The sequence below is a fragment of the Sitophilus oryzae genome, unplaced genomic scaffold (assembly GCF_002938485.1).
Source record: "Sitophilus oryzae breed Bouriz unplaced genomic scaffold, Soryzae_2.0 scaffold_173_pilon_pilon, whole genome shotgun sequence".
NCBI classification, from domain to species: Eukaryota; Metazoa; Arthropoda; class Insecta; order Coleoptera; family Curculionidae; genus Sitophilus; species Sitophilus oryzae.
Genome location: NW_022146435.1, coordinates 227,168 through 299,256, shown reverse-complemented (window position 1 = coordinate 299,256; position 72,089 = coordinate 227,168). Strand labels below are relative to the sequence as shown.

General features: G+C 33.0%; 1 protein-coding gene across 1 annotated transcript; it reads left to right on the top strand.

The window, feature by feature from the left end:
• Nucleotides 1–35,016: 35,016 nt before the first annotated feature.
• On the top strand, nucleotides 35,017–63,737 carry LOC115881780. Its single transcript, XM_030899429.1, has 3 exons — nucleotides 35,017–35,398; nucleotides 61,929–62,605; nucleotides 63,519–63,737. The coding sequence occupies exons 1-3, from the start codon at nucleotides 35,017–35,019 to the stop codon at nucleotides 63,735–63,737; spliced, it is 1,278 nt and encodes a 425-aa protein (XP_030755289.1).
• Nucleotides 63,738–72,089: the final 8,352 nt, after the last annotated feature.

The window sequence follows — 72,089 nt, the reverse complement described above, 5'->3', positions numbered from 1 at the left end:
AATAAATAAACAAATCTAATCAATATTTATATTTTTATAGCTTACAAAACATTCACGATTACTTGTTGTCTTGCTGTTCATGTTTTCTTTAAGTGTTCCTGACTTTAAGAAACAATGGCTGCATGATAAGTTTAAATGGTCCTAAAAAGTCATTCTATTTACTTAATAAAATTTATTTTCCTTTACTGGGCCTACCTCCATTGCTTTTGGATGTAAATACAAAATATTATTACAAATTTTAGAAATGAAATGAGAAGTTCACTCGAACTTCCAATATTTGCTTGATTTCTGTCACATAAATGACATTGATTGACAAACAAAACCAGAAAACCGAGCCTTCTTGCGCTGGTTAGTTTGGGGACAGTTTATAGCCGAATTTTTCAGGAACTGTGTTCCGTAATAAGAAAACTTTCAGGAAACCGATAGAAACGGAACATGAAACCATAACCAAGCAACGGAATACACCCTAAATCACCACAATACACCAACACTTTTATTTTTACACTGGACGCGCGTTTTGCTAACCATGTTAGCATCATCAGCAGATGATTAAACTTAAAATTGAGTGATGATGAAGGTGTAAACGAAACGTCGTATCCAATTTTGCAGGGTTGGGCCCTGTGCACCGTCGCTGACGTAGCCTACCTGTCAAATCTGGTCGCGATCGGACGACATTAATTTTTGACGTTTCTTACGTCAAAACTAACTGTCACAGTGACACGTGTTAGGTCTAATCTATCGACATACCAAATTTCATTTAAATCGGACGATTTTTTTGCCATTGATGATGGGGTTTCATAGTGCACGAAGCGTCGTCAACATATCATGAAAAAATGGGGCTCAAAGAGCCCCATCTACATTCTCACTTTCAACCTCTTAGCTCACACGGGGCCGGCGTTACGACGCTCCAAAAACCCATGTCAACTTGCTTATTGGCTTGTAGAATGTAGAATGTTTAGGAGGGGAGTTAATCACCGCGACAGATCAATTGTATGTTCCCCTTTCTTGAGTTAAAACGACTTATAACTCATCATACAGTCTCAGGGCTTTAACGAAAGCCAGTATCTGAGACGGCTCCACAGAGGCCAGCTCTCCATCCTCGATATCAGCCGTACCAAAGTTCATGGCATGAATGGTCGTCTCGGCGCACTCAGTGATAAGGTGTTCTGGTGTTTCTCCATTTTCCCCACAGAATCTGCATTCGTCGTTGTTTCTCAGCTTCAGCCTACTGAAATGTTCATTGAGGAGACAGTGTCCTGTAAGAAACCCCGTGACAATACGAAGATTGTTTTTACTTAAAATAAGGAAAACCTTTGATTTTTCTCTGTCGTAAGTTCTGAAGAACTTTTTCGAGTGTCTTAGACCGTTGGAGGACACCCATTCCAAGTTACGGATAGAGTTTTCCAGATTCTTCAGCTCCGCTTTCAGTTGGTTCCTGTGTGGAAAACAGAACGTTTCTGGTCCAGTTAGTGGAGTGTTCGCTCCTTTCCTAGCTAGAGCATTTGCTTTTTCATTGGCTTCTATCCCTTGGTGAGCACCCAGAGTAGGAGGACTTTATTTTCTTTGCCTAATTTATTGAGCTTCTCTAGGCATTCTTTGACCAACTTTGAATTGAGGGTTACTGAGTTGATCGCGTGAAGTGCTGCTTGACTATCGGATAGGATGGCAATTTCCTGTTTTTGGTAGTTCCTATCTAAGATAAATTGTACGCATCTTTCGATAGCGTAAAGATTTGCTCAGCTCATTGGCTTACCACTTTTCACGCTAGCTCCAGTGTCACGGCCTTGAATTTTTACTCCCAGCGCGCGTAAAGGAGTTTCATTTCCAAAATGTTAAAACAAAAATAGCTTGCTACCGTTAGATATTCAGAACATGTAGCGTGTAAACGTCAATTTCAATAAAAGCAAAAACGATATAACTTCTGACTAATGCGTTTGTTTTATGAAGGTATTAGTGACAGACACGAAATATGCTAATAACTAATTAAATGCCTATAATTAGTATACATTAACGAATGTAATTATGTGCTTATTTTAACTGACGATATAAATTAACACATTTTCGCAATTAGCGATGTAATTAGGGCTCGAGGGATTTAAATCGTTTTGCTAATTTTGACCCTACAATTCCCTTGTCTCGTCGGACGAAGCGTTTAATTTTTGAACACTCAGGTTTAAATATAGGTATATTATGCGTTCTACAGTGAAAATGGTTTCATTATGTCTATGGAAGTTTATTCACATTTGGAAATATATTTTTGATACCAACTAAACTTTTAGTTACGTAATGGAGGGTGCGATTTTTAAATTCATTGTTGCCAACCCATGGATATATTCGGCGCCGTACTGACTAACTGGAATTTAAATTTCCCGCTGGGGTTGCAGGTGGTAGTTCTGCTGTAAAAAATGAAATGACTGAATTTCCTGACATTGTCATTCGTTTTGACACTTAGTTTACTTTACTTAGTTTTGTATATTACGAGTTTTTGGTTTAAGTGTGTACGAGTGTAGCTTAGTGTACGAGATAGCTTAATAGACGTAAAAAACTCATCGCAACTTTATTAGAAGGCTCAATTGTATCGCCTGAAGTAAGTAAAAACTTTCTAAAAAGACTTAGTTCAATTCCGACTGTCAAAATAGTTCAGAATAAAGCCTCAGTTCAATTATAGATTGACAGGATCATGCCATACCGTGATTAAATAGAAGATACTATTTGAATACCTTTGAATTGCTTCCGTCTGGAAAATTGTATCGCCGAACTAGAATATCAGCACGTCGATTTATCGCGAATTCAAAGCTCAACTAGGCTTCTATTTGCATTGAAAACCAGCCAGGCTTTAGTTCTAACGTTTCTGTGTTGATTTTCGGTTTCTGCATAGCAAATCCTTTTATGTCCAGTTCGAAATTCCAAAAATACGGAGGGTTTTTCAGAGGAATTAGTACAAAGCGCATACGTGCATACTAGTTTAGAGTGAGTATAATTTTCTTCTGGATACGATGGTTTGGAATTAAACGGATTTAATTATTAATTTAAGCTTCAAAGCGCTCGGTTTTACTGCGAAAATTACGTTGTGGCTGAATATGAGGAGTTATTTAATTTATTTCGATCCAATTAGGTTGGCTTATAGGTATGATTTCGTTTGAGAAATTTCAGTTTGCATAAGGAATTATGTCTATTGTTATACACAGTGTTCAACCGCCCTTGCATCTTATGTTCTATATTGATAATATTACTGGTATTATAGCTATAAATAGTAAAAGTATATTAATTTTATTTGAAAAAATTAATATATTACAGTAAAAACATCAATGTGTTTATATTACAAAAATATCTTTCCCCATTAGGATGCATATAAAAATTAATTTCAGAATACTCAATAATCTCCCAAAGTAAGTAAAAACATTCTAAGAAGACTCAGTTCAATTCCGACTGTCAAAATGGTTAAGAATAAAGCCTCAGTTCAATTATAGATTGACAGAATCATGCCATACCATGATTTAAATAGAAGATATTGTGATATTATCTGAATACCTTTGAATTGCTTCCGTCTGGAAAATTGTATCGCCGAACTAGAATATCAGCACGTCGATTTATCGCGAATTCAAAGCTCAACTCGGTTGCTGTTTGCATTGAAAACCAGCCAGGCTTTAGTTCTAACGTTTCTGTGTTGATTTTCGGTTTCTGCATAGCAAATCCTTTTTATGTCCAGTTAGAAATTCCAAAAATACGGAGGGTTTTTTCAGAGGAATTAGTACAAAGCGCATACGTGCATACTAGTTTAGAGTGAGTATAATTTTCTTCTGGATACGATGGTTTGGAATTAAACGGATTTAATTATTAATTTAAGCTTCAAAGCGCTCGGTTTTACTGCGAAAATTACGTTGTGGCTGAATATGAGGAGTTATTTAATTTATTTCGATCCAATTAGGTTGGCTTATAGGTATGATTTCGTTTGAGAAATTTCAGTTTGCATAAGGAATTATGTCTATTGTTATACACAGTGTTCAACCTCACTTGCATCTTATGTTCTATATTGATAATATTACTGGTATTATAGCCAAGAATAGTAAAAGTATATGGATTTTTATTTGAAAAATTAATATATTACAGTAAAAATATCAAGGTGTTTATATTACAAAAAATATTTTTCCCTATAAGAATGCATATAAAAATTAATTTCAGAATACTCAATAATCTCCCAAAGTAAGTAAAACTTTCTAAAAAAGAGTCAGTTCAACTCCGACTGTTAAAATGGATAAGAATAAAGCCTCAGTTCAATTATAGATTGACAGGATCATGCCATACCGTGATTAAATAGAAGATATCTGAATACCTTTGAATTGCTTCTGTTTGGAAAATTGTATCGCCGAACTAGAATATCAGCACGTCGATTTATCGCGAATTCAAAGCTCAACTAGGCTTCTGTTTGCATTGAAAACCAGCCAGGCTTTAGTTCTAACGTTTCTGTGTTGATTTTCGGTTTCTGCATAGCAAATCCTTTTATGTCCAGTTAGAAATTCCAAAAATACGGAGGGTTTTTCAGAGGAATTAGTACAAAGCGCATACGTGCATACTAGTTTAGAGTGAGTATAATTTTCTTCTGATACGATGGTTTGGAATTAAACGGATTTAATTATTAATTTAAGCTTCAAAGCGCTCGGTTTTACTGCGAAAATTACGTTGTGGCTGAATATGAGGAGTTATTTAATTTATTTCGATCCAATTAGGTTGGCTTATAGGTATGATTTCGTTTGAGAAATTTCAGTTTGCATAAGGAATTATGTCTATTGTTATACACAGTGTTCAACCGCCCTTGCATCTTATGTTCTATATTGATAATATTACTGGTATTATAGCTATAAATAGTAAAAGTATATTAATTTTTATTTGAAAAATTAATATATTACAGTAAAAACATCAATGTGTTTATATTACAAAAAATATCTTTCCCCATTAGGATGCATATAAAAATTAATTTCAGAATACTCAATAATCTCCCAAAGTAAGTAAAAACATTCTAAGAAGACTCAGTTCAATTCCGACTGTCAAAATGGTTAAGAATAAAGCCTCAGTTCAATTATAGATTGACAGAATCATGCCATACCATGATTTAAATAGAAGATATTGTGATATTATCTGAATACCTTTGAATTGCTTCCGTCTGGAAAATTGTATCGCCGAACTAGAATATCAGCACGTCGATTTATCGCGAATTCAAAGCTCAACTCGGTTGCTGTTTGCATTGAAAACCAGCCAGGCTTTAGTTCTAACGTTTCTGTGTTGATTTTCGGTTTCTGCATAGCAAATCCTTTTATGTCCAGTTAGAAATTCCAAAAATACGGAGGGTTTTTCAGAGGAATTAGTACAAAGCGCATACGTGCATACTAGTTTAGAGTGAGTATAATTTTCTTCTGGATACGATGGTTTGGAATTAAACGGATTTAATTATTAATTTAAGCTTCAAAGCGCTCGGTTTTTACTGCGAAAATTACGTTGTGGCTGAATATGAGGAGTTATTTAATTTATTTCGATCCAATTAGGTTGGCTTATAGGTATGATTTCGTTTGAGAAATTTCAGTTTGCATAAGGAATTATGTCTATTGTTATACACAGTGTTCAACCTCACTTGCATCTTATGTTCTATATTGATAATATTACTGGTATTATAGCCAAGAATAGTAAAAGTATATGGATTTTTATTTGAAAAATTAATATATTACAGTAAAAATATCAAGGTGTTTATATTACAAAAAATATTTTTCCCTATAAGAATGCATATAAAAATTAATTTCAGAATACTCAATAATCTCCCAAAGTAAGTAAAAACTTTCTAAAAAGAGTCAGTTCAACTCCGACTGTTAAAATGGATAAGAATAAAGCCTCAGTTCAATTATAGATTGACAGGATCATGCCATACCGTGATTAAATAGAAGATATCTGAATACCTTTGAATTGCTTCTGTTTGGAAAATTGTATCGCCGAACTAGAATATCAGCACGTCGATTTATCGCGAATTCAAAGCTCAACTAGGCTTCTGTTTGCATTGAAAACCAGCCAGGCTTTAGTTCTAACGTTTCTGTGTTGATTTTCGGTTTCTGCATAGCAAATCCTTTTATGTCCAGTTAGAAATTCCAAAAATACGGAGGGTTTTTCAGAGGAATTAGTACAAAGCGCATACGTGCATACTAGTTTAGAGTGAGTATAATTTTCTTCTGGATACGATGGTTTGGAATTAAACGGATTTAATTATTAATTTAAGCTTCAAAGCGCTCGGTTTTACTGCGAAAATTACGTTGTGGCTGAATATGAGGAGTTATTTAATTTATTTCGATCCAATTAGGTTGGCTTATAGGTATGATTTCGTTTGAGAAATTTCAGTTTGCATAAGGAATTATGTCTATTGTTATACACAGTGTTCAACCTCACTTGCATCTTATGTTCTATATTGATAATATTACTGGTATTATAGCCAAGAATAGTAAAAAGTATATGGATTTTTATTTGAAAAATTAATATATTACAGTAAAAATATCAAGGTGTTTATATTACAAAAATATTTTCCCTATAAGAATGCATATAAAATTAATTTCAGAATACTCAATAATCTCCCAAAGTAAGTAAAAAACTTTCTAAAAAGAGTCAGTTCAATTCCGACTGTTAAAATGGATAAGAATAAAGCCTCAGTTCAATTATAGATTGACAGGATCATGCCATACCGTGATTAAATAGAATATATCTGAATACCTTTGAATTGCTTCTGTTTGGAAAATTGTATCGCCGAACTAGAATATCAGCACGTCGATTTATCGCGAATTCAAAAGCTCAACTAGGCTTCTGTTTGCATTGAAAACCAGCCAGGCTTTAGTTCTAACGTTTCTGTGTTGATTTTCGGTTTCTGCATAGCAAATCCTTTTATGTCCAGTTAGAAATTCCAAAAATACGGAGGGTTTTCAGAGGAATTAGTACAAAGCGCATACGTGCATACTAGTTTAGAGTGAGTATAATTTTCTTCTGGATACGATGGTTTGGAATTAAACGGATTTAATTATTAATTTAAGCTTCAAAGCGCTCGGTTTTACTGCGAAAATTACGTTGTGGCTGAATATGAGGAGTTATTTAATTTATTTCGATCCAATTAGGTTGGCTTATAGGTATGATTTCGTTTGAGAAATTTCAGTTTGCATAAGGAATTATGTCTATTGTTATACACAGTGTTCAACCTCACTTGCATCTTATGTTCTATATTGATAATATTACTGGTATTATAGCCAAGAATAGTAAAAGTATATGGATTTTTATTTGAAAAATTAATATATTACAGTAAAAATATCAAGGTGTTTATATTACAAAAAATATTTTTCCCTATAAGAATGCATATAAAAATTAATTTCAGAATACTCAATAATCTCCCAAAGTAAGTAAAACTTTCTAAAAAGAGTCAGTTCAACTCCGACTGTTAAAATGGATAAGAATAAAGCCTCAGTTCAATTATAGATTGACAGGATCATGCCATACCGTGATTAAATAGAAGATATCTGAATACCTTTGAATTGCTTCTGTTTGGAAAATTGTATCGCCGAACTAGAATATCAGCACGTCGATTTATCGCGAATTCAAAAGCTCAACTAGGCTTCTGTTTGCATTGAAAACCAGCCAGGCTTTAGTTCTAACGTTTCTGTGTTGATTTTCGGTTTCTGCATAGCAAATCCTTTTATGTCCAGTTAGAAATTCCAAAAATACGGAGGGTTTTTCAGAGGAATTAGTACAAAGCGCACGTGCATACTAGTTTAGAGTGAGTATAATTTTCTTCTGGATACGATGGTTTGGAATTAAACGGATTTAATTATTAATTTAAGCTTCAAAGCGCTCGGTTTTACTGCGAAAATTACGTTGTGGCTGAATATGAGGAGTTATTTAATTTATTTCGATCCAATTAGGTTGGCTTATAGGTATGATTTCGTTTGAGAAATTTCAGTTTGCATAAGGAATTATGTCTATTGTTATACACAGTGTTCAACCTCACTTGCATCTTATGTTCTATATTGATAATATTACTGGTATTATAGCCAAGAATAGTAAAAGTATATGGATTTTTATTTGAAAAATTAATATATTACAGTAAAAATATCAAGGTGTTTATATTACAAAAATATTTTTCCCTATAAGAATGCATATAAAAATTAATTTCAGAATACTCAATAATCTCCCAAAGTAAGTAAAAACTTTCTAAAAAGACTCAGTTCAACTCCGACTGTTAAAATGGATAAGAATAAAGCCTCAGTTCAATTATAGATTGACAGGATCATGCCATACCGTGATTAAATAGAAGATATTATTTATCTGAATACCTTTGAATTGCTTCTGTCTGGAAAATTGTATCGCCGAACTAGAATATCAGCACGTCGATTTATCGCGAATTCAAAGCTCAACTAGGCTTCTGTTTGCATTGAAAACCAGCCAGGCTTTAGTTCTAACGTTTCTGTGTTGATTTTCGGTTTCTGCATAGCAAATCCTTTTTATGTCCAGTTAGAAATTCCAAAAATACGGAGGGTTTTTCAGAGGAATTAGTACAAAGCGCATACGTGCATACTAGTTTAGAGTGAGTATAATTTTCTTCTGGATACGATGGTTTGGAATTAAACGGATTTAATTATTAATTTAAGCTTCAAAGCGCTCGGTTTTACTGCGAAAATTACGTTGTGGCTGAATATGAGGAGTTATTTAATTTATTTCGATCCAATTAGGTTGGCTTATAGGTATGATTTCGTTTGAGAAATTTCAGTTTGCATAAGGAATTATGTCTATTGTTATACACAGTGTTCAACCTCACTTGCATCTTATGTTCTATATTGATAATATTACTGGTATTATAGCCAAGAATAGTAAAAGTATATGGATTTTTATTTGAAAAATTAATATATTACAGTAAAAATATCAAGGTGTTTATATTACAAAAATATTTTCCCTATAAGAATGCATATAAAAATTAATTTCAGAATACTCAATAATCTCCCAAAGTAAGTAAAAACTTTCTAAAAAGAGTCAGTTCAACTCCGACTGTTAAAATGGATAAGAATAAAGCCTCAGTTCAATTATAGATTGACAGGATCATGCCATCCGTGATTAAATAGAAGATATCTGAATACCTTTGAATTGCTTCTGTTTGGAAAATTGTATCGCCGAACTAGAATATCAGCACGTCGATTTATCGCGAATTCAAAGCTCAACTAGGCTTCTGTTTGCATTGAAAACCAGCCAGGCTTTAGTTCTAACGTTTCTGTGTTGATTTTCGGTTTCTGCATAGCAAATCCTTTTATGTCCAGTTAGAAATTCCAAAAATACGGAGGGTTTTTCAGAGGAATTAGTACAAAGCGCATACGTGCATACTAGTTTAGAGTGAGTATAATTTTCTTCTGGATACGATGGTTTGGAATTAAACGGATTTAATTATTAATTTAAGCTTCAAAGCGCTCGGTTTTACTGCGAAAATTACGTTGTGGCTGAATATGAGGAGTTATTTAATTTATTTCGATCCAATTAGGTTGGCTTATAGGTATGATTTCGTTTGAGAAATTTCAGTTTGCATAAGGAATTATGTCTATTGTTATACACAGTGTTCAACCTCACTTGCATCTTATGTTCTATATTGATAATATTACTGGTATTATAGCCAAGAATAGTAAAAGTATATGGATTTTTATTTGAAAAATTAATATATTACAGTAAAAATATCAAGGTGTTTATATTACAAAAAATATTTTTCCCTATAAGAATGCATATAAAAATTAATTTCAGAATACTCAATAATCTCCCAAAGTAAGTAAAAACTTTCTAAAAAAGAGTCAGTTCAACTCCGACTGTTAAAATGGATAAGAATAAAGCCTCAGTTCAATTATAGATTGACAGGATCATGCCATACCGTGATTAAATAGAAGATATCTGAATACCTTTGAATTGCTTCTGTTTGGAAAATTGTATCGCCGAACTAGAATATCAGCACGTCGATTTATCGCGAATTCAAAGCTCAACTAGGCTTCTGTTTGCATTGAAAACCAGCCAGGCTTTAGTTCTAACGTTTCTGTGTTGATTTTCGGTTTCTGCATAGCAAATCCTTTTATGTCCAGTTAGAAATTCCAAAAATACGGAGGGTTTTTCAGAGGAATTAGTACAAAGCGCATACGTGCATACTAGTTTAGAGTGAGTATAATTTTCTTCTGGATACGATGGTTTGGAATTAAACGGATTTAATTATTAATTTAAGCTTCAAAGCGCTCGGTTTTACTGCGAAAATTACGTTGTGGCTGAATATGAGGAGTTATTTAATTTATTTCGATCCAATTAGGTTGGCTTATAGGTATGATTTCGTTTGAGAAATTTCAGTTTGCATAAGGAATTATGTCTATTGTTATACACAGTGTTCAACCTCACTTGCATCTTATGTTCTATATTGATAATATTACTGGTATTATAGCCAAGAATAGTAAAAGTATATGGATTTTTATTTGAAAAATTAATATATTACAGTAAAAATATCAAGGTGTTTATATTACAAAAAATATTTTTCCCTATAAGAATGCATATAAAAATTAATTTCAGAATACTCAATAATCTCCCAAAGTAAGTAAAAACTTTCTAAAAAAGAGTCAGTTCAACTCCGACTGTTAAAATGGATAAGAATAAAGCCTCAGTTCAATTATAGATTGACAGGATCATGCCATACCGTGATTAAATAGAAGATATCTGAATACCTTTGAATTGCTTCTGTTTGGAAAATTGTATCGCCGAACTAGAATATCAGCACGTCGATTTATCGCGAATTCAAAGCTCAACTAGGCTTCTGTTTGCATTGAAAACCAGCCAGGCTTTAGTTCTAACGTTTCTGTGTTGATTTTCGGTTTCGGCATAGCAAATCCTTTTATGTCCAGTTAGAAATTCCAAAAATACGGAGGGTTTTTCAGAGGAATTAGTACAAAGCGCATACGTGCATACTAGTTTAGAGTGAGTATAATTTTCTTCTGGATACGATGGTTTGGAATTAAACGGATTTAATTATTAATTTAAGCTTCAAAGCGCTCGGTTTTACTGCGAAAATTACGTTGTGGCTGAATATGAGGAGTTATTTAATTTATTTCGATCCAATTAGGTTGGCTTATAGGTATGATTTCGTTTGAGAAATTTCAGTTTGCATAAGGAATTATGTCTATTGTTATACACAGTGTTCAACCTCACTTGCATCTTATGTTCTATATTGATAATATTACTGGTATTATAGCCAAGAATAGTAAAAGTATATGGATTTTTATTTGAAAAATTAATATATTACAGTAAAAATATCAAGGTGTTTATATTACAAAAATATTTTTCCCTATAAGAATGCATATAAAATTAATTTCAGAATACTCAATAATCTCCCAAAGTAAGTAAAAACTTTCTAAAAAGAGTCAGTTCAACTCCGACTGTTAAAATGGATAAGAATAAAGCCTCAGTTCAATTATAGATTGACAGGATCATGCCATACCGTGATTAAATAGAAGATATCTTGAATACCTTTGAATTGCTTCTGTTTGGAAAATTGTATCGCCGAACTAGAATATCAGCACGTCGATTTATCGCGAATTCAAAAGCTCAACTAGGCTTCTGTTTGCATTGAAAACCAGCCAGGCTTTAGTTCTAACGTTTCTGTGTTGATTTTCGGTTTCTGCATAGCAAATCCTTTTATGTCCAGTTAGAAATTCCAAAAATACGGAGGGTTTTTCAGAGGAATTAGTACAAAGCGCATACGTGCATACTAGTTTAGAGTGAGTATAATTTTCTTCTGGATACGATGGTTTGGAATTAAACGGATTTAATTATTAATTTAAGCTTCAAAGCGCTCGGTTTTACTGCGAAAATTACGTTGTGGCTGAATATGAGGAGTTATTTAATTTATTTCGATCCAATTAGGTTGGCTTATAGGTATGATTTCGTTTGAGAAATTTCAGCTTGCATAAGGAATTATGTCTATTGTTATATACAGTATTTAGCCTCCCTTGCATCTTATGTTCTACATTGATAAATTACTGGTATTATAGCCAAGAATAGTAAAAGTATATGGATTTTTATTTGAAAAATTATTATATTACAGTAAAAACATCAAGGTGTTTATATTACAAAAAATATTTTTCCCTAGAAGAATGCATATAAAAATTAATTTCTGAATACTCAATAATCTCCCAAAGTAAGTAAAAACTTTCTAAAAAGAGTCAGTTCAACTCCGACTGTTAAAATGGATAAGAATAAAGCCTCACTTCAATTATAGATTGACAGGCTCATGCCATACCGTGATTAAATAGAAGATATTATTTGAATACCTTTGCATTGCTTCAGTCTTGAAAATTGTATCGCCGAACCAGAATATCAGCACGTCGATTTATCGCGAATTCAAAGCTCAAGTAGGCTTCTGTTTGCATTGAAAACCAGCCAGGCTTTAGTTCTAACGTTTCTGTGTTGATTTTCGGTTTCTGCATAGCAAATCCTTTTATGTCCAGTTAGAAATACCAAAAATACGGAGAGTTTTTTAGAGGAATTAGTACAAAGCGCATACGTGCATACGAGTCGAGAGTGAGTATAATTTTCTCCTGGATACGATGGTTTGGAATTAAACGGATTTAATTATTAATTTAAGCTTCAAAGCGCTCGATTTTACTGCGAAAATTACGTTGTGGCTGAATATGAGGAGTTATTTAATTAATTTCGTTCCAATTAGGTTGGCTTATAGGTATGATTTAGTTTGAGAAATTTCAGTTTGCATAAGGAATTATGTCTATTGTTATATACAGTATTCAGCCTCCCTTGCATCTTATGTTCTACATTGATAAATTACTGGTATTATAGCCAAGAATAGTAAAAGTATATGGATTTTTATTTGAAAAATTAATATATTACAGTAAAAACATCAAGGTGTTTATATTACAAAAAATATTTTTCCCTATAAGAATGCATATAAAAATTAATTTCAGAATACTCAATAATCTCCCAAAGTAAGTAAAAACTTTCTAAAAAGACTCAGTTCAACTCCGACTGATAAAATGGATAAGAATAAAGCCTCACTTCAATTATAGATTAACAGGATCATTCCATACCGTGATTAAATAGAAGATATTATTTGAATACCTTTGCATTGCTTCAGTCTTGAAAATTGTATCGCTGAACCAGAATATCAGCACGTCGATTTATCGCGAATTCAAAGCTCAACTAGGCTTCTGTTTGCATTGAAAACCAGCCAGGCTTTAGTTCTAACGTTTCTGTGTTGATTTTCGGTTTCTGCATAGCAAATCCTTTTATGTCCAGTTAGAAATTCCAAAAACACGGAGGGTTTTTCAGAGGAATTAGTACAAAGCGCATACGTGCATACTAGTTTAGAGTGAGTATAATTTTCTTCTGGATACGATGGTTGGGAATTAAACGGATTTAATTATTAATTTAAGCTTCAAAGCGCTCGATTTTACTGCGAAAATTACGTTGTGGCTGAATATGAGGAGTTATTTAATTTATTTCGATCCAATTAGGTTGGCTTATAGGTATGATTTCGTTTGAGAATTTCAACTTGTATAAGGAATTATGTCTATTGTTAAACACAGTGTTCAGCCTCCCTTGCATCTTATGTTCTACATTGATAATATTACTGGTATTATAGCCAAGAATAGTAAAAGTATATGGATTTTTATTTGAAAAATTATTATATTACAGTAAAAACATCAAGGTGTTTATATTACAAAAAATATTTTTCCCTAGAAGAATGCATATAAAAATTAATTTCAGAATACTCAATAATCTCCCAAAGTAAGTAAAAACTTTCTAAAAAGAGTCAGTTCAACTTCGACTGTTAAAATGGATAAGAATAAAGCCTCAGTTCAATTATAGATTGACAGGATCATGCCATACCGTGATTAAATAGAAGATATTATTTGAATACCTTTGCATTACTTCAGTCTGGAAAATTGTATCGCCGAACTAGAATATCAGCACGTCGATTTATCGCGAATTCAAAGCTCAACTAGGCTTCTGTTTGCATTGAAAACCAGCCAGGCTTTAGTTCTAACGTTTCTGTGTTGATTTTCGGTTTCTGCATAGCAAATCCTTTTATGTCCAGTTAGAAATTCCAAAAACACGGAGGGTTTTTCAGAGGAATTAGTACAAAGTGCATACGTGCATACTAGTTTAGAGTGAGTATAATTTTCTTCTGGATACGATGGTTGGGAATTAAACGGATTTAATTATTAATTTAAGCTTCAAAGCGCTCGATTTTATTGCGAAAATTACGTTGTGGCTGAATATTAGGAGTTATTTAATTTATTTCGATCCAATTAGGTTGGCTTATAGGTATGATTTCGTTTGAGAAATTTCAGCTTGCATAAGGAATTATGTCTATTGTTATAAAACGTGTTCAGCCTCCCTTGTAACTTATGTTCTATATTAATAATATTACTGGTATTATACGTAAGAATAGAAAAAGTATATTTATTGTTATTTGAAAAATTAATATATTACAGCAAAAACATCAATGTGAATGTGTTTATATTACAAAAAATATTTTCCCTTATTAGAATGCATATAAAAATTAATTTCAGAATACTAAAAAATCTCCCAAAGTAAGTAAAAGCTTTCTAAGAAGACTCAGTTCAATTCGGACTGTCAAAATAGATAAGAATAAAGCCTAAAGCCTAAGTTCAATTATAGATTGACAGGATCATGCCATACAACAAAAAAAAAAGGATCATGCCATACCGTTATTAAGTAGAAGATATTATTTGAATAAATTTGGATTGCTTCTGTCTGGAATTTACATAAGGAACAATGAATATTGTTTCATTTTACAAGCAAACTTTATTGCTTTTAATATCTTATATTATTGATTGATAACTATGAACAAAAATTAAAAAAAAACAATGACGAACGATGCATGACGGATGCATGTAAAACCCACAAGTTCAGAAAATAAATTTAATTTTCGTAAACTTAAACTAATTTTGGAATATTTCGAATCATTTTCATTCTCAATAATTAAAAATAGGAAACATTTTTTGTTCTAAAACTTGTTATTATCTGATTATTTTTGTAGTATTTAATTCAAAATGAATTCCCAACCAGGAACAATTTTCATATAATTTTATATCTGTATCAGTGCAGCTTGATTACTATTGATTAGCCAATATAATATTTAAAATAACTCAATAAAATAACTCACACACACACAACGCGGAATTAATAATTAATAAACTACTCAGTTCGAACATTAACAGTATACACATTTTCAATTGAAAATTATAGATAGAGGGCGCTTCATTTATAATTAACAACAAATGCAATACGTGATTCATATAATCTATTATTATGAAACGATGCTTGTTGCATAATATTTTGCATTTTGATTGTTTGTAATTTGAATGTACAGGGTGGCGCCTCTTATACGACACGGAGGTTCCAAGGACAACGACAGTTTCTATTGAAATGAAATTTTGTGAGCAAATATGAAGGCTAATTTCGAGCATTTCTTAAGAATATAGGGAGTTCTACACTGTCTCCCCAAAAAAAAGTTACACATTAAAGTTGAGTTTTTTATAATAGAACACCCTATGTATAACTATCTAACCAAATTAATTTTGGATTCTAGGAGGAAAATAAAGGTGAGTTTTATTAGAGAAGTATATGACTAAAATGTTGAGTTTGTTTTAGTGCAGGAAATTTATGCACACTGGGTTTTTGAGTTTTTTTTTTGTTTCGATTGTTGTACATGGTTTCAGTTTGCGTATTTATTGTTTTTTTCTTTCTATTGCACCTATGATTCATTTATTTAATAGTTATTACTTATTTGTTAGAGTGTCTAGCACACACAGCAATTGCATTTGCTAGGTGCTATGAAAAAAAAGTAAAAGTATCTATCACAGCATTTTTGATACATCGGTGTCCGAAAATTACCTGAAATAAGTTGTTATAAAAATTTTCACATTCAAAGAAACATTCGAAGTTTTTCCTATATTTAGGTTTATTATATTATTTTTTTTAGTATAAACTTGACTTATTATTATGCAGGTGTAAGAATAGTTAAAGAATTTTTGTTTTAAATTGATTTGTTATTATTTGTGATTTGTTATTATTATTATTATTATCAATTATTATTATCAATATTATCAATAAATTTCAAATTTGTAACATTGTAAACATTTATAAATGTTTATTTTAAACAATAAGACTGACAATGTAATTTGTATACTTGCTTTGTATTCTCTTTTGTTTGTTTACTTTACCTTTGTCTACAAATTGTAAAATTTTTTGACAATAAAGGCATTTATTTATTTATTTAATAAGTATGTTCTGCGTCATCTTCGACATGACAATTATACCTAACCTAACCTTACCAAAGGATCCATGATCCGACAACGCTTGCGTTACGTATAGTAGTCCACTTCTCCTTAGCCTCTAGAAATCCATTTTTCATTGTTCGGGATAAGTTTATGTGTCCATCTGCCATGTTTACCATTTTCCTATTTATGTTGCTCAGTAATCATTTCATTAACTCAGTAATAATTTTACTTTGGGCCTCTTGCCTTGGCAACCCACAGTAGCTGTCAATTGTCAACCCACAGTAGCATGACAATTCCAGCTATAACGCAAGCACCTTTACCAGATATTGTTCTGTATGCACAGCAAAATCTGTTGTTTTTTATTCTGCGAGCTTTTATTCTCTAATTGCGAATGTACCACACTAGCCAGAATACGCCTTTTGGAGGGTTTGAGACCCCAGAACAAAATTTACTCCTACCGTTTCTATACATTTTTTACATAGACACGGATCTGTTAGCGGTTTTGCTTAAAAAGTGTATTTTTACGGAAAAAGTGTAAATTTGCAGAAAAGTGTAATTTTAAAGAAAAATGTAAATTTACAGAAAAACAGTAAACTTACAAAAAACTGTAAATTTAGAGAGAAAGTGTAAATTTAAAAAAATGTGTAAATTTGCAGAAAACCTGTAAACTTACAGAAAAACTGTAAATTTAGCAAAAAAGTGTAAATTTACAGAAAAATTTAAATTTGAAAAAAAGGTGTAAATTTACAGAAAAACTGTAAACTTACAGAAAAACTACAAATTTAGAGAAAAAGTGTAAATTTACCGAAAAAGTGTAAAGTTGAAGAAAAGTGTAATTTAAAGAATAACTTACAGAAAAACTGTAAATTTAGAGAAACATTGTAAATTTATAGAGAAAGTGTAGATTTACGGAAAAAGTGAAAAGTGTAAATTTAAAAAAAGTGTAAAAGTAGAGAAAATGTGTAAATTTAGAAAAAAATCGTAAATTTGCATAAATGTTTAATATTACAGAAAAATGTAAACTTACAGAAAAACTTTAAATTTAGAGAAAAAGTGTAATTTTACAGAATAACTGTAAACTTACAGAAAAACTGTAAATTTAGAGAAAAATTGTAAATTTAGAGAAAAATTGTAAATTTAGAGAAAAATTGTAAATTTAAAGAAAATGTGTAAATTTACGGAAAAAGTGAAAAGTGTAAATTTAAAAAGAGTGTAAAAGTACAGAAAATGTGTAAATTTAGGAAAAAATTGTAGGTAAATTTGCATAAATATTTAATTTTTCAGAAAAATGTAAACTTATAGAAAAACTTTGAATTTAGAGAAAAAGTGTAAATTTACAGAAAAAGTGTAAATTTATGGAAAAAGTGTAAATTTGAAAAAGTTAAATTTACAGAAAACCTGTAAATTTAGCGAAAAAGTGTAAATTTACAGAAAAATGTAAATTTGAAAAAAATGTGTAAATTTACAGAAAAACTGTAAATTTAGTGAAAAAGTGTAAATTTACAGAAAAATGTAAATTTGAAAAATTGTTTAAATTTACAGAAAAACTGTAAACTTACAGAAAAACTGTAAATTTAGAGAAAAGTTAAGTTTACCGAAAAAGTGCAAATTTAGGAAAAAAGTGTAATTTTACAGAATAACTATAAACTTACAGGAAAACTGTAAATTTAGAGAAAACGTGTAAATTTACCGAAAAAGTGTAAATTTAAAGAAAAGTGTAATTTTACAGAAAAACTATACATTTAGAGAAAAACTGTAAATTTACAGAAAAAGTTTAAATTTACAGAAAAAGTAAAAAGCGTAAATTTAAAAAAATGTAAAATTACAGAAAAAACTGTAAATTTAGAGAAAGTGTAAATTTACAGAAAATGTTTAAATTTAGGGAAAAATTGTAAATTTGCATAAATGTTTAATTTTACAGAAAAATATAAACTTACAGAAAATCTTTCAATTTAGAGAAAAAGTGTAAATTTACAGTTTTTCTGTAAATTTACACTTTTACTTCTTGAAGAAAAGTGTAAATTTATAGAAAACCTGTAATCTTACAGAAAACTGTAACTTTAAGGAAAAAGTGTAAATTAACAGAAAAATTGTAAATTTTTCTGCAAATATTTCACAATATCGGCATGGCAGTATAAAGTTTTATCATTAAACCTATTTTATTTTAACACTTCTCATTCTATAATGGCTCGACGAAGTTTTAATAAAACCTGCAAAGTTATTGCACTATACTCTAACTTCCATGTACTCTTTTCTCTGGAGCCATTCCTTTAAAGATGCTCTACGTTTTACCTTGCACATAACCATCTCCCTCGAGGTTAATTAACTCGGTTTTAGTCGGCGTATGCGATGAGTGTCGACGTCGAGATATTCCTCGGGGAATAATTGCATCATTCGCAGGGTAACAAACGCCAAGGAATATCGGTTTATATACCTTTTAACCAGGCAAAAATGGGAAAGTAAAATTGTTGGAGGGATGTGCTAAAGTAAATGGCTTTACATCCGGTTCAGTTTCGTGTGTTTTTATTTTAATCTAGAGTTTTTACAAAAAAAAATCGCATGTCTTAATCATGTTTTTCAAGTTAACTAAGAAGTCGTCATATTAGTTTTTTATTTCAGATTCTTATTTTTTTTTATAAATAGACAAATAATTTAGACAAATCCACAAGGCCTCCACTGCGCAATTGTATAGAGATGGTTAGCTTAGAATTGTAGAGAGACTGTAATTCTATGTCACCGGACATACTCGTAAACCAGGCTGTTATTCCCAGTTGGATAAAATACGCCCAGATCTAAAAAGCTTTTTTTAGATCTGGGCTAAAAAAGAATATTTCGAGTCAGATCATCGAGAAAAACCTGCGTTCAATCTGGTCCCCGCGAGATCGATCAATTCGCCGAATCAAAGAGGCTACTTTGCCAGCAGCGGGAAAATGGCCAATTTTACTTGCAATAAAGGCTGCAATTTGTGTTCGTCGTGTCCGGGGACGGCGGGATAAATCGTCGGCAGTCATGACGTCGATTTTTCAGGGAACCGAAACCGGGAAAGGGGGAAGGGCGAGTAAACCGTGTAGCGGGCGTTGCAGAATTAATGCTTACTTTGAGGAATCCTAGGCCAGCTATTCCGGACGATGCGTGAACGGGTTTGCGATCGGCGGGCGCCGGCTTTAATTGAACGAATACCGAGACTTTTTTCTACCGTGTGTAATTTAGAATAATGGTGGAATCGTGTTTGAAATTTTCTAGCTTTGTTATTTTGACCTTTTTACTAGCATTCCTTTTAATTCGACAGCAGCAAGATTCCTGATGTCCTTTTTTTTTCCCATCCAGACCTTTTTCCTAGTAGTAGCATTACATAGATGTAGATTGTATGGGAGAGGAGGGGAGGAGTTACCCATCAAGCGTTATACAGGGTGTCCCAGGCTGAGCGTGCATTAGAAGTTTCTAGAGAACTACAACATCTAGCCCGGAGATTTTTTGCACATCATAGTTTCAGAACGAGATCTATCGATTAAAAATATTTTCAATATGGCGGCACTTCCGAAAATACCGGAAGTTGACAGTAACTTTCTTATTTTAAATGGGTGTCCCCATTTTTTATTACATACTTAAATTCTCTGTAAAATTTTATGAATTTTGATGTTAAACACTCTATATCTAACATTGACCGTTTTTGAGAAAAAAAATATTTAAAATTTTGGAACGAAAAATACTGCTTGTCAAAAATATGTGTATACCCTAAATGTCAAATTGAGTGATTACCACAGTCACTGTGCCATAAAGAGAAAACATGTGGCTATCTATTTCAAAAATTAAATTGTTCGAATGTCATATATTAATGGCCGCAGCTGTCATAGAATTGAGCGATTAAAAAATTATCATAAATCATTTTTTTCAATTGGAAACCCACTTATTTTATTTCACTAGTGAAAAGGCTTTTCAATTCGTTACTTTTTGATTATACATGTTCCTATACCTAAAATAAATCGTTTTTAAGTTAAGATTTAGTTTTAAAGCCCATATTTTTCTTGATTTTAACCAGTAGCCTATGACTTTAAACGTCAAGTGATGTAAAGCAATAGATCTGGCCAAGTCATATTGTGACGCTTTGTTCAAAAAGCGGTTTGATTTCCGAGCCAACTTTGCGCTGTTTTTTTTTTCGATTATACGGAATATTATTAATAATATCAACTTTAGATATCACTAAAAAGCGAAAATACGAGATATATTTTTATAAATACACTTTTTAAACTCTTAAGGTAGGCAGTTTTTATAATATAGAAAATTCGAATAATTCGTTTTCTGGCAGATGGAAATAAATTGTCTGACCGTTTGACACTTAATGTCAATAAAAGCTAGATAAAATCAAAAAAATCATACGTTTTCAAATTAAATCTTAAATTACTTAAAAAGATTTATTTTAGCTATAGGAACATGTACAATTAAAAAGTAACGAATTGAAAACCCTTTTCATTAGTGAAATAAAAAAGTGGGTTTCCATTTGAAAAAAATGATTTATGATAATTTTTTAATCGCTGAGTTCCATGACAGCTACCGCCATTATTATATGACATTTGAACAATTTAATTTTTGAAATATATAGTCACATGTCTTCTCTTTATGTCACAGTGGCTGTGGTAATCACTAAATTAGACTTTTAGGCTATACAAATTTTTTTGACAGGTAGTTTTTTTCGTCCAAAAATTTTAAATATTTTTTTTTCTCAAAAACGGTTAATGTTAGGTATAGAGTGTTTAACATCAATATTCATAGAATTTTACAGATAATTTAAGTATGTAATAAAAAATGGGGGCACCCATTTAAAATACGAAAGTTGCTGCCAACTTCAGGTATTTCCGGAAGTGCCGCCATATTGAAAATATTTCTAATCGATAGATCTCGTTGTAAAACAATGATGTGCAAAAAATCTCCGATCTAGATACTGTGGTTCTCTAGAAACCTCTAATGCACGCTCAGCCTGGGACACCCTGTATAGTCCAGCAAGAACATTCGTCTTATTTCACCTCCTTGTGTATGCTAGGCTAACAACATAGTGGAGCGACGAGAATAGCGGCGAGCAAGCAGCGCGATACAGCGTCGAGCAAACCTCGAGGTGCTAAAACATAGTAGAGGGTGTCCCAAATTGCAATATTTTCAAAAAGACCCTGTAGCTCAGAAACAAAGAGGGCTATGAAAATTTTGTTTACAGCATCTTTCGTTTTACAAAAAAGTGGGACAGGTTTGTGCAATCCGCACCCTTCTAACTTCACTAATAACGGAGATATCCTATGATTTCAACCAAAATGGGACACTCTGTACATATAATTGGATGAAAATTGGTGTCTGGGTGTTTTTTGACATAATAAATTTGATTTCGATGTCAATATGACTTATATACGAACATTTTTACTTATTATTATCTGGAGTATATAATATGCTGCTGAAGTTTCCCGACTACAATTCGGACCACCCTGTATATTATTTGATATCACAATTAGATGTTGGAGAATTTCTACTACATTTATTTATTTATCCACATATACACCAAGTCAAAATATAACAAAGTTTAATACTCTTTTCTGATTTCGTACTAAAATTCTAAAGGAGATAAATACATTTCACATAAAAATTAATTTTACCGTGGCAAAGTTTAATCGTTAATAACAATTTTCAAGTTTCTAACGAATTCTCTGCCGAAAACGGGCGGACTAAATTCAGCGTAAACGTCATCTAGCAGACTAAAAGTTTAATTTGTGGGTTTATTAGAAAATACTGGCGGAAATATGTTAGAGTAAAATCCTAACATTCACCGAATAGCACAATTAAGAAATCCATTCTGTTCAGAGAGTTATCCTTTTAGCAGGCATCACTTTTCATAAACTTTAACTACTTGATGTATTACTTTACAGTGACATGAAATATTTTAATATACAGTGTTAGTGTTTACTTTTATACTTAGTGGTGTCTAAAATATCTATCTGTACAGGGTCTCCTAAATTGTTCATTTTCAGTAGCTTATACGAACTCCTTTTGGAGTTATAGGCTTGGTACATTTCAATTCATTTCAAAAAATTCCGACCGGAGCGCTCTATACGGCAGAAATCAGAAGTTTTCACTATGTATTTCACGCAGTCCCGATTACAGTTCATGTATTGTTGAGGTCTGATTGCATTAAAATAATCTTGAAATCGTGGCTTTGTCATAATATCTAAGTATTTTAGTTTTTGGCTAGTGCAGTTATTGAAACTATAAAATACTCAGGTATGAGATTTGTGTGATGTAACGCTGTTTCGGGTAGTAAAAAATAAGTGAAAAAGAACCCGAACTAGGCGTCGTGTTGTGTTGTGACAATTTCAAATGTTAATAAAATTACCGAAAAAATGTTAATGCTTAAAGGAGAGTATAATTAGGACGTTGTTGGGTGCAATAACAGTTAATAACACAACCCTTTCCCGGATATTCAACTCTCCCGAAACAACATTTTATAGCTTCATAGTTTCTCACACCAATTTGATCAAAAGCAAAAATGGATTCATGCAGTTCGACGAAACAAGTGAGTAAACAAAGTGCTCATTACATAATCAAAAAATTATATAGGCATATACTATAGAGAATAAGATATAATTTGCAATATTAATGATATACTCTTTTTTTAATCAACTAGTGCTTAAACTTTTTTATGAATATGTTCTAAAATTATAATTATGTACCTTTAAAAAGTTTCGTTATAGCCGAAATAGCCCCAATTATGACCCCACTAGCAAAACTTATTTTCAACTAATCAAATCGATACTCATTTTAAAAAGTTTTTAATCATCTGCTGATGATGCTTCGCACTGAAACGCGCGTCCAGTGTTAAAGGAAAAGTGTTTTGGTGTATTGTGGTGATTTTAGTGTATTATATTTTAGTGTATATTATTTATTGGTGCATAGTGTTTTATTTTACCTTTTTTAACGTGATTGCATTTTTTCTTACATTTATAATAATTAATATATAATTCTGCTGTTCAGCATAATTTATCAACATACGATTCACATATTACCATGTCGTCCCAAAATGCGAACCACGAATTTCGAAACATTTCCGCTATAATAGACCGATCCCTGTGCAAACAACGAAAACAAGCCAACTATGAGACGGCTTGTTGACTGCTTAATTACTCGTGCTGAAGCCTAGTTAGTCATTTATCATTAAATTTATGCTGAACATTTATAATAATATTGGCTTCAAATTGGTGTACAATATTTTTCTACATTAATCATAATAACAAATTAATTTTATATGTAAATATAACATTATTAAAATATAATATTTCTATACAGGGTGCTACAAATTCGAGGTACGAGCATTGGTATCTCGGAAACCGTAATAGATACCAAAATGGTTAAATTGAGATAAAGTTGCTCCTTGAGATGTTCACCAAGATTCTATCAAAAGAGTTTTAAAAATTTCAAGAATTGCTGAGTTTTTTGGAAAAAACAGATTTTTTTGAAAATCAATTTTATTTTTTCCTGTCGTTACTTTTTAGAAAATAAAAAAAAACTAACTGCACATTCTCATAGCCACTTTATTAGTTCTATCTGATAGTATTTTTAGATTTTCAAATTAGCTGATAATTTGTGAGATACAGAGACCAACTTCATTTTTTTTAAATACGAACCTGCATTTTTTATTTAGAGTTTTGAAAGAACTGGGTCTCCTGAGTAAAATGATATGCCAAACTTGATACTTTTCTTTTGTTTGGGGTAACTTAACAACAACAAAACTATTTAATTATTATTTAAAATAATTTCAAGTCCGACTCTCCCGTTTTTTAAATTATTTAATCTGATTATATTCATCGGAATAATATTGATCAGCGCTAATTAAAATTGAATAAGGAAAATCGAAAAAAATTGAAATATTCAAATAAATAATATTCAGGTCACCAATTTAATCATATTATTTTTAACTTTTCTTATTATGAATTTGAAATCTCAGTGTACGATCTAATAATATGAATAATATTAATCCTAGTTGTTATAAATAAATCAACTTCTCCAAACTAGTTTCTAATGCTCTACATGTTCGAAAGTGTTACAACCCTCCTCATGATTTTTTTAACAAACTGTATGTAAATATATCAATTTTAATTCGTAGAATCAGTTTTTTATAAACTTTAATTATTAAGCTTTATAATACAGGGTTAAACCAAGGATTGTCTTTTACCCTAACTTTAAAACAGCCTGTGCAATAATTTCGTGAGAAAATTTTCCTAAAACTTTATTTTTCTGTCAGAATGTCACATGTCTCCTGAGCATATTATTTTTTGGATCATGAAAATAAATGCCTTGATGAATTTTTAAAATCAAAATGAACTTGCCACCAACAATTTGCATTTTTTTCAATTATCATTACTTTTTAATGACATTTTGCAACATGACGAGGCGGCTTTGGTGATTATTGTAAACTGTTTACTACTATGAACTGCCCAACATGTTTGACAGATTTGAACTCTATAAAACAGCTTCATTAAATGAACTTCGCGTGGTTCTTAAAGAAGAATGGAAAAACATAAGGCAATATGATATATTCAAATTCACATTCAAATAATTTTTTTTATTAGACCAAAGGGATCGCACCGCGATTAAAAAACTGATCCAAAGACACAAAGTGTCAGAGTGGTGCGACCCCAAAAACAAAATAAAATAAATCAAATTATAAAAATAAACAGAGATTAGATTAAAAAAAGTGAAAATATAATTTTATCCGGAATTATTATAGGGATGAGCGGAGACAAGCAGAGAGGCACAACGAAACAGTGTAAAATCCGGAACAGCAACCAATGACGGGCATATGAGAAGAACAAGAACCTCACAAATCAGTTAAAAAAATTATAACTGTTACGAATTTAGTAAATGCTTTTTGATTTGTTTTTTATAATCTGTACAGAATTGAAATTTAAAGTTATTAGAAATATTATTCCACAAATGTGGCGCTACAAAACTGAAAGATTTTTGGAAGTTAGCTGTTCGGTGTTGAGGAATTTTAAAATAATGCACTTGCCTAGTCGAATGAGCATGGCCAACGTAGTGAAATAATGAGAACAAATAGGGAAGCTGCCCTGTAGTTAACATTCGATAAATGAATGTCATTAAATTAAATTGTCGTCTGTTAGTCATGGATAAAATAGATAAATTTTTAAGATGTGGCGTTATATATATATATATAACATACATATATATATATATATATATATATATATATATATATATAATATATATATATATATATATATATATATATATATATATAACGCCACATCTTATATTTTATATATCTCTAAAAGGAATGTTAAAAGAAAACCGTAGATCCGAGTTTTGAAGTATTTGGATTTTTCTAGAGAATCTAGCTGTTTATGGATGTACCATAAACACATCGCCGTAATCAAATAAAAATAAAATAAGTGTGTCACATAATTGATACTTAGTCTTTGATGGTATATATTTCTTAAGAGACGAAAAATTCTTCAAACGTATATAAGCAACCTTTAATTTAGTAGTATATGTGCCTGAAAAGAAAGCTTCGCATCAAAATAGACTCCCAGATTTTTAATCTCTGTAACAATAGGTATCACAACATTATCTATATGGATATTCATGTTAACCAGCCGCATTTGTAATTTTGTTGATATCACTAATTAATTTTATTTATAGATCATCTCATTGACAGTATAGACTGACGTATACAGGCATAGCAGCCAAGGGAGGCAAAACAAACCATTATATTAATTTCTACATATTTTTTGTTTGTTTGTATACTTAGTCATTGCATTTATGTTTTCTTTAATATCGTTAGTTCTCTTATTGCTATTAATGCTTATTAAAATCAGGACAATATCGTTACTGTTTAACGTTTTTTTTTAAATTTAGTAAACAGTTAGTTTAAAGTTAAAACACCTTAGTATTTGACAGTAAAAAACAAATAATAAAAAAATTAAAAAATAAATAAATAAACCCTGTATAATACAGCCCAATGGCTACAGTTTATAAAAAACTGAGTTTTCGAATTAATAAAAGATATAAATAGATTTTATTTACTTAAGAGGCAATTATAAACTAAATGTTATAAAAATATATTTCTATCTCTAAATTAGCAAAGTTTATTTTAATTAAACAGACCAGAATTACATAAACACAATAAAATCGATAAGTGCTGAATGCAATTATTGCAAACATTTAATTTAGAAATAAATTACTGTTTATAGCTAAGCGTTTATTGTGGCTCTTTGTTTTAAATAAATAATTCCAAAAGTCATATATTAGCGTTACGTCAAAATTACTGCTCTTTGTTTGAATTATCTATGGCCAATGGATATCGGAATGAATACAAATTTTGACAAATGTTTGTCATTATATAATATTTAATGTTTGGGAATAAATATTTGATTAGAAGAAAATATTTTATTTGTCTGTATAAATCTTTATATTATTTGACATTAAATCTTATTTATTTAAATAGCAAATAATGTTTACGTTCCATTATTCCTTACACAATGACCGTTATCAAGTCTAGTGATGAGCAAATGCAAGACATAGACAAAGACTCGCTAGATCTTGATCTTGCAGGTTCCAATCTTGTTTTTTATCTTGGTCTTGCTGCAAGACTTTTGCAAGTCTGCACATTTTGCTAGTGAAACTCTCTACATATTTTTTTTTAATAAATTGTATTTCAAGTAATTTATGGTTATTGACAGATAAAACAGTATCAAACCTGACATAATGAGAATCTTGGGTTACTAATAAATAAGACAGAACTGGTAGAAGGGAAAATAAGAAGGTGTGACATGACAAAGGTGTCAACATAGATAAAGGAAATAAATTTAGATTGGAAAGCTCAGCTTCCCGCTAAAACGTATAATTTTTTTGTGTCGCATACGTTGTACGGAGATCTGGCGCTGCTATAACGATTGCTAAGAACAACCGCAAACAAGAACAGAAAGAATTTTCTCTTGTCAAAGTCAGAATCTTCAAAAATTATAAAATCTTTCAAAAACTAAAATAATAATAAATCTAATCTAAAAAATTTAAACCGCCCTCATTAAAAAAATATCGAAAAGTGTTTAAAGCGTTCGTTTTCAGTAGTAATATTGCTATCTAAGTAATTATTGCGATCTTGTAAGTTTAATTTAATTTTTATTTACTGAAACCCGTGATAATGTGAAAAAGTGGCATTAAAAACTTAAAAAGCTGTGTGAACTGTGAACTGCAAAAACCATCGTGGATCGTTTCATAGGTATTTCATACATATCCGTATATAAAATAAAGTTTCTTATATGCAACGCACTATAATTTATTTAAAAAATTAAAAAAAAATAATAATAAATTTGAATAAATAATATTTGGCGACAATTCCGGAAAAAGCCGAACCGCCCAGAAATTATCAAAAGTTTTGGGTCGCGACCACCGTTGCAAGAATAGCGCCAAATAGTGTTTACATTGTCCTTATGGGCACTTTCCAATCTAAACTTGTTTCATTTATCTATGGGTGTCAATTCGAACTTTCAAAGATATGTTGAAACAGAAATATATCAAGACACTTAAAGAAGAGGCTTGTCCACTGTCTAATATTTCTAATATTAATGCATAACTCCGAGTCTTGGACTATGAGACGGCCAAAAAATAAATAAAAAATACACAACTGAGATAGTGTACTACTTGCGACGAATGCTCAGAATTCAATAGACTGCCCGACGAACCAATGAATCCATAATCCAAAAACTGAATATCACAAAACATCTCTCAACCTCAATACAATCACGAATACTTAATGACTTTGATCATGTTATAAGGAATGATCTACTACCTAGGACCCAGGATCCTAGAGGAATCAAATCCCTCAAGTGGATACCTGCTGGAAAGAAGGACAGACAACAGATGGACCCGGATGGACCACAAAAATTACAGCATTGTACCCACGAGGAATCAAGAGACGTAGAGGAAGACCAAACCTGAGATGGGACCATGATATTAGGAAATTAGGAGGAATAACTTGGGCCCGCAGAGCCAACAGTAGACAACAACAGGCCCAACTACAAAAAAAGTATTTAAATATGTGAGGGAGGCTACACCATAATTGGAAATGGTTGAATAAGCTGAAAATGATGATGATGATAAGGAATGATACTGATTGTTGTAACAGTCAAATTTCCTCGCAACGACCTCTGTGTGCTAGCTCATAAATTATCGCAAATAACTATTATTTTTGCATCATGTTTACTATAATTTTATTGTTAAATATTATTTTATCTAAATTTTACAATTATGCAACCCGATATACACCGCGATATACAGCTACAGAAAACACAATATTGTCACTGGACCAGGCAGACCAGCAGTAGGCTTTTTGTCCATCTCTCTATATCTTCGATCATCACTTTTGTCCGTCACTGTCAGATCAAATCAGATGTTTTTGGATTTATTTATCCTTTGTTTTGGGTTATTGAAATTTTATAATTATCAGATAAAATTTCGTAGTTAAATTGGTTATTTTTGATGTGGATCACAGTGTGCAATTCGTTATTTTAATTGTGGGAATTTGTGAGTTTAGTTCGTTCATTGACCGGATATCGAAGATGGCTGTGAAAATAATCTAGAACATCGTTTTATATTTATGCCTTTTTGTGAGTTGGACTAGTCAAGATATATAGTTCTCTATCTATATCCTGCAGGGAGATTTCCGGTTGAAATCTGATTTTGTGAAGGAAATCGAATCCTTGCATCACTTCTTGTGTACTCCCCCGGCTGAAGAGTGTCGTCGTGAAGAACTGGCTGCCGTTTCGTGAAGCATTCCCTGTTGGTGAATAGCAGGTCTTCGTAAAGAAGGATTAAAGCTTCCGAAACATATTTGGTCAGAGACGTGGTTGGATTTTGTTGAATTTGTATGGACCACCGACCAAATTTCCGTCAAGGGATTAAATAGCCGAATTTTCCGACCGATATTCCGATTCCACGTGCCCAAGAAGTCCCCGAATAGTTCCAAGGTATGCTATAATTCTTCTGCCTATTCTAAGTCAATGCTCAACTGATTTTTATTTGTATTGTTGACTGGTTTTCGACTTTTCCACGCCCACGTGGTGTAGCAAGATTAGTTGAGTGTTATCTTTCTTAAATCTTATTTGGTTGTTCGTAATTGTAGAGCAAGAAGACCGATCCAGACCGTAGTACAGAACAGTCCAGAATTCAATCCGTTCCTGTTGTCCGTGTAGAGTTACCCGTTGGACATCATAAACCGTCGTTGGGGTAAAGTTCAGATTTGATTAGTCCTTCTTTATTACCTTTATTAACTCCTACACGTTGTGCTAGTCCTTGTTCTATAATTGAGGCTCTTTTCTAAGACAACCAATATTATTTAGGGTTTTTTTTATGTTCACCTTTTGAAGTCCTACACCTGGCCGGCATCCGTACGTCTGCTAACATAGGCTCCAGTGACAGTACACCGAGCTGCTGTACCATGCTGTAGCCACCCCATAGCTATACACCGTAGCTCACCCGGAGGAAGTTTCAAGTAATTTCAAGACTGTAGAGTAAGATCGTTTAGATATTAGTATAATTTTAGACTTGATTTATGGGTATAAACCACCCTGATTGTATTTAGTATTAAGTTAGATAAGGGGGTTTGACGTCATAGGTTTAGTTATTTCATTTAATTTAAAATTCTATTTTCTCTTCCAACCTTTCGATTTAAACTTCTTAACTTAATACATTTTACATTTCGTTATTTTTTTTTATATGTATATTTAACTTTTTAATATTTTAATAAATTGCTTAAATATTTTTAGTAGTATAATTTACAGTTTAGTCTCATAGTTAAGTTAGAGTCACTCAAGTTCAAATAATTATAGTAATATTTGAAGTTCATGGTAGTTGCACTCAACAGTTCGAGGTTAGTGTTGAAGTCTACTTAATAGTTACATCTTTATTGCCGAGTTCATAGAGTATAATCTCGTGGCGCCCTTTTATTAATATCTTTGAACTCCGACCACCAGGCTGTTAAAATTAAAAAGCTAGTGGCCTCTGTGCAACTCATTCTGCATTAAGTAAACTTGTGTTTTATTGAACTTCAAATTAGAAAGGGCGTGGCATTGTATGGAAAAATTCATAATACAGTGCAAGTTTTTAGGAAAAAAACCAAGAGGAATTTTAACAGCTGGTTTATCCCAATGGATAAACTGCACACGCTGGTACGCAAAGTACCACTGCACACGCTGGTACGCAAAGCACCAGACAATATACCCACATAAAATTAACCTGATCACCACACATTTCTCTTGTAGGAATAAAGACAAGAGGGATACAAAAATTTAAAATTTCAAGTTAGATGTTTGGCATGGAACAAAAATGTAAAGATGTCTTCTTGTTTAAATCAGACAAGAGTCACATTACTCGCTTAATTTTCCAATTTTCCTCTACCAACTCTACTTTTTTCCTTTTTTCACCACCATTTCCTTTTTTCTCTTACTTTTCGGACATTATTTCGACCTCTGAGAGCGGAAATAAAGATAAGACCCCAACCCTTTCACTGTCCTGATTCCTTCCACGTTATTAAAATGTCGATTTAGCGTCGGCGAGCGGCAAAAGTGAAAAATGAGAATTTAATTAGGCGGAAAACCGCCCTTGAACGGCGCTACGCGTTAAAAAAGGCCCGATAAAAGGTGGGGAAGATTAAAAAAGAACACCAAAAGTTAAGAGATGAAACAGCGTTGCCAACTGCAAGGATATTGCTCTGTGGTATTGGATTATTCGTTTCATTTAAATATCAAACAATAAATACAGTTAATACCAAATAAATTTTCAGTCACGTGATTAAGCTTGACCGACACAGCGTTGCCCACTTTTATATATTTTCTTTTAATCAAAATATTTTAGGAAACAAAAATAAATTAATTATAAATATACAGGGTTGTTCACCACATACGACACGGAGTATTGTAGCTAAACGATTAGATTTTTACAAATTGTAAGTTTTGGGTTCGTTGAAGGTCTATTAGAGCTACAATTTAAACATATTTTTACAAGATACACAGTGTCCCAAATAAGTAAAAAATATTATAGTTGTATTTTTTTAAATAGAACACCCTGTATATTATTCTATTTTTGGATTCTACGATTGAAATAAAGGTAAATTTGATTAAGGTTTATCACACTTAAACCTTACAGTTTTTGAAATATTTTCAATTTTATAAAATTGCAGTAAAAAATTTAAGGCTTTATTTCTCCAAGGGTATCAAAGTTTTTAATACTTAATATTTACTGAAGATTATTTATTGATCAGATATTGTGTCCAAAAATTTATATTAAGTAATTACTAGTTTTAAACGGCAATAATTTGTTTAATTTAAACGGAACACCCTATATATTTTACGTGAATCAGATGCACAATGTAATTGTCTATCAAATTGTATTGTTCCATTTTTTACCCATCTCTTCAAGTTTTTATAAAAAATGCATTTTCTTATAATTTAGACCTCATTTATCACTATACCCATGGAACATTGACATTTTAGCGTATTTTTGAAAATGTAACAAATTTTCAAAGGGTACAGATTATTTAATTAAACAATAAAAAAAACTGTTTAAATATTTTTTGTTAAAGAGGACCAATTAATATGATGCCAGTATTCAAACTACATTAATTGACTGTTTACGTTGTAGTAATAATTGCTCCAAATATTAAAAAACTAAATTTTGTGTGTGTATTAGACAGTGTGGTAAAAAGTAACACCTTATAAATTTTATTTCATTTATTTACGAATGCTTATTTATAAAAACAGAGACATTCATTTTTATATATTATTATTATATTGATTTCTGAGCCAAATCCACATTTATTTAGAATGTTTTATCAATTAAAACAATTTAAACGTATGTAATTAACTAATTTTTGGTATTTTTGGTAGGAAATAATGGTGGTATATTTAATTGGTACACACTTTTACAAAGATTTAAATAGTTTTTTTTGTATGCCAATGGGCTTGCAATATTTACCACCTGTACAATTTGTACATATTATGGTGCTATAAAAAAATCTGAAATGTCAATATTCCATGGGTATAGTGATAAATGAGGTCTAAATTATAAGAAAATGCATTTTCTACGAAAACTTGAAGAGATGGGTAAAAAACGGTATAATACAATTTGATAAACAATTATATTGTGCATCTGATTCACGTAAAATATATAGGGTGTTCCATTTAAATTAAACAAGTTATTGCCGTTTAAAGCTAGTAATTATTTAATATAAATTTTTGGACACTCTGTATAAGGTAGTAAAATTTTTATTATTGCAACACAATATCTGATCAATAAATAATCTTCAGTAAATATTTAGTATTAAAAACTTTAATACCCTGGGAGAAATAAAGCCTTAAAATTTTTACTGCAATTTCATAAAATTGAAAATATTTCAAAAAGGGTAAGGTTTAAGTGTGATAAACCTTAATCAAATTTACCTTTATTTCAATCGTAGAATCCAAAAATAGAATAATATATAGGGTGTTCCATTTAAAAAAATACAACTATAATATTTTTTACTTATTTGGGACACTCTGTATCTTGTAAAAATATTTTTAAATTGTAGCTCTAATAGACCTTCAACGAACTCAAAACTTACAATTTGTAAAAATCTAATCGTTTAGCTACAATACTCCGTGTCGTATGTGGTGAACAACCCTGTATAAACAGTTATTATTTACATCAACAAAACTCACCTTCTTAACCGCACTTAAGAGACATAAAAGGCCATAATTACTACCGCTTTCCCGTTCAAAATATTCTAATAAAGTTGCGATGAGTTTTTTACGGCTATTAAGCTATCTTGTACACTTCACACTAAAAGAGGTTCTAAAAAGAACAATGTTCGACTGCAAGGTCTGCTAGTAAACATTTTTAAGCTTAAAGTAGCACAACACTATTTATTTAAACCAAAAATTCGTAATACAAAACTAAAGTGTCGAATGGCAATGTCAGGAAATAAACAAATAAAACTTGATATTTTTTACAGCAGAGCTACCACCTGAATCCCCAGCGGCAAATTTAAATTCCAGTTAGTCAGCCCGGCGCCGAAGTTAGTCAGCCCGGCGCCGAATATCTCTATGGTTGGCAACAATGAATTTAAAAATCGCGCCCTTGATTAGGTAACTAAAAGTTTACTTGATATCAAATATATATCAATTTAATTATTAATTCATTATCATTATCAGGTCCTTTTGCATTTAGATTGCACGCGAAACGGGTATTTTGCGTGCAATCTAAACAAAAAAAATAATCCCAGAGATTAACCAACGCAATCAAAATACGCCGTAGGCTATATTCCTTACAGCTGTAAAAAAATAAAAACAGCTGTAAAAAATATAAAAAAGTTCTATATTTGTGGGGACCAAATACGTTTAAATAAAATATACGACGGCCTACCCATAAGAGCAATGAGAGGATTTACGTCCCAGTATTGAAGGACAGAAAATCTCGAGTCGAATGGTTTCAAGACATAAGTTCATCCTTGTTTAGTCAAACCTCCTACAACACAAGGATAGACTTATATAGGAAATGCATTGAAATTCTATAGCCATCCTTCAATATCGGGACAGGAATTTAAGCGGTACCCTCCGTATATTTTACTCTCTACTCCGTAAACGTATTTGGTGGGGACCGAACCTGGGACCCTTTGGTCCCGAAACGACCGCCTTACCAATGGAACCACAGCTGCTTTTGTAACCAGGCTAGAATTAGGCATTACTTAATGCGGAAAGCTTTTCGTTCCGTGTAACGAAATATTATAACAGAGCACACGTTAACGTGCACCTAGCCACAATATTTTTAATATTACAAATATAGCGTTTTCCCTCCGTCTAAAAAATGAAGTAATTTTAAATTTGACGTTATTAAAGCTTGTCTCAATGAACTGTATCAACTATGTAGCTTTCAAGAGTTATGTGATACTGACAACGGTCAGTGTCACATGACCCTTAGTTACGGCCAACTGCGACTGATCAGTATTCCCAACGTTTCTTTTTGTTTAACTCCCGGAAGCGTTTAGGTAAACGTCCCAGGATATCGGATTAAAAGGACTTAAAGCAACGATATCGGACGTAAATTCCTGGTAATGTCCAACGCTTTGATTTCTGAGTTTGTCTTATTTGATTTGTGAACTATTAAAACAGAAATGACAATGTATTCATTTGAGGGATTTAGATTATGGCAATTCTCTTGAAAATAAAAAAAGCATTTAATAAAAATAAGTTATATTTGACTAATAAACCTCGCAATTCAACGAATAAATTAGTGTCTTCAATTAGCGTAGAAGTTTGTTCCTTTAATTTCAATGTAAGCATTCAGAACGTCAAAATTAGTGGTAGACATTTTCAATTAGTAGAAAAAGTTGGATGACCGAACGAACAACTGATTTAATAGAATCCCGAAGACAGAAAATTATCTCAAAATCAATTACTCCAGAAGACAAGAAAATCCTTGATAAAGAAATTCAAAGGGCATGTAGGAACGACAAAAATAAACACATTGCAAGAGTATGGAGAGCTAGAAGAACATGCAAATAACAACAGAGCTCACGAACTCTATGACAAAGTGTCTGTCTAGAGAATTTAGGCCACAGACACAAATAATAAAAAATGATAATGGAGAGATGATTAGAGACACCAGAGGCATAACAAAAGTATGGAGAGAGTATTGCGAAAAACTGTTCTACGAGAGAGATAAAGATGAATGTCATACCCCAGAATTTGAAACGATTGACAGAGAACCTACAATTCTGAAGGCTGAAGTGGAAAAGGCTATTAGATCTTTAAAAAACAATAAATCACCTGGTGAAGATGGAATATCCGCTGAGACCATTAAATCTATGGATGATCTTGGCATCGACACATTTCACAAACTGTGTGTTATGATATGGCAAACTGGTAAATGGCCAAGGGAATGGTGTGAGTCGATATACATGCCGTTGCACAAGAAGGGCTCTCCGACATATTGTAGCAATTATAGAACAATAGCGCTTATGTCACACGCAAGTAAAATTCTACTCCATATCATAAATGATCGCTTAAAGCATTTTTTGCTCCCACAGATCCCTGACGACCAAACAGGGTTTATGCCAGGAAAAGGAGAATGAATCTCTGAATGCTAACATTGAAATTAAAGGAGTAACGTTTTACGCTAATTGAAACCACTAATTTATTCCACAAATTGCGAGATTTCGAATGAAACTTTTAACTTTTCCACTAATTTTACTTCAAAATTTGCGAGAAATGTCATTTTGGTCTTTGATTATCTTCCGTCAAGAAATTGTGGTTAGAAATCAAAAGTTGATTGTTTTCTTTGAATAAGAAGACTAAGGAAGGAGCATATCAAAAATCTTAGGTACACCGCGATGGGCCTCAAATATGGTCGACTTAAATTCCGGTTTATCAGTGTCGTTCTAATTTTATTGAATAAATGTAAAACTATGATGTAGGGTAGACGTGGGGTAGACTCAATAATTTGTTGTTTTATTTTACGTTGTGAATAAATGTTGGTAGTTATTAAAATTGTTATAAAAATATATAATTCTAATAAAAATAGATAAGTTATAATAAGTATTTATTAACACAAACATCCGATACGCTACTGAAGCAGGTAAGTCAAATTAACGTATCTAAATTCTTTGACATCTAATCTTTGACAAGTAATAAATAAAAGCTAAAATGCAAAGAAAAATATATAATTTAGTTAATTTAAGTGAATTTCATAAATGATCGGTTTACTACACGTATGTATATTATATTGTCACTTACTAGCGAAAAATTGTTCCATTATTTCACTTAATTTTTGCCGAGATCTACCGCACGCTACACAACCAACTATTTTAGAGTCTTTTTCGATAAATCGCGATAGTGTCACTGTTAATTTAAGTTCTGCCACAATTTCCATCTAGATTTACTACCTTTATACAACTATCAGTAGTAGAATAAATAATAAATAACATATATTAAGCTCCGTAAAGACTGACAAATCCACAAAATTTCAAATCAAATTCAAATGTGTCAAATGAATCGTCAAACAGAACTGTCAAGGATCCCCACCCTAGAGTGCTTTTATGGTGCTTTTTCCGCCCACCATGCATGAATACATGGATAGCATGGTACAAAGAATACAAGGTATGATCGATAGCGGCTCCAATTTCGTTCCGTTCGCGCCTACCACCTGTGACGTCACTAGGAAAATAATGAATCAAAGATTCAAAGTAATGAATAAATAAAAAATAAAGAAAGTTGACAGGAGAGAATGGTTAAGAATTGTTTATTTTTAAGACTTTTTAGTTCGTTTAATTTAATAATTACTAAAACCAGCAGTTCCAAAAATATATTTAAAAATAATAATTATCTATTAACATGGATTTGGACGATAATAGGTAAAAATACTAAATTTATTTCTATATTCGGTATAAAATTGTTTATTAGGTTTTTAGTTTGCGATGTTTATGGTAAATAATTTTCATTTTTATTGCCTCTGAATTCACATGAGGACAGAGATGAGGATATCTATGGAAAAGTGACCACAAGAGGAATTGTTACATCATTTAAAAAATGTTGGGAAGTTTATTGTTTCCCATCGAAAAGTAGAAAATGCCAATGCAGATGAACGTATTGTAATTGTGATAGAAGTAATTCCAAGGGTGAAGTTTATTATAATTAGTGGAAGTAATACCAAGGGTGAAGTTTATTATAATTAGTGACCTGTGCTTCTTTTTATATGTAGATGTTTCTGGTTTTGAGAATAAATCGGTTGAAGGACACCCAAAATTTAAAGGAAGTATTTGCATACCCAGAATATGCCCATCAAGGGTTATATAGCTCAAATTTCCTTTAATGGTAGGCAATTATTCAATGCAAATTAACTTTTTAAGTGACTGAAATATTAAATAGTTTACAATATGGTATATCACTAAAAATATATTACTTTTAGGTTCAATTAGGGCCCGATACATTTCAAAAAGTAGAATATTATTTTATATTAAATGAGGTATTGTACTAACAATCAATTTATATTAATAACGGAATAAATAGTTCTTTTTTTTTATACTACAAAAATAAACCATAGAATACAACAGTATTTAAAAATAAATAAAAAGTGATGTTCCGGCCGAGATTCGAACTCCGGTCTCTCGCTTCCTAGCCCGACTCCTTATGCACTGCTCCACAGTAACTTGCTTAGCGATAATTCAATGACGGTATATAAACAAAAAAACAGGTTTATAACAATATCTTGACGATTTGAACTGGCGCGCGGAGCGTGCTGACCAATAGCGCCTGTTATCACCTGTGACGTAGCGACCAACCTGCGCCATATCATACCTTGTATTCTTTGTACCATGCATGGATAGCATTATGCTCCTTCCTTAGTCTTCTTATTCAAAGATTGTTTTATAAGGTAAATATTAGGCTTTCTCTGTGGATACAACTGACTAACGCAAGCTGTTGCTAGGATATTATATTAATTTTAATTGTGTTTTTAGACATTGTGAATGATCGTAAACTAAAAAGTATAAAGTTAGATTGAAACCAGTAATTTATTCCACTAATTGCGAGTTGCGAGGTTCCGAATGAAGCTAATTAAAAATTCCCTTTGAGGAAGATTTATATTATGTATACAACATTGATATGAAATGTTTCACCTGTTTTAATAATGACTAAGGTAAATAAAACGACTTTTACGTTTATTTGGAATGGCGTACCAGACAAAGACTTGCTGGGTTGACAAGTGGGGCGGCAACATGCAACGCAATACGTTTTTAATATGAAAATGGAGCCGAAGTATTCGTAAGTCATTAGGTTTGTTCCCAGTAGAATCCCTGACTAGTCAGCACGTTTTTCATTGGTTAAAATGCGTAGAAACCTGATTGTTAGTCAGGTTTCTACGCATTTCAACCAATAATAAACGCGCTGACTAGTCAGAGATTCTTCTGGGAACAGACCTATTGTACACAGAATTCATAACGTTAGAGATTGTAACGTAGATTAGATTGCGCAGTTAATTATTTGTATAACGTATAATTATAAATGCAAGGAATAATTAAAATCTTAGATAAGGGATTTATTTGGATGGCGGTCAATTTTTTTCTGGTATGCATAGATAATTTTTTTTGTGGCCGATCGTAGCGAAAGCAGTAGTGTGTCTATCTGCGGTCCAAGAGGTACTATCCCAAGCAGCATTTGGACGTCGGGACAACGTTGTGTCACGCGACCAAACGTCGGGGCGTAACGTCGGCACAACCTCGTGCCAACCCTAGTCTGCACTAGTTTGGAGAATAATTTTTAGGTCGAAACGACATTGGATACCTACGTTGGCTAGCAGTCTAATTTAGTACAAACTGCAACGTTGTTTAAAATCCTAATTCACAGAAATACAAAACTATAATAATATGGCGTCTAAGTCGCGTTTTATCCTAAATTGGGATAATTATAGTAAAAATATTACTTTTATGATTTAGTTAGAGACATATGCCAGATGGCAGTAAAGGAAAACAAAACAAAAGTATTTAAGTGTGGAGGATGTTTGAAGATCATAATTATTGAAACACTTTAACCAACTTTGTAACTCGTTACCCAAGCCAAAAAATTTAAACGCAAACAACTTTATTGATAAATATTGTTTCTGCTTTGAAAAATACTAATGGGCCTTAAAAATAAAGAAGTTTTAAAAAATTTCTTGATTTTTTTTAGTAAAATGAGAATAATTTATTCGCAGTCGAAAAAAAATGTTTCCGCGTGTTGTTTAGGGTCAAATACTTCAAGTTAATGTATTCAAAAAGCAGGAATTGCTATTTTAGGAACGAAACATTTTCTTATTCAACAACATGGCGGGTTTCACTTTGTTGTTTTGGAGATTAAGATGGAGTAGTTAGAGTAGTCGCATACTGGACTAATAAAGTCGCAGTTCAGCCTTAACAGGTAGTATACTAGATACTAGTCGCAAGATTGCCTAATTTAGCCATCCTAGAATCTAGCTTGTGCCGCCCTCTATATTCTAAATAAACGAGGGAGTGGATAAAGTATCGGTAATATGTCGATGTATATTTAAATTTAGTTTTATATGTGAATTTCTTACGTCCCATTTTAATTAAGTTTTTTTATAAAAACAAAAACAGCACTGAACTGTCTCACTGAACAGAACAATGAAGTGAAAATTTAAGATTTAAGGTTATGGTTCAATACAGTTGTAAAAAGGTAATGGCTCGACGTCCTACCAACGTAAGAATAAGGAAATCTTAACAACGTTGGAATTAGTAAAACAGACGACGTTTGCGCAACGTTGGAATAGGTTCTGAAAGTGACGTCGGAAAACTCTTTATTGCCCAACATTGTAACTACGTTGTCCGAATCACCTAAAGATCACTTAAGCAAAAAAGGTTACAAGACAACGTTTATTCGACGTCGCAGAAGCTTTTACTTTGTTGTAGTACTAGTTTAACGTCGGCAAAACGTTACAACAACGTTTACATTTATTTTAATACCCAAGGTACGGAGCTAATTTCTAATTTCTGTTTTCTTTAAATTTTTTGTAACTAATCCAACGTTGTGTATAGTAAACATGTGGTCGCAAGTCGTGAAAATGCTACTTGGGATGTTTGGTACTATGTTCGATCCCCAGTCAGTACGGTCGCTTTATTTATTTAAATAAAAATATTGATTTATCTAAATAGAGCGACCAGCGAGCCGCCACCTCAATGAAGATAATGGCAAACCACCTCGAGTATATTTGCCTTGTACAGGCTCTCAAATAGTGCCGTTCGGATTCGGTGATAAACTGTAAGTCCCGTGTACTTGTGAAACACTGATGACATCACAAGTAACAGGTACATGCGAGAGGTAGCCGACGCTCTGTATAAAGTATGGCCATGAATATTATGACAAAGCCACGATTTCAATATTATTTTAATGCGATCAACATACGGCGCGGCCGCGTGAAATACATACTGATAGTTTCTAATTTCTGTCATTGAAGCGCTACGGTCGGAATTTGGTGAAATCACCTGAAATGCACCAAGCCTATAGCCCCCTCCAAAAATATAATCTAAACTAATATAATTAATCCATAAATTATGTCAATAAAGGTCATTCTATCATAACAAATATCAAATCTGTAAAGATTTCCCACAATTACTACACCTTCGAATTCATTCGATAATGATTCCTAGACGCAAACTGAACTAAATTGAAATCGGCAAATCCTAAGAAATTTTTCCGTGGACTATTTGAATGTGAAGGTAACGAAGCGACAGCATTTAAAATATAATGGCGGAGGGCGTGGCCGATGCTGATTTCGATATTTGCTGCGGAGCGGCGGGATTCGCGCTCGGGAATGAAGTTTATTGAGACTTTATAATTAGTTTTAAAATCGGGCCGATGTTCGCTGTCAAATAAAGTTTTCAAGCCGAGTTCGGCCGAACGGAGGAAGTCAATTACACCAAATTATTAATTCGGAAGTTTTTATGAATATATTCGTTGAGTTTTATATTAGTTTCTAGGGATAGTGTATTTTTGATCACGATTATACTTTATCATTTGAATAATAAAGATAAGCACGAAAAAACACTTTAATTGTCAATTCTGACCATTTGTTTTACAGCAAATTGACCCGTATGAAAATTGTTCATAATAAATGGACAAGCAACTTTTCCTCATGATTTTTTTTGTAGCTTCATTATTTTTGGAGATAGCGTACAGTTCATAAATAAATTGGGGTAGTTTCATAATTTTTGTTTAGTTCTACAAATTTACCAACTTGTGTTCATATTAAAATTACATGCAAACTTCCCTATGATATGTATTTATTTCCCCAAAATGAAACATGGAATTCAAGTGAATGAATATTAGGATTTTTTTTTATTTGTAAAGCTACCACCACTTGTTCATGATCTGGCCGGTATCTCCAAAAATAGTCAAGTTACAAAAAAGTTCATAACGCAAAGGTATATATGTACTCTTATTTTGAACGAGTTTCCTAGGGTGAATTTGCTGAAAAAAGTGTAACATTGAAAACTACCCTAATTTGTTCAACTGGACGCTATCTCCAAAAATAATAAAGTTACAAAAAAAATCATGAGGAAAAGTTGCTTGTCCATTTTTTATGAACAACTTTCATACGGGTCAATTTGCTGTAAAACAAAGGGTTCATGAAACGGCCGCTAAATCCGGAAATAATAAACTTATAAAAAAAATTCATTAGGCGAACTTATAGAGAATGTTCTTATGTACAATTTGCGTCTATAGTCTGTCCAACGAGAAGATCCTTGACAGTGATAGATGTGTCTGTCATTTTAATTTTAAAGTAGTTTATTTTATTTTACAAAGAAATAAGTTGGTACAACTGGAACGCATAGCAGGAAATTAATATATGTATTTAAAATTTGACTGACAAGTAACTTCAAAATATTGTGAAAAAACTGTATAAAACTGAAAAATGTAATCGAGTTATTTTATTTAATAAAAACGGTATGTGTTAATACAAAACAAACAAAAACAAGACACCACATACCAAAAAATATAAAAAAGAACTATTTCTTACTTTCAAGCTTTATGAAACTTCCCGCATTTATGATTATATTTATCAATATAACTTATGTACAAATACAAATTTGTAATATTGCTCAGGAATAAATAACACAACATAAATAAAACAAACTATTTTATTAATAATAACACTTACCAAATTTTATACCTGACAGGTTGATTAATTAACTTTAATCTTATTTTTTTAAACCAGTACCTTCTGACATTATTTTTCTGCAGTACTAAAATCCATTATTTACCTATCGTGCGATGTCGATATTTTACAGCTACTCCAGTTTTTAGTATGTGTTTAGTATGGTCCTTCTACCATATTCGAGATGCACTTATCTACGACGAGATGGTATACGAACTTTATTGATAGTAACTTTATTGGTATATCTGTATAAGACTTTCTGCTTGGGCAGCGAGTATTTACCATAAACTGTGCTCTGGGTTCTACAGTTAATTTTAACTCGATTTTTCCTCCACTTGACTTCAAAAGACACAAAACACACGTAATAACACGAATCAAAATGCATCATCTTCCAAAACGCAGGGTATTTGACAAAATTATAACCTATAATTTGGCAAGACTTTGACAAACGTCAAAAATCTAAAGGCGAGTTCATACGCATCGGCGTCCGTTTGTCATTCATCGTTCCGTCAAACCAATTAAATTGAAATACGATCTGTCATTTTTGAAATAAACCAATAAAACTGGTTAAAAACAACAAGTGACGACGCATGACGAATTTATATTTAAACCCATCCATAGTTAACTTAAAAATTATTAGAAACTTTTTTTAGTAAAATAAATAGATTGGTATGGGACGTCATCTGCTTTTCTTCTGTCATCGTCTGTCGAAATCTTACCTGAGAAAAAAAAAACAGTGTAATTATTTTGTTGTAATACAGTTTTAAAAAAACCATCCCTATTGGTCAAAAACCGCAAGGGGAAAATTTCCGATTTTGTTAATTTTACACTCGCTGACAAACTCTGAAAAAATCAGCTTGCCCGTAATGTTTTTTTTACTCTCTATACGGTGATACAATTTTACTGGATTATGTCGTGATACTTTCGTTTACTTGAAATCGGTAATGTAAAAAATATTTGTTTATTTAGTATTTCAAAGCCTTTTTGAATAGTGTGTCACAAAAAATTTTCTGCGGAAATGCATTATTTTCAGTTTTTCAACTTTAGAATTGCTGAAACCAACTACATGAAACACCGTTTCTGTTTTTCATTTTAGAGATTTTTCTAAACATAGACACACAAAAAAACTTCTTGAGGAAGTGTACCATTTTCTTTTATTGATAAAATATTGTAAAATATAGCAAGATTTGAAAAGTTCTCGGCAATTGGAATTTGTAAACAGACGCGTGTTAGCTTACAGCGTGTTTTGATTGCTTTGCTTTGGTTTTTTGGTTCATTTTTGTTTATTTTCGTTTTTTCTTCGTACGGTATTGATATCTAAATTACAATATCTATTAGGTTAAGTTCATACCTACACAAGAAAAGTGTTTAGAATGTAAAGCAGGAATACGTTTTCATGTAACTGATTTCAATTGTTCTAAAGTCGGAAAAAAGAGAATGATGCATTTCGGTAGAGAATTTTTTTTGATTTTGTATTTGATTTGGGTTGGGAAGCTTCTATATCTTGGATGTTTTGTTGTTTTTTTTTATAATTTTTGGATTATTACATTGAAAAGAAATTGAAATAAAAGTATAATTATTTTATATAGTGCTCAGCACTACACTTTATTGATGATTTTAAGCTACTTCAGCTTCAGGAAATTGGCAGATTATGTTATTCCCGTTTTTCTTGAATTATTTCATTCAAAATAAAAAAAAAATTGGCGGCGGGAGGCACGTATAGCCGCCCATACTTAAATATGTTAATAAAAAGTTGGTAGGCAGTTCTTTTAGTTTCAATTATCTCAAAAACTGCGACTTTGATTGATTTTGATGTTATTACAAATTTTGTTGCAAATATTATTCCTAATCTTAAAGAAAACCGCGTTTCGCTAGCTACTGTAATTTTGGAGTTACGGTTTTTTAACATTTTTAACCCCCTCCCATACCCCCTTACCAACACCCCACCCCCACCAAAAACTAATGGTCAGATTCTCTGGTGCCACAGTATTTTTGTGCCAAATTTGGTTAAAATCGGTTTAGCGGTTTTTGAGTTATCGTGTTACAGACAGACGGACAGACGCACAGTGCTTCGAACATATGGCTCTAGAGGACAAAAATGCAAAATTTCTCTTTTATAGTAGGCAATTTATTGAGTACTCTCATTGTACTAAATGATGATGTTCTTAGTCCCACGTTTATGAAAAAAATCTTACAAATAATAAAAATGTTGGAGCTGTGTTCCATCTAAGGAAATAATAATTTATAGTATGAAAACGGTGTAAGTATTAAATAAATCCCTGTGATAATAAAGAATTGAAATAACATTAGAACATGATTCCTACAATATAAGCCTAATATAAGATAAATATGTTTTTCTTTATTGAAAAAGAAACATTAATGTTATATTTAATTAAAAAAAAACTTAAGATACTATAAATTTACTTTAGGACAACAAAATGCATAGATCGTAACTACTCTGATTCAGAAGAATCACTGCTGACAGAATCTTCCAAATTTATAGTATCCAAATCACAGGTAGATGAAGTATCCTCACATATAAGATATTTGTGTACATCATTTTCTAATAAGTTAATTTTTCGCGTTGTTACTGTTCTGCTTGCTGGTATGAGGGGTTCGGATATTAATAGTTACCTCTTTAATAGACCATATCCATATATTATTTTTCCCTTTTCTTGGGTATGAGGTTTTATAATAAATTGAAAGTTGGAAAATTTTTATGCGACGCCGACGTTTCGCTCCAACATAGTGGGCTTTTTCAGGCACAAGTGGTGTCTCATTTGACTGGAAGGTTCATCAATATCCAATAAAGAACACATTTTTTGAAATACAAATAATTTTGAGTTCTTGTCCTTATGATCAAGCCAAGTATTAACCAGATCGGCATTGCTTATCAATTTTACTCCATCTGAAAAGTATTATAAAATAAAGTTCGTCGCAAGCAGACGCAGGTGAACTATACAAAAATTAAAAGTGTATGAATATGACAACACATATATTCAATAAATACGATATGCTTTGATATGTTTTTTTTTAAATGCCTTTTTGAAGTTTGAAAACGTAAAATTTTTATACCCATTTAAGAATCATCTTAAAAAATAAATAAAAACAAAACAATCACGAACTTGTTTAGAAATAAATTTAAAGTACATTCCTTGTTTAACAATATCCATAGTGGCTTTCAATTAGTACGTACCGTTTAACTCCATAATATACAGAACTACTATGAATGTTATTCTTTTCACTGATCGCAAAATGATCATGATCGCAAAATTTATTTTTAGTGAAAATATTTTCTAACAAAAAACGCTGTTTATGAAAAATAATATACAGGATGGTTGAACATTGCTATAAGTATAAAATTATATATTCAGATATTAGTAAATTTTAACTTTGTTTTCGATTTTTGTCCATGGGACGAAGCACTGTGAGACAGGCCGACGGACAGACGGACAGAGGGACAGAGGGACAGAAGGACAGAAGGACAGAGGGACAGAGGGACAGATGGGCAGACGGGCAGACGGGCAGACGGGCAGACGGGCAGACGGGCAGACGGGCAGACGGACAGACGGACAGACGGACGGACGGACGGACGGACGGACAGACGGACAGACGGACAGACGGACAGACGGACAGACGGACAGACGGACAGACGGACAGACGGACAGACGGACAGACGGACAGACGGACAGACGGACAGACGGACAGACGGACAGACACAGACGGACAGACGGACAGACGGACAGACGGACAGAACGGACAGACGGACAGACGGACAGACGGACAGACGGGACAGACGAGACGGACAGACGGACAGACGGACAGACGGACAGACGGACAGACGGACAGACGGACAGACGGACAGACGGACAGACGGACAGACGGACGGACAGACGGACAGACGGACGGACGGACGGACGGACGGACGGACAGACGGACAGACGGACAGACGGACAGACGGACAGACGGACAGACGGACAGACGGACAGACGGACAGACGGACAGACGGACAGACGGACAGACGGACAGACGGACAGACGGACAGACGGACAGACGGACAGACGGACAGACGGACAGACGGACAGACGGACAGACGGACAGACGGACAGACGGACAGACGGACAGACGACGACAGACGGACAGACGGACAGACGGACAGACGGACAGATCGGACAGACGGACAGACGGACAGACGGACAGACGGACAGACGGACAGACGGACAGACGGACAGACGGACAGACGGACAGACGGACAGACGGACAGACGGACAGACGGACAGACGGACAGACGGACAGACGGACAGACGGACAGACGGACAGACGGACAGACGGACAGACGGACATTGGACAGACAGGTTATTTATGACCCAAATAACTCATTTTGAGTGAAATTAAAAAAACTTTTTTTTTGTCGATCTTAATAGTCTACCATACCTGTTGGTATCGGCGGCTAATAACCACTCTTGGGAATATCCAGATGACCTTTTTTTGCAACTTTGTGACACTCTCATTTCCTTATGTCACGATTAAATCGTCAAATTATTTCTATTCAAACTTTTCTGCATATAAGTTTCGTAAAGCTTAACTAAATTTTTTGTACCTAGTATTTAGGCTTACGTATATTTTCTAGTAATGAAAGATTTTTTCCTTTGCCATAAAAAAAAATGAAAATGAACCTACGGATAAGAATTCTAAAGAAATTCTCCTTCATTTTACATACACGCTTCCTTTTAAAGCGTGCTCTATTAAAAATGTCTGCCCCTTTGAGTGTATTCCGCGCGCGTTCATTTCCACAGACACAAATTGAACTAATTTGAAATTGAAAAGGTAAAGGAATTTTTCTGCAGCTCGAGAACGAACATTTGAATATGAAAGTGCGGTGATGAGACAACTGAACTGATATTTAGCATATAATAACGCCAAGATCCGTAGACAAAATTAAAAGAACTCGGGCTTTAGACGAATGATTTGAATTTGAAAGCTAGTGTATTGAAACTTTATAATCAGTTTTATAAAAATAGAATTTTATACTTTTTGAAAATTAATTTAGTTATGAAAAGTCTTTGATTTATTATCTTCTGAATAATAATATATTAAAGAAGAAGTTATCTATGTCTTCATGCATTAGAGACAGAATAGACATAATAAAATTCCATTTTACCAGTACTGTTTTAACGTTTCAATTAACAGATTTGAATTTGAATTGAAATTTTGCCAATTTGTTGTTTTTTTCCGAGCATATTTTATTTTATTTATTGTTTATTTGGCCATGTCATATGTTCACTTTGTTCAAAAAGCAGAAAATTTGAATTGAAATAATTTGACGATTTAAGCGTGACAAGGAAATGATCTCTCATTTTGTCACCAAGTTGAAAAAAAAAAGTCACCTGGATATTCCCAAGAGTGGTTTAATAACCACTATGCCGACCATACCAATAGGTATGGTATAGGCTATTAAGATCAGCAAAATTTTTCTTTTTTTTAATTTCACTTAGTAGAGTTATTTGGGTCATAAATCATAAATGACCTAAATACAAAATATTTTCATGGTGTCTGTCCGTCTGTAACACGATAACTCAAAAACCGCTAAACCGATTTTAACCAAATTTGGCACAAAAATACTGTGGCACCCGAGAATCTGGCCATCAGTTTTTGGTGGGGGTGGGTAGTTGGTAAGGGGGTATGGGAGGGGATTAAGAATTTAAAAGAAACGTAACTCCAAAATTACAGTAGCTAGCGAAACGCGGTTTTCAATTTAATATTAGGAATAATATTTGCAACAAAATTTGTAATAACATCAAAATCAGTCAAAGTCGCAGTTTTTGAGGGAATTGAAACAAAAAGAACTGCCTACCAACTTTTTATTAACATATTTTAGTATGGGCGGCTATACATGCCTCCCGGCGCCAATTTTTTTTTATTTTGAATGAAATAATTCAAGAAAAACGGGAATAACATAATCTGCCAAGTTCCTGAAGCTGAAATAGGTAAAAATCACCAATAAAGTGTAGTGCTGAGCACTATATGTACAAAAGAATTATATTTTTATTTTAATTTCTTTTCAATGTAATAACCCAAAAATTATAAAAAAATAACAAAACATCCAGGATATAGAAGCCTCCCAACCCAAATCAAACACAAAATCAAAAAAAATTCTCTGCCGAAACGCATCATTCTCTTTTTTCCGACTTTAGAACAACTGAAATCAGTTACATGAAAACGTATTCCTGCTTTACGTTCTAAACACTTTTCTTGTGCAGGTATGAACTTAACCTAATAGATATTGTAATTTAGATATCAATACCGTACCGTAATCTAAACACGCTGTAAGCTGAAACGTATATTTATCAATAAAAGAAAATTTTATCAATAAAAGAAAATTTTATCAATAAAAGAAAATGGTACACTTCCTCAAGAAGTTTTTTGCGCGTCTATGTTTAGAAAAATCTCTAAAATGAAAAACAGAAACGGTGTTCTCATGTAGTTGGTTTCAGCAATTCTAAAGTTGAAAAACTGAAAATTATGCATTTCCGCAGAAAAAAATTTCGTGAGTTTATATTTGGAAAGGCTTCCAAGTACCAAATAAACAAATATTTCTTACATAGGTAACTGATTTCAAGTAAACGAAAGTAGCCCTGATTTCAGCTATTCTAAAGTTGAAAAACTCGTAAAGGGTGCAAAAAATGTCTAGTTTATACCTATGTGGCGGATTCATCTTTACAAAAAATCTTATATGGGTATTTCTTTTTTATAACATACTTACTAAACCAATGAATACAGAACAACAAACAAAAAATGTAATATACCAAATACCATGTGAATGCAATAAATTTTAGATTGGTGAAACCTCTAGACCTTTAAATGTTCGAATTAAAGAACATAAACATTATTTAAGAAAGGGAGATTTAGACAAATCTAAGATTTGTCAGCATTCATGGGACACAGGGCACAGAATAAATTTTAATAACGCCAAAAATATAATGAAAGAAGCGATAACCTCTAAAAGAAAAATAAAAGAGGCTTTTTTATTACAATCTAATAAAAATAAATGTATTGCTCATGCATCTGTAGATGTTAGTAATGTATGGCAATAGCTTCTTTGATTTTAAAGAACATAACATAAATAAACATAACATACGTAAAAATTAAAAATAATCATACAGAAAGTTTGGGGCTTTTTGGTTTTACCTTATTAAGTAATTGTTATCAGGTAGTAATTGTTAATTTTGAAGTTTAACTTGATATAATGTCATTTTAAAAGGAACGTCAACGGTTTTTGTAGACGTAACGTGTTCTCGAATAGTTGAATTTAAATATTTTAGATAGTTTTTTTCTTTATTCTTTGTATTAATTATTAAATTATTATTTTGCTTCCGACGACGGACAGAGATAAACCTTCCGAAACGTTAAGCATTTTTTTGTTCGTTAGGCAAATTTGTATATCTGTAAACCTAACTTCTGACAAGAAGTTTCCATTTGGGATTAACGCAGAAGTGTTTACAAAAAATAATTATTATTTTATTTTGTAGATTTTCTTGCAGTGGCGAAATACCATATAGGATTTTTTGGAGAGTCGAAAAGGGTTCATTTCCGCAGAAATTTTTTTTTGTGACATACTGTTCAAAAATGCTTCCAAATACTAAATAAACAAATATTTCTTAAATAACTGATTTCAAGTAAATGAAAGGCGAGCCAAATTTCTAGGAAATAAATTATATGACATAATATATAAGATAATAATGACAAATAATACCTACAATAAATCGATTACAAATACGTTATAGGATTACTTTCATTTCAATTAAAAAATAAAAAGTAGTGATGAGTTTCTTTGGCGACTGACAGCGGTTCGAACACCAAACTAATTACGAAGTCCTAATAAACTAGCTTTCCAGTGTAAATTTACCCAGCTTAAACTTTGTAAATATTGAAATTCATCTAATCCTATTTGCCGAGCCCCGCTATTATACCTTAAACATCTTCTTCCCACTTGCCTCGACGTATTTCAATTTTGAATTTTATGTTCAGCTAGCGATTACTCAAACTTTGGGTAGTATACCGTATACCTATGAAATTAATAAAACAGGTCTATTTGTGGACTACAAACTTTAGAAAAAAAATCTATACTAATACTAATATATAAAATCCTTGACTCACTGATTAATCACGATCCTGCTCAAACCACTCAACGTAAGAAGCTCAATTTTGGCATACAGGTTGATTCTGGAGTGTAGAGGTTCGATAAGAAGGGATTTTTCGAATTTCCAGTTTCAAGGGGGCGAAACCACCCCTCAAGTATTACAATATTTTTTATTTAAAAAACGGTCAAGTTTCCGAAAAAACGCTTAAACACGTATATTTTATTTTGTTTTTTACATATTTTAAGATTTTTTAAAAATGAATACAGGGTGTTTCAAAAAATCTGGTCATTGATTAATCACGATCCTGCTTAAAGCGTTTGACGTAAAAAGCTGATTTTTGGAAAACGGATTGACTTTAGGGTGTAGAGGTTCAATAAGAAGGGATTTTTCGAAACTCGAATTCTAAGAGGGTGAAACCACCCCTCAAATATTAGAATATTTTTATTTAAAAACCGGTGAGTTTGATTCTTAAACACGTATATTTTATTTTGTTGTTTTACCTATTTTAAGATTTTTTAAAAATTTATACAGGGTGTTTCATAAAATATGACTATTGAGTAATCACGATTCTGCTTAAACTATTTGACGTTTAAAACTGATTTTTGGCAAACGGATTGACTGTGGGGTGTAGAGATAAGAAGGGGTTTCCCAAATCTCAAATTCCAAGAGGGTGAAAACGCCCCTCAAATATTACAATATTTGTCATTTAAAAAACGGTTAGTCTTACGGGAAAACGCATAATTTATTTTGTTTTTTTACATATTTTGAAATTTTTTAAAAAATCATACAGGGTGTTCCAAAAAGTTGGGTAATTGATTAACCACGATTCTGCTTAAACTGCTTGACGTAAAAAACTTATTTTTGGCAAACGAATTTTTCGAAAGTCAAATTCCAACGAGATGAAACTACTCCTCAAATATTACCAAGTTATTATACAGGGTGGCCCATCGAAAACGTTCCGCAAAGCATAACGGCCAGGGTAATTTTTTTTTCAGAAAATTCAAAAACAAGTCAATTTTGTTTGTGAGGGGGACAACTTTTGCCCCAAAAATGATTGCAAAATCTTCAACCCACTAAGCGGGGGTGTCATCCCCCAATTTTTTTCAAATGGGAAGGGGGGTCAAGTGGTACCGCAATGAAAAGGGCTTTCTATTCTTTATACTTGATGAGTGTACTTTCTTTTTGAACGGTATATTTAATCGGCACAACTCTCGGTACTGGGCTGAGGACAATCCCAGGGTTTTTCACGAGGTGCACACACAAAACCTTCAGAAATTGAACGTGTGGGCTGGTATTTTTGGAAATTCTATTGTAGGTCAGTTTAACGATATTGAGAAGAACTTCAACGCACAAGTTACAGCACAGCTATCTAGCAAATACCGCACCTGATCGTTCAACCTTCTGACAAGTAAAAAAATGCGTAAACATCTAGAAATAATAAGAAAAAACCTCAAATTGGTCGAAATAATTTATCCTTATCATTTACTCTGATAAATGTTTAAATAAACTTTTCAAATTTCAGTCCTTCATATTTTCTCAATGACTCGACCGATTTTCAAAAACGAAACGGGGAAATATAGAGAATAGAAAGCACTAAAAGAGATGCAAATACAGAAAAATTGAGGTGGTTCAATTTTTTTTTAAATAAATCTATTTTTTAAATTTTCCAAACTTTAATAACTCGATTGGACTTATTTGAAACTCGATAAAGAGAATATGTTATGTTTACGTTATTGAGATCCACGAGCCCTGAAAATATTTGCACTTATAGACTTGCCTTGTATAATAAAAATTTTCAAACCGAACAAACAATAGATGATTATTAAAATTATAAGTGTCCCAGAGAAAGACATTTTACAATAGTTATTTTACAAATTGGTGTTTATGTTAAAAGGCAACTGACGATTATACTGATGGAAATTGATTAGTTAGTTATGGATCACTAAGGATCTTATGTCACTTTAGTTAGAAGATTAACCATTTAATTTTTGCTAATCCAATCTTTTTTGAGCTCTGCTCCAAGGGCGTAGATAAGGGGGGGTACTGGGGGACAGTACCCCCCACTGACGCTTGACGAGATACGAGAATTGAAATAGTCATTGACTATGAAAGGATTTTTTTAAATTAATATCCGACATATAAGAACACTTTGTATGCTTTTAATTATGTTGATTTATCGTTTATAATATGTTCGACCTAATTAAAAGCACACAAAGTGTTCTTATTGGTTGGACAGATTAGTGGGTTAACTCAAATCAATATCCATAAAGATATTGAAAAAATGTTGATGCTGTTTTTTGATAGGTTTTCCAAACAGCGTACTAGAAAAACTTGATTCTGTTTTGTAGTTTTATTTATAGTTTTATAGTTTTTTTTTGATAGTTTATAGTTTTTATTTATAGTTTATAGAAAATTAACTAATAAACGTCGTTGTTTCATTCTTGTTTATGTTATTTACAAATCTATATTTTAATTTTTGTGTTATGTTTTTATATCTTTTTGAAGACAAAAAAATCGCCGTCGTTTTAATTCGACAAAAAAATTCCGACGGTGATTTTTTTTGCGACTTAATCATAGTACCACCCCCATAGCATACACCTATCTACGCCCCTGCTCTGCTCGGGACCGGCCCACCGGCCCATCTTTCCACCGGCCCACCGGGAATTTTCCCGTTTTCCCATATGGCCCATCCACCCCTGGACACCATGAAAATATTTTGTATTTAGGTCATTTATGACCCAAATAACTCATTTTGAGTGAAGTTAAAAAAACTTTTTTTGCCGATTTTAATAGCCTACCATACCTGTTGGTATGGTCGGCTAATATCTATTTATAAAAGGTAAATAATAAAAACATTATGATATACTATTACACATCTTCATACACTGTCAAAACAACAGGATAAGGCATTTAAAATATAGTAACGGAATCCGCTAAGTCGGATTACGGAAATTTCAATATTTACGAAGTTAGCGTCAAGCAGATTTGCACTGGGAAGTTAGTTTGTTAGAAGTTTATAATTAGTTTTAAGTTCAAACCGCTGTCCGCCATTCCAGATACTTTTCACGCAAACGAAACTTTACTAGGACAAGTGGAATTTTGACATAATCCTAATTAATTTATAGATTGGTCACGTCCACTACTATAGTATTGGGTGAGTCTTACCTATTTAACTATCAATTTTATCCAGATCAGTAAATGTTTGTTTTGTTATTTTCATGTACAATGAGAGAGTGCTTGCAAATGACCAACTAAATGGATATTTGAGGTGAATTTGCATTGTGAGACCCGGTTGAGTAAGCCCCAAAAATAACGATTTTACATAAATAACGCTTTATTGTACAAAAAGCCAAAATAGCTTCATCGAAAAAGCATTAAAAGCATAAAAAACAAACAAAAGCACAAAAAACATACAAATAATAAAAAAAATATCATACAATTCAAAAAAAATTACGCCATTAAAATTACAAATAGAACATACCTACATGGACATTGCAGAACACAAAAAAGGCGTATCAATAAAATTTTACAATAAGAAAATTGTAAATGGATATAATCATTTAAGAATTATAAAATATTAAATACTAGATTTTTAACCAGTGTATGAGATGATCAAAATTTTAAAATTCAAAATTGTTCATGATTAAACATCAACAAAAAAATCGTTTACCGCATATAGGGCTCTCTCCAGTAAGTATGATTTCAGAGCTTTGCGAAATGCGCGAAAGAATGAAGTAGATAGTTGTAAGGTGGCCTTTCGGGAATAGCACATATGTGCTTGCGGATTAAGCAAACGGATTCAAAAATGAATAAAGAAGGAAGAGTTAGTATTTTGAAATTTTTAAAGAAATTCTGGCAGTGTGTTCTACTGTTCAGTCCCAATAAATATCGAACTGCTCGGCTCCCTTTTAAAGTTGCTCCCTTTTGAACAATCAAATTTTGCTGCGCAGCAAGTACCCCAGAATGGAAGGGCATAACGAAGATATGACTCAAAAAGGGCATAATATACTATTCTAGAGGTTGATAAACTAAATACCTTAGAAACTGATCTTAGCACAAAACAGGCAGCGCTTAGTTTCTTTGATAAAGCTTCGATGTGCAAGTCCCATTTTAACGAGTTGTCTACAACAAGTCCTAAGAATTTCACAGAGTCCACGACTTTAATGGTCGTGGTGTTATTAAGTACAAAAGGCTGTATAGTACTTTTATATAACAAAACATTAGTTTTTGATAGGTTGGGGCATAGGAGATTAGAATCGCACGAAGATTTAATGGTGCGTAAGTCACTGGATATAGTATTATATAGTGCCGTGACATCTGGGCCGCTCCAAGTGAAACTAGTATCGTCCGCAAAGAGACAGATTTTACCGCTAATGTCTAGATTTGCAATGTCGTTGATAAACACCAGAAACAAAATAGGGGACACCACATTCTATAGGCTTACAAGAAGATATAGATGAATCAATTTTCACAAGCTGCCTTCTGTTGCCAAGATATGACTTAAGCCACTCGAGCGGCACTCCCCTGAATCCATACTATTGCAATTTGTTAATTAAGTTATTATGATTTACATAACCAAAAGTCTTAGAGAAATCACAGAAAATTGTAGGTGTAGAGTGATGGTTATTCAGGCTAGAGTATACTATAATACTAAATACATACACCAAAACACTTTACCTTTGCATTGGGTGCGCGTTTGGCTAACCATGTTAGTATCATCAGTAGATGATTAAAAAAAAGCTAAAGAGTCTAAACCTCTGTGGCGGATTCATCTGTTCAAAAAAATTCTCTGGCGTTTTAGCTTTAGCTAACAATAAAAGAAAATAAAACTTGAAACCGAATCTCAACACAATATGTATTCAAGTTCTCGATACATTTAATAACATTTATTACTCCTTTATAGTTATACTTGTTGAGCAAGTTTCAGCAAGCGTTTCCCCGATGCACTGTTACATTAAACAAATGTAGTTGCAGAAGTTTAAATTGATTTCGACGTAAGGTTTGTTTAGGTGGAAAGTTTTTGGTATTGGAACAAACTGTTGCAGGTTAAGTTATATTGCGGTATAGTTAAACAGAAAATTACGTTGTAATAAATGTATTAAGTGACATAGAAAATAGAAAACCTATTGAAAATTATTTATATTTAATAATTGTTTATATGGATGTTTATTAAGCCACCAGGAATTCAACTAACTTGAAAGAATATTCTGTGTTTGCACATTCGATATCCAATAACATCAGCGAGTTGATTAAAAATGTCGACAGTGCGTAAGGAGTTCAGACTGCCGACATTTTGGAAATTTAATTGACAGAAAGATAGAATTTAATTGTTTAAAAAATTTGAACTTAGAAGTAGAATAGACAGGGTGTCCCAATGTTCCGTAGATAAAGGAAGTGAAGGTATTTTGGAATAGTAGGTACTTACAAAAAAATTGCCAAAAATTTAAATATTGATAATTTTGAATAAAATAAATAGGGTGCCTTAGATCTACATATGTTGTATGCCATACGAAAGTTTCAAAGTATTTAAAGTAATTTAAATGTTTTAAAGACCTACGCCATAATCCGTAAAAATGATAATTAAAATATAAAACTAATACTTATACTATATACTAAACAAATTAAAATATAAAACTAATACTTACCTGAAAATCTAACACGGGTATACAGGGTGTTTCGAAAAATCTGGTCATTGATTAATCACGATCCTGCTTAAAGCGCTTGACGTAAAAAGCTGATTTTTGGGAAACGGATTGACTTTAGGGTGTAGAGGTTCGATAGGAAAGGATTTTTCGAAACTCCAATTCTAAGAGGGTGAAACTACCCCTCAAATATTAGAATATTTTTTATTTAAAAACCGGTGAGTTTTTCGGAAAAACTCTTAAACACGTATATTTTATTTTGTTGTTTTATATATTTTAAGATTTTTTAAAAATTTATACAGGGTGTTTCATAAAATATGATAATTGAGTAATCACGATTCTGCTTAAACTGCTTGACGTTTAAAGCTGATTTTTGGCAAACGGATTGACTATGAGGTGTAGAGGTTCAATAAGGAAGGAGTTCTCGATCGTTTTTTCTCATGCTGACATAAATGTGAAAAAATTTTATGCAGTATGGAAATTCTTGCTTTGCTTTATCATCACCATTACAAATGATTAATTCGACGCGAACAAAGTCGCGGGTACACGCTAGTAATATATAATTTTGTATCCGGGATGGGAAATATTACATTGAGAAAAACTCTAGTACATTTATTAATAAATTTTACCAATAAAGCTTAAAATATAGAAGTTAATTATTTATATACGAATTAATTACTTTAGTTTCAAAGTATTGAGCGAAATAAATTATGGTTTATTAAACCCCTATATAACAATTTTAATTAGTAAATTGTTTTGTATTAAATTTATGGATGTTGATAATAAATGAGTATATATTTACATTGCTTCGTTTCTTTGGTAATATGCGAATAAATTAAAATATTATTGGACCAATTGCTAATTAATTATTAATAATTTAATTAACATTGTTAGCTTGGAGTAAACTCGTTGGATCTATAGGTACAATATACAGGGTCAGTCTTAAATAAGTACAAATATTATCAGGTCCAGTAGATCTCGATAAAAGAAACATATTTTCTCTTTACCGTTTTTCAAATAAGTCCAAAATAACTCAGTTATTTAACTTTAAAAATTTCCAAAAAAATTTTTTTTGCTTAAATTTTGAGAACCGCTGGATCTGTTCTGGGTTTTCTTTCTTGTAAATTTGTTCTACTACCTATGTTGCTATATTATCAAGAAATTATGGTTTTTAGCTAAAAACTAAAAACGATTCCAAAAAATTCCAACGATATATAACAATATATTAAACAACGGCAGTTTCGAAAACGACGTTTTGCACACGAGTTCGACAGTTTGTTGGCTCAAGCCGCAGGCAAGAGCCACAAATCGAACGAGTGTACAAAGAAGTTTTCGAACGAGTTTTTTACGCTATTTTTTCTACGACTACAAATTAGCAGCAGACTAGTTTTTGCCAGATTTTGCAGCGCCCTTTTCTAATTTGAAGTTCAACAAAATATAAGTTTACTTAATCGCTAATGAGTTGCATAGAGGCCACTAGCTTTTTAATTTTAACAGCCGGGTGGTCGGGGTTCAAAGATATTAATAAAAGGGCGCCACGAGATTATACTCTATGAACTCGGCATAAAAGATGTTACTATTAAGTAGACTTCAACACTAACCTCGAACTGTTGAGTGCAACTACCATGAACTTCAAATATTACTATAATTCGTTAAACTTAAGTGACTCTAACTTAACTATGAGACTAGACTGTAAATAATATTAGTAAAAATATTTAAGCAATTTATTAAAATATGAAAAAGTTTATATATAAAAAAAATGAATTAAATGTAAAATGAAATATGTTAAGATAAGCAAATTGAATGGTGAGAAAAGAAATTAGAATTTAAATCAAACAAAATAACTAAATCTATGACGTCAAACCCCCTTATCTAACTTAATACTAGATACAAACAGAACATAAATGAAATCTATATTATACTAATCTAAACTAAAATTGTACAGTCTTACTCTATTCGATTGTACTTGAAAACTTTCTCCGGCTGAGCTACGGTGTATAGCTACAGGGTGGCTACGACAGTGTACAGTAGCTCGATACAATGTCACTGGAGCCCACGGATGTCAGCGGAGGTACAGATGCAAGGCAGGTGTAGGACTTCAAAAGGTGACATAAAAAACCCCCAACGAGGGTTTATGATGTCCAACGGGTACCTCTACACGGACAACAGGAACGGATGGAATTCTGGACTGTTCTGTGCTACGGTCTAGATCGGTCTTCTTGCTCTTGGAACTCTCGGGGACTTCTTGGGCACGTGCAATCGGAACAACGGGTGAAAATTCGGCTATTTAATCCCTTGACGGAAATTTGGTCGGTGGTCATACAAATTCAACAAAATCCAACCACGTCTCTATCCAAATGTGTTTCGGAAGACTTAGTCCTTCTCTAAGAAGACCTGCTAATTACCAACAGGGTAATCACGAAACAGGCAGCCAGTTCTTCACACGATGTTCTTCGGTCGGGAAATACACAAGAAGTGATGCAAGAATTCGATTTCCTTCACAAAATCATATTTCAACCGGAAATCTCCCTCCAGGATATAGATAGAGAACTATATATCTCGACTAGTCCAACTCACAAAAACTAGTCCAACTCACACAATAAATAAAAAACGATGTTCTAGAATATTTTCCACAGCCATATTTCATATCCGGTCAATGAACGAACTTAACTCAGAAATTCCACAATTAAAATGAACGAACTGCACATTGCGATCCACATCAAAAATAAACAATTTAACTACGAAATTTTATCTGATAATTATAAAATTTCAATAACCAAAACAAAGGATAAATAAATCCAAAAACATCTGATTTGATCTGACAGTGACAAGTGACGGACAGGCAGTGTTGCCAGATATTATTTTAGCTGGTCTCCACTAGAGGTGGCGAAAGTCGCCAAAATAAAATAAAAGTCGCCAAATGGTTTTATACTAAACCTACAAAAATCTCAAGCGACTATTTCATTATACAAGGATTATACCTATCACAATTCAAAATATCACTCACTAGTTGAAGCCTGACGCATCCGCGCGCCACGACATAAGGAGAAAAAAATACTTTTTTTTAATTAAATGAAAAACAAAAAATCCGGCGACGACAGTTTTTAGAAGAGCCAATTAGCTATCTTTTAGTAAAAAAAGCAACTTTCTAGAGCAAGTCGTTACTTCATGTAGATATTGTGATTATAAGTGGTTTGATGACGTCACAAAGGGGAAAAATGGCAGACTGGAAACGTGCTGAGAACATACTGAGAACTAAACTGAAGTCACAAACGCCAGTTGCAGTTGATAGATGAGCAATATAAATCGATATCTTCGAATATTGATCTACGAATATGTAATTGCGATTTTCGCCGTTTCGGGAATCGATGTCTATAATAATTACAAGAATTAAGTGTCAATATTGGCAATGCATTGATTGACTGGTGCCATAAGTATCTTAGCCAAAATCGCCCAAATGGCGACTTGCGATTTTCCTAAATTTCAGGTCGCCAGAACAATCGGAAAATCGCCCAATTTGTGATAAATGGCCCAATCTGGTAACACTGCGGACAGGTGATGATCAACGATAAAGAGAGGTAGACAAAAATTCTAATGCTGGGTCAGTGACAATATTGTGTAGCTGTAGCTTTATAATATCGCGGTGTATATCGGGTTGCATAATCGTAAAATTTAAATAAAATAATATTTAACAATAAAATTCTAGTAAACATGATGCAAAAATAATATAATTTATGAGCTAGCACAAAGAGGTCGTAGCGATGAAATTTAACTGTTACAATTTGTGAAATAATTTGCGATGTAATGATGACACGTTTCTGACGGCTGCGTTGCGTTTGGCGTTTCAGCTAAACATTGGAGGTTAAAAATGTTAAAACTGGCACATGTCTGCAAAACGCCAATTTCAGATCGAGATTTTCGTGTGTCAAACTGCATTTTTTAAGCTAGTCGTAGAAAAATAATTTTTGGCATTGCATTGAGAAACATTTACTCTCTACAATGCCATATGAAATATAACACCCATATGAAAATATAAACACTGCTCGATTATATTCAATACTGGAATTTAAGGAACTAAATGAAAAAAATATAATCTTTTCCCGACGCGCAGTAGTGAAGGTGCCAAATCAAACGCAACGTGTATCGGTAGTCAAGGGTGGAACTCTGTAACGAAATAGCGATCGGTAGCGGTGAACAATACTGTCGCTTGCCATTTAGTTTGTACGGCCAAGGTCAGTATTCTTCATCGCAACTCGCTACCGATCGCTATTTAGTTACAGAGTTCCGGCCCAGACGGCCCGCATGCTGTTCCAGTGAGCATAGTAAAAGATATATCAAAGAGCCAGCTTTCTTAAGCTAGCTCTTAGACTATATGTTTACTTTATTGGTGCACTTAATATGTAACAATTATTATTGTATGAAATATGCACCAGAAAAATATATAAAAACCGCAAATCGGTCCTCCTTTTCAATACAATATTTATTACCTTTTATTATCTGGTTAATCGCGTTTCCGTCCATTCAAGATATTAAAGGAAAAACTTGATCCGCAACAATACTACAGGATCTCTATATTTCCCCCGATAACGGGTTATTCTTCAGCACTCCTTTGGGACTTTTCTATACTATCTCAGTTATTACGTCTATACAGCGATGCCTCGGCAAATGTATCAGTTTAGACGGTCGCTTTAGGAGAGTCAGACCGCATCCGAAAGAATTACTTTAATTGCGGTGGGAATACAATAAAATTGCTTTATCCAATATTTTCTCTTATATATATTTTTATTTTTTTATATTTAGTTTGAGAAATCGGTTAAAGTTGGCAGAAATACTATGTGTATATTTTTAATCATTTTTATCGTAGAATATCATTAGTGTTCATTTAAATGGCTGGTTAATTATTCTGATTTTAATGCTATCACTTAAGGGCTGTAAAAGTCATTGCACACTTGCCGGAACCATATAGCCGTCGTACGGTACAGGCGCCTGCGTCGGCGCGGCGGATGGTAATTCTAGCGGGACAAAACCGTTTTCTTAGAAATAATCCAAAAAATGTGTAAGAATCAATAGTAGACATTCCAATTGATATAAAAATGCAACAATTATTTTTTAATCATTTACAGGGTGTCCCAGGCTGCGCGTGCAATAGAAATATCTAGATCGGAGATTTTTTGCACATCATAGTTTCACAAGGAGATCTATCGAGTAAAAATATTTTCAATATGGCGGTACTTCCGGAAATACCGGAAGTTGACAGCAACTTTCTTATTTTAAATGGGTGCCCCCATTTTCTATTACATACTCAAATTATCTGTAAAATTTTATGAATTTTGATATTAATCACTCTATATCTAACATTGGCCGTTTTTAAGAAAAGAAATATCTAAAATTTTTGAAAGAAAAAAACTGCCTGTCAAAAATATGTGTATACCCTAAACGTCAAATAGAGTGATTACCACAGCCACTGTGCCATAAAGAGAAAACATGTGGCTATCTGTTTCAAAAATTAAATTGTTTGAATGTCATATAATAATGGCCACAGCTGTCATAGAATTGAGCGATTAAAAAATTATCATAAATCATTTTTTTCAAATGAAAACCCACTTTTTTTTTATTTCACTAGTGAAAAGACTTTTCAATTCGTTACTTTTTGACTATACAAGTTCCTATACCTAAAATAAAACGTTTTAAAGTTATTTAAGATTTAGTTTTAAAGCGTATATTTTTCTTGATTTTAACCAGTAGCCTATGACTGTAAACTTCAATGAACGTCAAGTGATGTAAAACAATAGATCTGACCAAGTCATAATGAAGTCATATTGTGACGCTTTGTTCAAAAAGCAGCATCATTTCCGAGCAAACTTTGCGCTGTTTTTTTTTCGATCATACAGAATATTATCTACATATATAAAATGCTAATGTTTATCTGTCTAAAAAAAAGGAATAATCCCGTCTCAATGGAACAACGCCATAACGATACTTCTCCATAAAAAGGGCGATATCACCCAGCCTGAAAATTATAGACCGATAAGCCTTCTTTGTCACTTGTATAAGCTGTTTACCAAAATCTGTAGAATACAACAGGCCTCTAGCATTGGTGTTCGTTGATTTCCAGAAAGCATTTGACACAGTAGAATTAACATCAATAATAGCAGCATTGGAGCAGGGAAGAGTAGATTATAGGTATACAAGGCTTATAGAATACATATATAGTAATGCCACCACAACTGTAAAACTTCACGAAACAACAGATAAAATTGAGGTAGGCAAAGGAGTTCGACAAGGGTATACTATTTCGCCTAAACTTTTTACAGCTGTCCTTGAATACGCAATGAAATCACTCTCTTGGGAGAATAGAGGCATAAATATCGATGGTGAAAGGTTGACACATCTCAGATTCGCAGATGACATCGTCCTTGTCTCAGATAACATCGGAGATTCAAAGCAGATGCTCGAAGAATTAGTGCAGGCCTCATTAAAAGTCGGTCTCCGGATAAATACGAGTAAAACGCAAATAATGACAAACTTAGTGCTGACACAGAACATCAGAATAGGTGACGCCGACATAAAAGAAACACATATATACAAATATCTAGGGCACGAAATACAAATCGGAAAGAACAACCAAATACACGAGATACAGCGCAGAATAGGTTTGGGTTGGGCTGCTTTTGGCAAACTGCGGGAGACCTTTAAAAGTGATATACCTATATGCTTGAAGAGGAAAGTTTATGAACAATGCGTCTTGCCGGTAATTACATATGGAGCGGAAACTCTAACATTAACGAAAAAGTCAGCAGAAAATTTAAGAGTAGCCCAGAGAGCCATGGAGAGAGCCATGCTTGGAATAACTAAAAGAGACAAAATTCCTAATAACACTATCAGACAAAAAACCAAAATTAAAGACATAGTGGAACACGTAACTCGAATGAAATGGAGATGGGCAGGTCATGTGGCGAGAACATCTAAAGACAGGTGGACTAGAAGATTGTTAGAATGGCGACCTCGAGCAGATAAACGTAGCAGAGGCAGACCACCGACACGCTGGACCGATGATGTAAAGAGGATTGCTGGAAATTGGATGATGACGGCCCAAAATCGAGAGACATGGAGAAATATGGAGGAGGCCTACGTTCAGCAGTGGACAACGATGATGATGATGAATGTTTATCTGTGTCGTCTCTACTGAAGTAACGACTTGCTCTAGAAAGTTGCTTTTTTTACTAAAATATAGCTAATTGGCTCTTCTAAAAACTGTCGTCGCCGGATTTTTTGTTTTTCATTTAACTAAACAAAAAATAAAAAGTTTTTTTTTTATGTCGTGGCGGATGCGCCAAGCTTCAACTAGTTAATAATATCAACTTAAGAGATCATCACTAAAGAGCGAAAATACGAGATTTTTATAAATACACTTTTTATACTCTTGAGCAGGCAGTATTTATAATATAAGAAATTTAAATAATTCGTTTTCTGACAGATGGAAATAAATTGTCGAACCGTTTGACACGCTAGATAAAATCAATTTAAATATACGTTTTCAAATTAAATCTTAAATAACTTAAAAACGATTTATCTTAGGTATAGGAACATGGAAGTTAAAAAATAACGAATTAAAAAATCTTTTCATTAGTGAAATAAATTAAAAAGTCTTATGTGTTTTCCAGTTACAAGCATATTTTGGCAAAGAAAAAAAAGAAAAAAGGGCTAAAACAAATTGTTATCCAAATTGCACGAGAATTTCGGAAAAGGTTTCAACGATTAATCTTCAATCATTACTAAGCCATACCTCAAGAAGATTGATAGAGTCTCAAAAAGAGGTATTATCTTCTTTTGCATCAAATGGTGATGATTCTTCTATCAAACTTAATCTGTACGATAAATGAGGTGCTGATGGTAGTGGTGGTAAAAATTATTTTAAGTAACATTTTGAGTTTAAAGTTTTTAATGATACATGTATATTAACAACTATAAAGAACTATTGGAATATGTAGCGGAATTCAATTACCTCGGCAATTTGATTTCGGAAAAGGCCAATATCGACTCTAAAATTCAGCACAAGATTATTAGCAGCGTCTCAAGAGCATTCTGGAAATTAAAAGACGGTTTTTTAAAAGGTTTTCTACAGTCATGATTTGAGCACAAAAACGAAACTTGCAGTATACCGAGCAATAATAATCCCCACCATGTTATATGGAAGCGAAATTTGAGTGCCGTGCCGCCAACACATGAACGCATTAAACAAGCTGTAACAGAGACAACTCTTCAGAATCAAATGGTTTGACCATGTCTCAAAGGTACCGGTCAATAAGTCATGATCACTAAATCCCGCTTAAGATGGGCTGATCACGTATACAGGATACAAGAAAACCAAAATCTCTTCTTTACAGTGCTTACGGACGGTAAGAGGAAACCGGGTGGACAACTCAAAAGATACAAGAATATTTTCCACGAAAACTTAAAGAGGATAAGCAGCATAATAAATGAAAAGTATGTCTTTCACGCAACTCTTCGGTGAGAGATACTCATCAATGATATATAGACTCAATTAAATCGACAGGGTCTTCCTGGAACTCATTAAGCGGAAGTCAATCATGCGGGATTTGCGTCCAAAATAAACCAACGAAAAGGGATAGGTGGCATAGGACCGAATGGCGCTGATATATGAAAGAGACCGATTTAGGGCGATTTTTTTCCGTTTTTTTTCTCTTTGACCGGTGATTTGTCATGTCGTCGTTATTTTCCATTTAGATGGAATTCGGAAGTTGCGTTTTTTTTGGAAAATTAATTACATTCAGAAGCATTTTTAGGGATTGTTTCAAAACTGTTATTTAAAAGATAACTCTTTCAAGTTTTAGTTTTACTAATTAATTTTACTTATACCGCATACCGTCAGTGTAGAATATTACAAGAATTGGTAGGTTTTTGTAATATTCTACACCCTACCTAACTTAACCTAACCTAAACACTATATTTTAAGCTCCAGAAGTTTTGCTAATCATGTATGAATTAGCTGGAATGTGTTGGTAATGCCAAAAAGCTAACCCGGTTGTTAGTATTTTGTCCTGTTGCGTTGTCTTTATTAATATTTACGAAAAAAAAAAAATGATATACAGGTATACATTATTCACCACATACGACACGGAGTATTGTAGCTAAATGATTAAATTTTTACAAATTGTAAGTTTTGGGTTCGTTGAAGGACTATTAGAGCTACACTAATTTAAAAATATTTTTACAAGATACAGAGTGTCCCAAATAAATAAAAAATGTTATAGTGGTATTTTTTAAATAGAACACCCGGTATATTATTTTATTTTTAGATTATACTATTGAAATAAAGGTAAATTTGATTAAGATTTATCACACTTAAACCTTGCCGTTTTTGAAATATATTCAATTTTGTGAAATTGTAGTAAAACTTTTAAGGCTTCATTTCTCCAAGGGTATGAAAGTTTTTAATGCTAATAACTTATTTAATTTAAATGGAATACCCTGCATATTTTATGAAAATCAGATGCTCAATTTAATTGTCTTTCTTATAATTTAGACCTCATTTGTCAATATACCAATGGAATATTGACATTTTAGATTTTTATTTTAATCGTAGAAACTAAAAATGTAATAATAAACAGGGTGTTCTATTTAAAAAACACAACTTTGATATTTTTTATTTGGGACACTCTATACCTTGTAAAAATATTTTTAAATTGTAGCTCTAATTTTTTTTGTAATTACTAGGATCTCCTAACTATAGCTTAGGTATTAGCACCATAAGTAAATTTGTAAATGGGCACCCCTACCCCAGCATCCTTCAAGCAGAAATCTACGCTATCGAAAGATCGGTACAATTTGTCTTAAATAGGAACTATCGAAAACAGGAAATATACATCTTATCTGATAGTCAAGCAGCACTAAGCGCGAACAACTCAGTAACTATTAATTCGAAGTTGGTCAAAGGATGTCTACAGAAGCTCAACAAATTAGGCAAAGAAAATAAAGTCCTCTTACTCTGGATGTCCGCTCACCATGGGATAGAAGGCAATAAAAAAGCAAATGATCTAGCTAGAAAGGAAGCAAACAATACCCGCCAGTCAAAATATTTTAAGAAACAAAAATAAATTAATTATAAGTATATAAACAGTTATAATTTACATCAACAAAACTCACCTTCTTAATAGTATGTATACTAAGAAATACCTGCATATTAGGAAATCGCAATATATTATATACAAAAGCAAGTATGAGAATACAGTAAATTAGATTTCATAATAATAACAAAAGTCGAACAGAACCAAACGAATAGTAAACGACATAATCCGACAAAATAAATTGTAAGCTGGTTCCGTTCGTATTCTAAGAGAATTCATGGACAACCTGAAACAAAAAATAGCTGCATTAGGATGTCGTTTGCGACGATACAATGAGAGTGAAAAACGGCGCAAACAAAATAAACAATTTATTACCAACCAGAAGTTGTTTTTCAGAGCACTGAGCACCCAAAAAGAAGAACCAGATAGGACGCTAGTTAAAGCTGATGAAATGTATCACTTCTGGAATAACATCTGGGGAAATGAGCAAGAACATCAAGATGCTTACTGGATTAAAGAAGGAATACACCGCACGCAAGATTTACCTAAAATGAAGGAAATCCAGATAACAGAGAACGATATTAAACAGGCCGTTAGCTCACTAGGAAACTGGAAAGCACCCGGAATTGATAAAATCCAGGCATACTGGTGGAAGCACCTCACAAATATCCATGCAGTCTTGGCAATACAATTGACCCAAGCAATAAAATATCCCGCTGAAACAATACCTGCTTTTTTCACCATGGGCATCACGCATATGATACCTAAAAATAAATTTATTGATGATCCCAAAAACTTCAGGCCAATAACTTGCCTACAAGTCATATATAAAATTTTCACGTCTGTATTCGAAAAATCAATATCAAAACACCTAAGAAATCACCATATACTGGCAAGAGAACAAAATGGCAGCCGAAAAGGGTCTAGAGGAAGTACAGAGTGGCTTATAATTGATAATGTAATCGGAAAGCAAGCATATAAAAACCAAAGAAACATATCTATCGCTTGGATCGATTACAAGAAAGCGTTCGACTCTGTACCACACTCATGGCTACTTAAAATTCTAGAGATCTACAAGATAGATATCTCAATAGTCAGAACTCTTCAATATTTAATGCAGCAATGGCAAACATCTCTTCTCGTTACTTCCTCAGGGGACAGCTATCAAAGCAAACCATTAAAAGTCCGAAGAGGGATATTCCAAGGTGATAGCTTAAGTTCATTAATGTTTTGCATGGCCATAAACCCACTAAGTTTCATGCTTAAGTCTAGCAAATATGACTATGCTGTGAAGAATAATCCTCAAGTAAAGATTTCCCACTTGCTTTACATGGATGATTTAAAATGTTACGCGAGCAACCCAGAACAACTTAAAGGGCAAATGGAACTTGTAGCATCCTTCAGCCAAGCTGTTCATATGGATTCGGTATGGAAAGATGTGCATTCTTGCACTGTAAAGAAAGGAAAATCCAAGAATCTAACGAGATTATTTTAACTACCGACATAAAATTCTCACCGTTACATCTGGGTGAAACCTACAAATATTTTGATATCCATCAAGCTCTAAAAATTGATGATGGAGTAATAAAGAAGACTACAGAGGATGCATTTATGAAGAAGGTTTGTAAAGTCTTGGGAGCAGAGCTTCATGCGAAGAATAAAATAGCTGCGATCAATGTGTGGGCAGCACCTGTAATTCTTAATACATTCGGAGTTCTAAAATGGTCACAAACCGACCTGGAATCTCTCGATAGGAAAGTCAGAACATCAATGACAAGGCACCGAATGCACCACCCCCATGCTTCAACCATTAGACTCTACATGCCAAGGGACAAAGGTGGAAGAGGAATTATTAGTCTTATTGCTATGCATGAAAAGCACATCAGAAGTCTGCAGCATTACTTTGACCAATCAAATGACCCTTTCCTTTCAGCTATTAAGACCGCCGACAGGAGTTTCACACCTTTAAACTTAGCAGATCAAGGATTACCTGCAGGTACTAGGGGTGCTGAGGAACTAACCGAAGAGTGGAAAGGGAAAGTCTTGCACGGAAGATATCCATCCAACTTATATAACCCCGACGTTGACCGAAATCTGTATTTACGTTTTCTCAGAGCTGAGACTGAAGGATTTATTATAGCTATACAAGACCAGCAAATACCAACTAAAAATTTCCTAAAAATAATAGCCAAAAAGGACTTACCTAATGACAGATGCCGACTATGCAATGCCTTTCCGGAAACAATCCAACACATCTCTCTGGATGTACCTATCTTGCACCGCGGCATTATCTAGACAGGCACAACCGGGTGGCTGGTATTCTACACCAAGAAATCTGCAAAAAAGAAAATCTTTTAAATGAAATTACACCATACTACAGATACTTACCGGAAAAAATAATAGAAACCGAAAACGTAAAAGTATACTGGGATACTGACATCATCACAGATCGTACTGTGCAGCATAATAGACCTGATATAGTAGTCTTCTATAAAAAACAAAAACATGCTTACCTGCTGGACATCACAATACCACTAGACGAAAATATAAAAAATGCAAGAAAAGAGAAAATCACAAAATATTAAGCACTGGCACAAGAACTAAAAGCCATATACGATTTGAGCAAGACTTTTATATTACCAATAATACTTACCTGTAATGGCCTAGTAGACGTAAACCTTGTTCAAAGCCTTAAGAATCTTCAACTTCACAACCCGGAAAGAATCATCTCCACCATGCAGAAGTCCACAATTCTTTCTAGCTGTTCTATCGTTCACACTGTGTTGAACCGCGATTAGGTCGTTGATAAGAATTATCCCGACTTAGTCGCTAAAACCGGCTTTAAGCTGAGGAGAAAAAAAACACACACAGTAGACGCATCTTGTAGATAAATTAAGAACTAATAATTTCAAATCCATTTAATATTATTATAAATCAACTTTCGCCCAGATTTCGCTGACACATTGTATCTTATTTAACGAGATCCCCAACGTACCGGTTAATTATTTATTTAGTTCATAGAGCAAGACGGATACAATCCCGCTCACGTAAGCTGTCACGTTACGCTCCTCCTTCGCTTTCGCGTCTTTGTAATCGAGTTTGATCCCTCCTCGGTGGCGCCATCCATTTTTCTTGCAAGGAGACGTCTCTAGGATGACAACCTCTAATAATCTCCAACGCGACACTCTAGAGCCCTCGGCTGTATGGGATCCATACGTTACGGTGTGGTTTGAACGTTATACGAGCTTTGCAGGGGTTAAATGTGACGATATTGACAGGTTTAATGCCTTGCGTTGTAACGATAATATTTGTAGTGGAACATTATTTACATGCTTATTTTTAGATTCATTTGAAATATGTTAGGATTAGGTTAGGTTGGTGGGGTTTGGAATCATGTTTGATCCCTCATTTGGAAGCCTTGGGCCCATTGCGATACCCCTGTATTGTTGTACCAAACCTTCCTCTCATTCTTCCTTTGCGTTAAAACACTTCCAGCTCTTTGCAAAGTTTCCGATGTCGCTGATGTTGGCTTCTGCTGCTTCCTCCAGTCCCTCCAAAAAACCTTGCCCTAAAGTTTTAAAGCGTTGGTATTTCAGTGCCGGACAGTGGCAGGTGCGCTATGATTTCTTTATCCTCTCAGCATTCTCTGCAGAGTAGTCGTCACTGGAAATCTTCTATCTCACGAGGTTTATCCCCGTGGGGCAGTTTCCAGTGACGATACCTACAATTATGCGTACTAGGTTCTTTTTGTGCTCTAGTAGTTGTTTTGTCTTTTTGCTATCTACCACTGGCCATAGTCTTCGAGCTGTAGCGCAGCCCTCACGGCGTTGCCACATCTCTTGCTGCTTGGCTTTGATGGCAGTTCCTATAGCTTTCTTCAGTGTGTTGATTGTCACAAGTGGTGGGTCATCTGTCACGGCCTCTCCCCTGGCCCTCTCTTTGGCGAGTCTGTATGCTTCTTGATTGCCCACCACATTGCTGTGGCCACGCCCGCCTTGACGCAGCCAGGACAGTGCTTCTCGGCATTCCATCACAGTTTTCGATCTCACTGATTGCATGGTGATACTTCTTATAGCGCCTAAGCTGTCAGAGTATATCGCGATATCCCCTATTGATTTATCAGCAATTTTCTTTCGTACAGGCCCGTTCCTGGGGTATCTGGCGCCTACGTGCAGCATTCTTTGGGGCGCCCTTTTTATATTTAAATAAATTATATATTTTAATCTAAATCTCAAAAATTTAAAGAATTTATATTCTGCGACAAACGAGCAATATGTAATTAGAAATGTAATTAAAAACTATTCTAATTAAAGTATAAAAACATTTATTAAATAAATAAAACAAACAAAACCACAAATATTTAGTAACAAAAATAGTACCCTAAAGAAAAAAATTGACCCATTTTAAATGTAATACATAAAAACAATAAACTAAAATTCGGAAATAATACACATGTACTGATTTCTTTTGAAAATCGACAACTATGAAACTATGAACCCTTCCCGGACACAAACGGTACTTTGTGAGACAGGAAATTGTAGAGAGAAACAAGCCGTATAACATAGGATCAACATTTTCATGAACAGTGCTTTCCATAAAATCAATAAAATGAAAAAAATACGAAATAATATACATGTACTGATTTCTTTCGAAAATCGACAACTATAAAACTATGATCCCTTCCCCGACACAAACAGAGTACATTGTGAGACAGGAAATTGTAGAGAGAAACAAGCCCTATAACATAGGATACAATATTATAATGAACAGTGCTTTCCATAAAATCAATAAAATACAAAATATACGAAATAATATACATGTACTGATTTCTTTTGAAAATCGACAACTATGAAACTATGATCCCTTCCCCGACACAAACAATACATTGTGAGACAGGAAATTGTAGAGAGAAACAAGCCGTATAACATAGGATCAACATTTTCATGAACAGTGCTTTCCATAAAATCAATAAAATGAAAAAAATACGAAATAATATACATATACTGATTTCTTTCGAAAATCGACAACTATGCACCTATGATCCCTTCCTCGACACAAACAGTACATTGTGAGACAGGAAATTGTAGAAACAAACAAGCCCTATAACATAGGATACAACATTTTAATAAACAGTGCTTTCCATAGTATCAATAAAATAAAAAATATACGAAATAATATACATGTACTGATTTCTTTCGAAAATTGATAACTATGAAACTATGATCCCTTCTCCGACACAAACAGTACATTGTGAGACAGGAAATTGTAGAGAGAAACGAGCTCTATAACATAGGATACAACATTTTAATGAACAGTGCTTTCCATAATATCAATAAAATACAAAATATACGAAATAATATACATGTAGTGATTTCTTTCGAAAATCGACAACTATGAAACTATGATCTCTTCCCCGACACAAACAGTACATTGTGAAACAGGAAATTGTAGAGAGAAACAAGCCCTATAACATAGAATACAACATTTTAATGAACAGTGCTTTCCACAAAATCAATAAAATGAAAAATATACGAAATAATATACATGTACTGATTTCTTTCGAAAACCGACAACTATGAATCTATGATCCCTTCCCCGACACAAACAGTACATTGTGAGACAGGAAATTGTAGAGACAAACAAGCCCTATAAGATAGGATACAACATTTTAATGAACAGTGCTTTCCATAAAATGAATAAAATGAAAAATAAATAGATGAGATCAATGTGTTGCCGACAGATTGCCCTAGACTTGTTTATTCGGTGCGGCCAACGTAAAAAAGACGCTAAGCAAACTTTATCCTATGATGGTTTAAGTATTTGTTTATTGGCAAGAAAGCGTATCGGGTTTTTGTTACAAAGTACTGATTGACCCTTTGATTTTGCGCCCCCAAAATGTTGCGCCTACGTGCATGCACGCACTGCACGCTCGCCAGGAACGGCCCTGCTCTCGTATACAACGCTTTCTTTATGGCGTAAACCTCTGCTTGTAGAACATTACAGCCCCACAGAATATGCATTCGCAGTTATTCCTCAGCGTCTGTCAACATCATCTACCTATATACGATAATAATTGACGCAATGGCAATTGAGGACATGATTGTTTCTCAAACCATGCACAACTTTTAATAAAAAGTTTGATCAAAA

Coding starts and splice junctions, on each gene's coding strand:
- LOC115881780 (XM_030899429.1), top strand. CDS start 35,017: ATGATTAGAGACACCAGAGGCATAACAAAAGTATGGAGAGAGTATTGC. Junction 35,399..61,928: donor AGCGCTTATGTCACACGCAA/GTAAAATTCTAC, acceptor CAAAATCTGTAG/AATACAACAGGCCTCTAGCA. Junction 62,606..63,518: donor ATGAACAATGCGTCTTGCCG/GTAATTACATAT, acceptor TGTGTTTTCCAG/TTACAAGCATATTTTGGCAA.